Genomic DNA, 59,086 nt, shown 5'->3' with positions numbered 1-59,086 from the left:
TGGACTCCAGAGAGAGAGATATCATTTTGCCCCCCTGTACCAATCATTAGTAAGACCTCATCTGGAATATGCAGTTCAGTTTTGGGCTCCAGTTCTCAAAAAGGATATCGGGGAACTGGAGAAAGTGCAGAGAAGGGCAGCTAAACTGATAAGAGGCATGGAGGAACACTGCTATGAGGAATTTGTTCACTCTTGATAGGAGATTAAGGGGGGATATGATCAACATGTACAAATATATAACGGGTCCATATAGCAAACTTGGAGTTATTCACTTTACGGTCAACACAGAGGACAAGGGGGCACTCTTTACGTCTAGAGGAGAAGAGATTTAATCTCCAAATACGGAAAGGTTTCTTCACAGTAAGAGCTGTGAAAATGTGGAATAGACTCCCTGCAGAGGTGGTTCTGGCCAGCTCAGTGGATTGCTTTAAGAAAGGCCTTTATTTCCTAAATGTACATAATATAACTAGGTACTGACATTTATAGATAAAGTTGATCCAGGGAAAATCTGATTGCCTCTCGGGGGATCAGGAAGGAATTTTTTTCCCTGCTGTAGCAAATTGGATCATGCTCTGCTGTTTTTTTTTTTTTTGCCTTCCTCTGGATCAACTGTGGGAATAGGATTGTGTATATTGGATTGTACGATATTTTTTTTTTTTTTTTTTTATGGTTGAACTGGATGGACTTGTGTCTTTTTTTCAACCTAAGTAACAATGTAGGAGAAATCACACAAAGAGAAAGTCATGTATATGTGACATGTTGGACGATTAGGCCAGACGGTCAAGTCAGAGCCTCTGAAAAAGTGACAAATTCAGCAGAAATTTGGAACAGGTACAAAACAAGCACCGAGGACTATATATCAACAGAGCCGACACAAATTTGCTTACAGTGCTTCTTCCATGTTGCAGCGGAGCTTGCACTCAGGGTTCTTCCTTTACATGAGGAATTCTACACCAGAGAGTCACGGACATACTTGCCTTTCCAAAGTCTGGGAGAACTTTTAAGGCCCGTACACACGATCGGATTTTCCAACAGGAAATGTTGGATGTGAGGTTGTTGGCGGACAATCCAACCGTGTGTTTGCTCCATCGGACAATTGTTCTCGGATTAGCCGTTGGCTAGCAGGTTTTCAAATTTAAAAGAATGTCAAAGCAATAACTCCAAGGCCAATAATAAATAACACGTTATCTCCTCCGATTCTGCAACATGTCTGGTTGACGAACGGCCGTTCAGAAACGAACTGAAAAGCACGAAATTAAAAACAGGAAAAGAAAAGCACGAATCAACACTCATCAAACTTCTACTGTCACAAAATTAGCAGAAGGAGCCCAAAGGGTGGCACTAAAGAGCTGAAAAACCACATAGTACATCACTACATTCGTAATTGTTGGCCAACATTTGTGTGACCGTTTGTATGCAAGACAAGTTTAAGCCAACACCCTTTGGACAAAATTCCACCTTTTTTTGCGCGGAAAGTCCGATTGTGTGTACGAGGCATTACAGTTTCTTTTTTTTTCTTCTTTGTTTTAGAACTGGAGTTGGACACACAGAGGTGGACACTGAACACCTGACTCCGAAACTCAGAATTCTTCTGCTCACCCCATGCTGCAAGTACAGGCGCATCTGCACACAACACTGGCCCTACGGCAACCCCTGCCGGGGGATCCGCTGGACTGGAGGACAAGCACTGGCCCAGTAAGTGCATAGAAATAATATAGAACTCTTGATTAGTGGGGACAGATCACCATCTAGTGGCTGCAAAATGGTATTACAGCAGTTGTATTGAATCCATAATAGCACTATAAACATAAAAAAAATTGTTTTTGTAGAGTTTTATTGGAGAGTTTTTCCAGCAGAAACACTCGTAAACGCTACTAATAGCGCTTGTTTACCTTTTTTTTATTTTACTGCAAAAATGCTAATAAAACACTAATGCTCCTAAACCGCTAAAATGCTACTACAAAAAACTATTACCAGCGTTTTTTATCCAGCGTTTTTTCCAGCATTTTTTTAAGCTCCTTGAAGCTGTTATTAGCATTTTTTCTGCTCCTAGAACCTAAATACTGTTATCCTATGTGTCAATGCACACTACATTACGCCATTAGCATTTTTTGAGCTTCCGCATTAAGGAGTAGAAAAAAAATAATTTTGTCGATTTTTCTTTTAGGTGTTTTTCCAGTAGAAAAAAATGCTGAATGCTCCTAAATTCTAATAAAACGCTCCTAACAGCTTTTGTTGAGCTTTTTTTTCCTTCATGTACTGTAAAAATGCTAATAAAATGTTAATGCTCCTAAATGCTTCTAAAAGCTACTGAAACGCAGCAACAAGCTATCACAAAACGCTATTATCAGCAGTTTTTTTTTTTTTTTTTAGGGTTTTTATCAAGCATATAAAAAATGCTAGTGTGCATGGAGCCTAAATATGAATAATGATCACCTTCTGTGCAAAAATGCTTACATACATAAAGTGAACTAAAAAGGGGGCGTGTGGGGCTTTAAATGAGACATATGGGTCACATGTCTCCATCCCCAAATCTGTGAAAAGAAAGGGGAGTTTTGCTACATATATTTTTTTCTATATATGGTCTGTAATATGTGATTGACAAATTTATTTATTGCTGCATGTATCATGTAATTTATTTTTATTTTTATTGTGGATATAGTAAGGGAGAGTTGTAACCTGTCAGTTTTTTTTTTCATTGCAGAGATTTCCCTCCACTTCCTGTCCTGTAACCTGAACAGGAAATAGGAGAAAATCCTCCCTTCGAAGTGAAGGAATCCCAGGGATGTGTGTTAATTTATTTCTTTGTGGACTTTTGCATACAAGTCGGTTATTTGCACTTTATTTTGTTCATGCATTTATGTATGTAAGCATTTTTGCGCATGAGGTAATTATTAACTGTTTACAGTAGTAGGCAAAGCTCCCAACTGTGCCTGATTTCGAGGGACCCTCTGTCCCTCTTTCCTCCTCATTTGTCCCCCATTTTTTGGTCTGATTTATATAGTTTCATATAAAATGCACTAGTTATCTTTACAAAAGTGTTTTACAGCGCTAAACCTTTCATTCAACTTCTGAATTTCTGTATCTGTAAATTCCAAAAGCCAATATAAAGGAATAGTGGTGGTAAAAAAAAAAAAAAACACTTGTGGGTTTAACCAATGATTTTTTGTATAACTCTCCTTTAAGGTTGGGCATGGCAGCAGGTGTGTCCTATGCCTACATACTTTTGCTAATAGGTGACCCTCATTCCCATCTCAGAAAGTTGGGAGGTGTGGTAGTAGGCATATATCTTATTATCACAACAAACCGAGTGGGAGAGAACCCAACGGAAAGCGCCCGTGAATGCCAAAAGCATGTAGTGGAGCAGGTATCAGCCAAACTGACAGCCTGTATTTGGAGGGACATAATGCGGCCTGGCCATCTCGTACCCAACTGGAAGATGTCCAAGGCAATTGTGAGCCCTAAGCTTTCCCTTCTCGTCTGAAACCTTTTTCTGCCGCTAATAGTGTTCCTGACAGACCAGAAACCTATCGCTACAGTAGCCACTCGCAAAAAAGTGCACCAAACCCAGGAGCCGGAGTCTTAAATAGGTTCTGCCTAATCCAAGATGGCCACTGAAGTCATGTGTGGCACCAGCTTCCAATTGGAAAGCTGTGTCCCCCTGGTTGCAGGAAATCATAGAGGAAACAAGTTCCTTAAAACTTTCTTCCCGCTCTACATTGCCACTACGAGCATGTGTGCCAAAGCCTGGGGAGCAGGGACATAAAAATACTCTGCTGACCCAAGATAGTCGCCAAAGTTCAATTGGATGCAGCACAGCCAGCCGAAACACTATATCTATGGATCAGGAAACCATAGAGAAACCGAGTTTCCGTTGACTTACGCTCCAAGCTGTGATGCCGCTCCAGTCGGGTGCCACCTACAGTGGAGGAAGCAGACTGCACCTGCCTACAAACTTCCCACCCCCTTCCTCATAAAGAGGTGTGGCTGGGCCCTCAGTCCCTGAATAATCCGGAAGTTAATGTGATTGTAAACGATCCCCTTATAAAATAACCCATTCATGTTGAAATAAAAATGAAAGGCAAAACATATTTTTGTATAAATATAAAAAAAAAATTATAATGATGATGCCTTTTTTTTTTAAGTGATCACATTCCCTCTGTTCTCAGCTGCATAAGAGCTGAGGGGGAGGAGAAATAGCATTACACTGAGCTTCCCAGTGAATGACTGTGCAGCGAGGGGCATGTCAGGACAAGTCTGATCATTGAAGGGGAGCACACCGAGTTCCCAGCATAGCTAGAGAACTGACCACGTGTTTGCGGTCCTGCTTAGCGTGGTCCGTTTTTAATAGTAAAGCAAGGGGAGTAGCAGGAACACCAGGAAATTCACACAAAGGACGCAATACAAAGATAACAGGAGACTTTCTCATACAGGTACATGGTACAGCAGTAATATATCAGGAATATGAAGTTGTTGGAGTAACAAACGCTTTAAGCAGCTTACACATTAAATGGGTCATAGTGGAAGTAGGCGGATGGTAGTGTGGGGACTGGACATTTGGCAGCAGGATGGCAGCTGAATATGCTTTTTGATCATCCATGTTATGAATATTACAGCAGAGGGTGCCAGGCTTACTTGCCTTTCCAAATGCTGGGAGAACTTTAACTCAACTTGACTGCCAGATCTAACAGCCAATCTATAGCTCCTATGCCACAAGAAAATTTTAGATATTTTAAAAAATTGGATAATTTGCTATAAATAGACATTATTTTTTTTAAAATAAAGGACAGAGAAAAAAATTCATCTGTACATCTATAGATAAATATATTTTATAAATATATACACATACCTGATCGTTCCCAACAGACGTTCCTCTGGTGACACACTGTTTCTCATATTGGTGTCCACGAATGTCAGACCAGGTCGTACTTTTTCTAAGAGCAGATCAAATGTGACAATGGACATCCGGCTAAAATGAAAAAACTTGTCGGGGTAGGTACGCAGCTGCACATACATGTTTGTGAAATATCCAATGGACATTTGCTGTCCCATCAACGGATGGGTCCAATATCGATGAGCTCTGACTCTGGAACTCTCACGAAATTTGCGACGATGTTGCTGTCTCATCAAGAGCAACATCAGGAGCATTTCCTGACATATATTCAATATGGGATCCATTTAAAAATATATACCACAGAAAGAGAGGCAAATGCAAGTGTACAACTGCTCTCTATGCTGCTGCTGCTTACTCTGATCAAAATAGCAGAAATAGTTAAAAAAAAACATGCTTTGAGAGCTTGGGGAGGGTCTACATGATGTTATCTTTATAAACGCTTATAAACGCAAACGCGTCTAAACGCGGCATGCAAACGCGGCAAAACGCGCGTTTCTAAAGGCGCGTTTCAGCTTTTTTTGAGCAGAGTTTTCACCTGCGTCTCGTGTGCATGAGGCCTAAATTTCAACATTTAAAATTAAATCTTTCTAAATCACTATGTAAAACATAGTATACATTATTAAAGAATAATAATTGTTGCTTTATATATTGAATTATAATATTGATAAGACCACTACTATATAATAACAACAATAATAATAATAATATGATATGAACAACATAATATATATATTGGTTAATATGAAATTCTACTCCAGCTGCACACTGTGACTGGCCAGGCAATCATCTGGGACCCATGACGTGTCCCAGATGATTGCAGAGAGGGAGGGGGGTAGAGGTGAACTTCCTTCCAGCGCCGTGAAGCCTTGGGAGGAAGTGGAAGCTGAGACTCTCTAAAAAGAGGGTATCCGCTCCCCCCCAAAAAAATGGCATGCCAAATGCGGCATGTCAGGGGGTCACCTTCACTTAAAGTGGAAGTTCCATTTCTGGGTGGAACTCCGCTTTATAGTCATTGTGTGTGTGTGCCAAGCAGACAGGGCCGGCACTACCACTAGGCAAACTAGGCAGCCGCCTAGGGCACACTGCCACCTAGGGTTGCCGGCCGCTGGTGATCCTACTCCCTCTCTACCTCTGTACAGTGTCAGAGGCGCTGGCGTAGCATTTATAGGTGCTGGTAAGGCCGCATTTATGGGTTCTGATGTTATTGCATTTTATGGGTGAACTGACCTTGAGCACATCATAGACCAGTTTGCATCAGTGAAAGCAAGGAAGGTGCAGTTGTAATTTTTATGTAGTGCCAATCCATAATTTGTTAATTGGAAGATTAAAAAGTTTGACTTGTAGTTTTGTTTGCTGTTTTTTTGTTAAGGTTATCTGAAAGATGGGTTTCAAATGTTTTGACAGGGGTGCAGTTTCAGTGCTTGCCACAGGCGCCATTTTCACTAGATACGCCTCTGCTTGGAGGTCCTTACATAAAATGCCACGGAACAAGGTCCTCCTGAGGCACCCATGGTGAAGAGGGAAATATGCACCCCCAAAAGGAGCATAGTTAGATGAAGCTTACACGTCCGTGAGTATATTAGCTGGGCCAGCACAGATATGACAGCCCTAAGACTACCATGTTTCGATCCATGGGAAACCAAGCAGACTAGGCGACGTGCTGCAGCATGGTTAGATATTTGTTATATAATCATAATAAGCTCAGGGAGACAAAACCAGAGTTTCATTAAAATGATAACCAAAATGGATTCTTACATCGTATTTTGAAATTTTATTCTGTGATTTGTCCCTTTTATAAAAGGGACTTAACAAAAGCACAAAATGTTTTTAATGGCATGCTACAAACAAATACATGCAATTTTACATATAAAATTGCAAAAAAATTAAAAACTGACAAGGGGGTTAAAATAGCGATTGTTGCAATTTCTTATGTCACACAGAATTTGTGCAGCAATTTTTCAAACTTAAAAAAAAAAAAATACACTTTAATTAATTTTAATGCACAAATTTAAAATGTAAGATGATATTACGCCGAGTAAATAGATACCAAACATGTCATGCTTTAACATTGTGCACACTCGTGGAATGGCGGCAAACTACAAGACTTACATATGCGGGCACGACCTACGTATGTGTTTGTTTCTGCGTGCGAGCACCGAGGGTCGTTTAAATTCTTTTTTTTTTTTAAATACTTTATTTTTCTCTCTTTAATTTTATTTTTTTATCACTTTTATTCTTAATACAAGGAATGTAAATATCCATTGTAATAGGAAAGGCATGACAGCTTATCTTTATGGAGACATCTCGGGTCTGCAGGTCTGTACTAAAAAGCCTGAGATCAAAAAAAAATAAAAAATAAATCTCAGGCTTTCCAGCAAAAAAACCTGGCACTGTTTACATTTGCCAGCACCGGTAGTGATGGCATGACATTGCTTCCGGCCTCCCAGGCTTATAGAGATGGTTAGGGACCATCTAGTCCACAGCTATCTCTATGGTAAACCAGGGCTGCCGCTGGATCAGATCTCCGGCTCCCTAATCGCACAGCCTGTAAAAGCAATGCAGCAGCTAATCAGCCACTGGCTGCCTTTTACAACATAGGGAACCGCCAGCTGAAAAAGGAAAGATATCTGGATGTTTTCTGTAGCTCCAGGCATCATCCAGAAATCTTCACTTAAACATGTGAAGACAGGATTTTTTTTTTTTTTTCATCGTAATGCATTCTATGCGTTAAGATAAAAAGCCTTCTGTGTGTAGCAGCCCCCCCCCCCCCAATACTTACTGGAGCCCCATCTCCACGAGTCCCTCGGCCGTCCCTGACTCTGCCTTCTGATTGGCTGAGAGCTGAAGGCGCCGTTGGCTCCTGCAGCTGTCAAAAGGCAGTTAGCCAATCAGGAGAAAGAGGGGGCGGGAGCGAACGGCAGCTCTATTTCTGAATGGACACACAGAGCTGCAGCTTGGCTTGGGTGTCCCCCACAGCAAGCACTCGACAGGAGGGACCCGAGAAGAGGAGGATCTGGGCTACTCTGTGCAAAACCACTACAACAGGGCAGGTATGTATAAACGTTTATTTTTTTAAAAAAAAAAAAGACTTTTCAATCACTTGCAGCTCCATTTCTGAATGGACACACAGAGCTGCAGCTCGACTCGGGTGTCCCCCACAGCAAGCACTCGACAGGAGGGACCCGAGAAGAGGAGGATCTGGGCTACTCTGTGCAAAACCACTACAACAGGGCCGGTATGTATAAACGTTTATTTTTATTTTTTAAACAAGACTTTCCAATCACTTTAAAGTCCAGGATGTCATATGACGTCCACCCCAGGGAAGTGATTAAAAAGTGATTAAAAACTGGTTGTAAACCTCAGACATGAAATATGAACAAAGTATATTCCCTCCATAGTGTGCATTTGTCTCAATCCAGAGCACAGTGTCATTTCTCTCTGCTGCCTTGTTCCTCTGCTTTTAGCATGAATCACTTTTGAACAGTTTTCCTGACACCAAGAGAAAAATTGTGACAGGGGAGGGAGCTCCAGCAGATTGCTAGCCTTAGCTTGGTTCCTGTGTGAAGGTGTGTTCCTTCCCTCCAATCAGAGCTCTCTTCGCTAAGGTAACTCCAGCTCCCCGCCCTCTACTTTACAGAGCTGAGAGATCATGTATAAATTCTGCACTTTGAATAGATATAGGGCTGTAGATAAAACAGGTACAACTTATGTAGGAAGATTTGTTTCATCTCTGTGCATCACCTGAGGCCAGTCACTTCACTGGGTATATGTAAGGGTTTACAATCTCTTAAAACACAAGCTGCTACAGTGACTTTCTGCATTGTCAGAGGCCGGAGCAGTGAGACCCGGATACATGGCAGCGGCGAAGATGAAGACGGAGGACCGATTCGGGGGCTTCGTTCTCAGGTAAGTTATTCATAATGAGCTAGTATGCTATGCATACTAGCTCATTATGCCTTTGCCTTGCAGGTTGCATTTTTTTATAAAATAGCCTTTACTTCCTCTTTAAGCCCACTTACTGTGTCAAAGTACCCCATTATCAGTGGGTCCTACGCTATCCATAGAATGGGAGATATACACTCCTCTATGACACCACCTCAGAATCCATACAATAGACAAACAAGGTATTTGGGGGGGGCACATCCTAAAAAAATGCATAAAGATGGTGCAGCCATAAGACCATAGAACAAAACAAAATATGGCTGCACCATCTTTAATGCATCTTTTAGGGTGTGCCCACCAACCATCTTGTTCGTCTATTGTATGGATTCTGACTAAATCCTTTTGGGCTGGAGCACCCCCCCCCCCCCCCCATCATTGCCGCTTATTAGCGTCCACCTGTGTTATAGGAGTCCTTTTAGTCCTCCCATATAGAGGAGTGTATGGCTCCCATGGTTCAGAGAAGCAGGATCTCCCACTCTATGGATAGTGTAGGACCCACTAATCATGGGGTACTTTGTCACAGGAAGTGGGCTTAAAGCGGAGGTCCACCCTAAAATGGACCTTCCGCTCATCGGATTCCTCCCCCCCTCCGGCGCCACAATTGGCACCTTTCAGGGGGGAGGGGGGTGCAGTTACCTGGATAATCCAGGTAACTGCACCCACTTCCGGGCTAGCTCTCTGCGGAAAGGGGCGTACATTACGCCCCTTTCCGCAAGTGCCCGGCTGCCTGCTGGGAAACACACAGATCCCAGAGGCAGCGGGGACCGTCCTCATTGCGCAGCGCGGCTCGCGCATGCGCAGTAGGGAACCGGGAAATGAAGCCGAAAGGCTCCATTTCCTGATTCCCATACCCAAGATGGCGGCGGCAGCACTCGAGTGTCGATCTAGAGATCGGCTTCGGGTGCCGACATCGCCGGCGCGCTGGACAGGTAAGTGTCACTATTTTAAAAGTCAGCAGCTGCAGTATTTGTAGCTGCTGACTTTAAAAAAAAAAAAAAAAAACGCGGAGTCCCGGCGGACTCCCGCTTTAAGCACCATATAGCAATTTGGTGTGACCCAATCCCCATTTTTTTTTTTTTTTTTTTTATGTTTAGGTGTTTTAAATAGCCTTGCAGGAGGTAAATGTATTTTTTAAATATTTTGTTCTGTTCTATGGTCTTATGACTGCACCATCTTTGATGCATCTTTTAGGGTGTGGCCCCCAAATATCTTGTTTGTCTAATGACTTTGTAGAGCACAAAACAAAAACAATCACATTGGTCAAAGTCATAAAGTCGCACTCAACCAAATCGCACAATTTTTAAAGTCGCACAAGTGTGAATGGAGCCTTAACCACACACAAAAACACACAGACTATAACTGATATAAAAGAAAACTTTAATAAAACGTAACAATGTTTAGTATTCATTAGTAACAAGCTTGTACAGCACTATAAGTGCACTTATAGCTCCCATTACAGTGACAGCAATATTGTTTGTCCTATCAGCTCCCTGGAATCTGAGAACATCTAGAGAACGGTAAGGCTGAATCTTCTATAAGGATTGGTCCATCCTAAAAATAAGCTTTGGTTCCGCTTTATAAAACCTTTGAGATTGTGTTGTGTCTGAGAATGGTATCTTCATCCTTCAGTGTTCCTCCAATATTCCATCCTTGTAGATTCCACACTGATATGGTGTCACCAGCACCGAGTTCTAGTGTCCTTCATTAGTGTTAGTGTTGCATATTTAACATATATACACAGTATACATTTTCCAGTGTCAGAAGTCTTCAGGAACGTGTTGCCATAACTATATGGAAGTGTCCATTGCCGGCTTGGCTTGGAAGATCCAAACTCTGTCAGTGACATCCTTATCCTTGCTTTAGCATTTAGCAGTCGCTTATAAAGCAAGTATATGCATTTTAGGTTGCCAATACTTTTCTGGCTGCATGCTTGTTCCAGGTCAGCGACTAGCTAGGTAGTGTAGTAAGGATAAAGGCCTGTGTGACTCTACACGCTTTGGACTTGTGCCAATGAACGATGGCAACTTCTTCCAGGTGCATTCCACTTGTACTTGATATCAGTCTGAGATTCTTCTGGAAGCATAGAATTAATTGACAGGGTCATGTGACCTGCAGCCGACATCTTTATAACCTTTGAATGCCCTCCTACTAAGCTCCATCAACCTGCTTTTGCATTTCTATTGACTTCTATAAGGGGGGCTGGGGGAAAAGTTCTGACATGAGCAAAAGCCCATTGATAAGGACCTTAAAGTGGAACTTCACTCTCCCAATTAGACAAATGATGTCATACATCACAGGAGACATGAAGATAAAGGAGCGCCCAGTGATTGAAGAGGTAATTAATTTGTATTTTATTTGCAGTTTGAGAAATAAAAAGAGGCCAACGCGTTTCGGGGGACTAGCCACTCCCCCTTCATCGGGGCTACTAGTAAAAATAGTTGTGGAATGATCCTGTTGGAAGTTAGAAGTCCTCAGCGCTGGCTGTGTGTTCTGTCCAGATCTATGTGCCTAAGGCACCCTCCAACAGGATCATTCCATAACTATTTGTACTAGGAGCCCTGATGAAGGGGGAGTCTCTAGTTCCCCCAAAACATGTTGGCCTATTTTTATTGCTGAAACTTCAAATAAAATACTAATTAATTACCTCTTTGATTACCTTGAGTGCCTTTATTCTTTCTTCTACATTACATGTGGAGTCAAGCTTTAGGACGCACACCGAGGCAGCAGCCCAAACCCATAGCAGGGCTCATCCCCACCTTTTTCCAAACTGGGCATGGACTTCTGGAAACTAATTCTTTCCCTCTGCCCACACCCTACCAATCTACAAAACTGACTGATAGAGTCAGTCCAGCGCGATCTACACTCATTCTTCTCATATATCCCAGGAGTTTTCAGGAGAGGAGGATGGGTTTTCTCAGCTAAAAAACACTTTCAAGCATGCTTGAACTAAGGACAGATGGATTCCAGAAAGTAAATGCTACATGAATCATCTACCCTTAAGATGGCCTCAGCCAGAATGCTAGGGGGTTATTTTTGAAAGTGATTTCTCAACAAAATAAAGCATAGAGACATGGATGGATGGGGGAGTTTGCTTTGAATATATGAAATTGTGTTTTTGGTTTGTGGTGCTCAGGTGCAGTGAAGATCCACTTTAAGGACGATAGCCCTGGAGCTTTACATTGCAAACACAAGTCACCAATAGAAGCTTTCACACTTCTATCCTGACAAGTTTCCTTTTAACAGGGGTTACTGCCTTGAGATGACCTTCATTTACGCTCTCATCCTGCAGATTTATTTTAAATATATTGCTTTTTGGTTTCAACTTCCTTTTTTTTTTTTTTTAAAGCCAGAGTTATTTCCGCTGACCTGAGATAACGCTCAGCTCTGTACTGGAGTCTGTGCTGTATATCAGGGTAACAGAAATCAAACAGGAGGGTTGGAAGACATTGCTGAGAAGCACAGGAGCAAAGCAGGCAGAAACAAGTTCAGCAAAAATCATAGGTCTTGCACCGTCCAAATTAAAGCCACCAGAGATCACGTGGATGCATCATTTAGGGCTGTGATGATCAGGTGTCATTTGAAGGGCTGACCTCTGTGAGCCGGGTGCCTTCTAAAATTTCTTGCACATCCTTTATTGAAGTGGCCTGTCTGATCTTCTCCAGGCTGACCTGCGATACACCAAAACAAATAAATGTCAATAAGACAAAAATCTGATCCAAGCAAAAAAAGATATGCAGTAACTGGAATATTTAAAGCCCAACTTCAGCCCAAATTTGTTTTTGTATTGGATTAAGGAAGAGTTGGATCTTCTGTCAGATTTTTTTTAATTTCAACAAAGACATAGCCTAGAAGAGCTGGGAATTTGAAAGTCTATTCCTGTAATAAAATGAAAAAAAAAAAACTGTTCAACAAGTGAACTGGTTCTAGTAAGACTCCCCTTGGTTGGGTATGCCAGGCCACAAGATGAAAGAGTCCAAGGAGCTTTAGATATCTATTATCTGACCACTTAAGCAGTCCTAGTTATACAAAATCTTTTCTTTGCAAATGAACATTTACTATAGGGTGCACACAATGGACTATGGTTTTCAAAAGCAGCGTTTCTCAACCAGGGTGCCAGGGCACCCTGGGGTGCTGCCTTGGTTCAGTCAGGTTGCCATGAGACTCAATTTATCCTGCATCATGAGTTGCGCCATTGTGTAGGCAGGCTGGCCACCAGCCACATAATAACCAAAGATGCTCCAGGGCCTGGATGCAAGGTGTAATTTGTTGCTTTGCTTTGGTGATGGCAGCTAGCTCACCTGCACTATGGCAACGCATGACTCAGATCCAGGGCAGGCGGCATGCGGGAGAAGACTGAAGTCCACTTCCACACCTGCCCTTTGCTACGCTACTGGAGCCAAAAGGTGTGACTGTGATGCGAGGAGGGGGCTCTGTAAAGAGGGACTCTGTGGCGATGAAGATAATCATGTATAAGAGGCCTTTGAAGTAACGAGACAACTCTGATGTGATGAGGGGCTCTTATGTATGGGGGGGCTCTGATGTGAAGGGGTGACTCCGATGTCATGTGGGGACCACTGATATCATGGGGGACCTTTTATAGGATGGAGTGACTTCTTTAAACTTTATCTCTTTATTAATTTTCTTTTCTCATTTTAAACATAACATACAACCTTTTAATATACAACCAAAGATTCTACAAATTACATTTTAACCCTTTTACATCCTACCATTCACCACATTCGTCTCATTCCCCCACTCAATCACATCCACTCCTTACACTATTTCTTAACTATCCACCCCCCCACTCACTCAAGCACACTTCTCCCACTATTCCTTGACAGACTACTCATCCTCTTTTTAAATATAAACCCCATCGTTTATTTTCTCATACCACATCTTCCAGATCCTATCAAATTTTTTAATACCACCCTGTCTTATGTAAGCAACCTTTTCCTTAAGGATAACCCTGTTCATATTCTGTACCCACTCTCTACTAGTAGGGGGTATTGGAGACTGCCACTTATGGGCTATCAATTTCCTAGCCTGAAAAAGGGACCTTATTTTCGCCAGTTTGCTATATTTGGGATAGCCACCCCCCTCTATCCACCCCAAGACGCAGCCTATTGGTTCCATTTCTATTTCTATCTCAAAAACCTGATTAATTATCGTCACTACCTCTCTCCAATAGCGGTACAGCTTGGGGCATCTCCAGAACATGTGTATCATATCTGCCTCATTCCTTCCACACCTAGGGCAGGCCGCATCACTTCTTCTACCAAACAAAAAAAGTCTCTTGGGGGTGTAGTATGCTCTATACAACAAAAATAGGTGAGCCAGCTTTTGAGGGGGGGAAATGGACACCCAAGGTGCCAGCTCAAGAATCCTCTCCCAATGATCTTCCGAGATGCTTCCCACATCTCCCTCCCATTTTCTCCTGTTCTTTTGCTCCTGCCCTTTTACCTGAGTCTTTCTACACAGGTTTACGTAGGTATTAGATATTAACCCTTTCCCTGATTTTGCTCGTAATATATTTTTAATTGCTGGTATCTCACACCATCTTATTGCCTCTTCCCCGAACTGTTTTCTCAACGCGTGTCTTATCTGTAAATATCTAAAAAAAGACTTCCTCGGAATAGCAAACTGATCTCTTAGCTCTTGGAATTGTTTCAGATTACCATTCTGGTAGATCTGATGAATACATTTTATACCATTCCTTTCCCATTCCCTTACTTGTCCTATCTTCTGTACTTCATCTAGGTTATTATTATCCCAAAGGGGGGAATACTCCGTAAATCCGGATGGAGTGACTTCTGATGTGAAGGGTTGTTTCTGATGTGAAGTTAAAGTGGTAGTAAACTCTCATTTGTGATTTTTACCTACAGGTAAGCTTATAATAAAGCTTACCTGTAGGTAAAATGAATATCTGAGCTATTCAGGCGAGCAGCAGCTGGTGACATCACCGATGCATGCGTTCTGAAGGTACGGAATACCCGTGCCATTCCTGCACAGCTGTGTGCCGTGCATGTGCGGGAGTGACGTCATCGCGTCTCATCCAGTCCATGGGCCGGAGCCCCCAAACCTGGAAGGAAGACCTGGGTGAAGATGGAAGCTCGTGCAGCAGGCTTTATTTCAAGGTAGGCATATTAGCACATTATGATATGGCCTTGGAGGAGAAAACTTTTTTTTTTCGCCCACAAGACTTTACTACAACTTTGTCACCAATTCAGCTGTGCGCCTTGTCCCAAGCTCAGGTTTCTCACTGAATTCATTTTTTTTTCATTTCAGAATAGGGTGCACGGACAGAGCCACAACTGAAAAAGGGTTGGGGAATGAGGTTCTAAACATAGACTCAAGAAGAAGCCGTTTACTTTCAGACTACCCTCTCAATGATTATATGGTGCTGTACAAAGCAGGGAAAGAGGAGGGCATGACATAATTGCTAAACTAAATTAACATAATTGCAAGTCTGCACTTGGTTTCATTGTTACCTATGAAGGACTAACTACATCGATGATTGTACAATAATCACTAAGAAATCTGAGGAGGTCCTCTGAGCGCTATCGCTTTAGTGATTACCGTTTATAGAGGGGAGGGATTGCACCCTCACTTAGGCCTGGTTCACACCTATGCAGGTTGTAGTTTGCATAATCCAGGGGCATTTTTCAATACACGTTTCTGATCCACTGAAGGTCTACAGAACCAAAAACTAGAAAAAAAGTCCCTGGACCCTTCCATAAAATGCACAGATATGAACATAAACGATGTTAAATGGACTGTAGTGTGTTTCTGCAAAACTAAAAACACATTAGAAAATGTATAGGTGAGAACCAGGCCTTAAGCCTAGTACACACTGGCCGAATGTCGGGTGACAATGGCCGGTTCAATAGAAACTGGCACCCTTTGACCCATGTGTATGGAAGCCGGTCCGACAAAAGCTGGCCGACCTGCTCCCAATCAGTACTCTCAGACAATGGCTGAGAGCGCTGACCAGAGTGTTCTGGCAGGAGGGCCATCCCCCTGCCAGAATACAATAGAACAGCAGGAAAGATCGCTGTACTAACATCGGATTGTCAGCCTCTCCAACTGGAGCTGTCAGTCTTTTTCTGGTTTGGATGAAGAAAAACTAGTGGTGTGTACCAGGCTTTAATCAATTGTGTATGTAAATTAGTAAGCTCTGCAAGTAAGCATTTTTTTATTTCCAGAAAAACAAATAAAAGCTAGCCTGACCAACATGTGAAAAGTAGCCTACAGCTACATCTGCTGGCTGGAACTTTAAATTAAAAATAATCGTATGAAATTATACATGTATACATTTATGTAAACCACGTGGGTTTAGATAACTTAGATAAAATGAAGTTGGAGTCACCTGCAGTCTCTGGGACAGTCGGACAAAGTCCCTTTGCACCTCCTCGCTGGTGTTCAGTTCAGTCTGCAGTCTGCCGATCTTGTTCCTCTCCTCGCTCAGCGCTTGCTCAAGAGAAGCCTGAAGAAACAAGTTAGTGAGACACAGTGAAGACCAGAAATAGGGCCCAGAACCTTCAGAGAAAGTGTTTTTTGTAATGATCATTTTAATTGATGTGCTCCCTACTATGCTTGCTAGCAGTAGAAAGGTTAGCTTTCTTATGATCTTTTATGAGTTGATAACTTTTATCTGCCTCTCTGAGCAGAGATAAGCTAAACCGCATGCAACCTTTTTTACACTATGGAAGTCTTCATACCTTCTCCTCCTTCTCATTCTGAAGAAGCTTCTCTTGTTCACCCAGAGACTCCCACAGCTTCTGGACCTGAGTCTCCGACTCCTGCAACTGCAGCTCTGTCTGTAGGGGAAGGAGAAGAGAAAATCAATCTGTGTTGGCTTATTACTGCCCAGTATAATCAACATGATTGGTTCATCGTGGATTATCACCAGTTCAATGTACATTTATCAGAAGATAAGAAATCATGAGCTAGGAGGTATAGAGACCTGTTTATTTAAAGGTGAATTTGGTCTTATAAGTTTAGTGTATGAAAACTATGGCCTCTATGGAGTGGGGCTTGGGACTCAACGTGACGGAATACCGGTATTGTGAAAAGCGCCTAAAGGGCTTGGGATCCAACAAGATGGAATGACCATACCAGTTACTGTAAGAAGCGGCTAAAGAGCTTGGGACCCAAGAAGCCAGTAGAACTATACCTGTAATGGTGGGAAGGGACCAAAGGCCTTGGGACACAACAAGACAGTATAGCCTTACTGGTTATGGTGAGAAGCGACTAAAGGGCTTGGGACCAAGGGGACAGTATAACCTTATCTGCAATAGTGGGAAGGGACTAAAGGCCTTGGGACCCAACAAGACAGTATAGCCTTACTGGTTATGGTGAGAAGCGACTAAAGGGCTTGGGACCAAGGGGACAGTATAACCTTATCTGCAATAGTGGGAAGGGACTAAAGGCCTTGGGACCCAACAAGACAGTATAGCCTTACTGGTTATGGTGAGAAGTGACTAAAGGCCTTGGGACCCAACAAGACACTATAGCCTTACTGGTTATGATGAGAAGTGACTAAAGGGCTTGGGACCAAGGAAATACTATAACCATACCCTTAATGGTGGGAAGCGACTAAAGGCCTTGGGACCCAACAAGAAAATATAGCCATATTGAATATGGTGAGAAGGGACTGAAGGTCTTGAAACCCAAGAGACACTATAGCCATTGGAAAAAATTATTCCGCGCTAGGGAAAAAAACAAACTCAAATGTACTAAATGTGAAACAGGCTGCAGCAATAGATGTGATACAACACCAAACAAGTATACAGAAACAAAAAACTGCGCCAACCCTACAATAAAGAATGTCAAAAAGTAATAACAAAATAAATAGGCATTAACCTTAAATGATTATGACAATGGAAAAACAGCTTAAGTGCATAAAGAACACAGCAATGTGTAAAGTAAAAAACATAAATAAAAGTCCATTCAAAAGAAGTTCCTATGTGGATCCAAAATAAGCGTTTGTGACACCGCGGTGATTAGAAACGATCCAAAAGCTCAAAAAAGTGCCCGTCACCATACAATGAATGTGCTTACCAGAGAATAAGCAATTTGGGCATGTGTGTATAATCGATGAGTCCCATCAAAAGATATCCTCCTTTTTGGTGAGTCAAATCTCCATCTCCCAATAATGCCCTCCAGGTATTAATATGCTTCGTGGAGCTCAGTAATTCCCGAAAAAGAAAGGGGCTAACATGGCATGATATCGTTTGAACAATTTATTAAAGAAAAAGGTAGCACACTTACATGTGGATGAGTAAAATACAGCTTTGTATAAACAGTAAAAAAAAACGGCCGGTAAAACAAGAGCCCGTCCTCCTCTCGAACAGCGTGGTGGCGTCACTGCGTGCCCTCCCAGACGCGTTTCGTCATACCTGACGTTGTCAATGGGGAACGGGCAGCGCAGTGACGCTCCACCTTATAAAGATACTACAGCGTACCAAGCCTCATTCTGAGATGCAGGGCTGGGTACTGGCACGCCATATTGAATAATGGCAAATAGCCCTAACGATGCGATCTGTCCCCTGCTGGTGATCTAAAAGGACTACGATATACTGTAGATCGCTGACTTGATGAACATCATGCAGATGCAGCAGATATTCAAAAAATATGTAAAATAAAAATCAAGTGAATAAAAAAGGCTTGCGCATTTTGAAAATGACATTAAATGCTGGCTCGTGAGTGTTAGTGCGCCGCCGGGTGCACAGTAAATATTGCGCCGGCACCGCACAACATCCCAATATATAAAAACGGAAGAAATCTTAAAAATAAAGGGGAATTGGCCAAATAGTGGGATAAGTAACATTAAATCATGTAAGGGGATCGGTGCAAAAAAAACATATTAAACCGCATTCGACATATCTAACATGTCTATCCCCTATACATCAATGGTCACTACATATATATAAATAGCCAAAAAAAACACATTGATCAGAGGGTCTGTAGGCTATATAATGACCGACGAGGGTTTTATCAATACGAACGAAAAACCACAAATCCGAAATGAAAGGGATATAATCAAATATGATAAAAAAAAAAAAATAAAAAAAAAAAAAATAAGGAATAAAGATAAAAATCAAAAAATTAAAATATGTAATGCATAAAATCTGTACAAAAACAAATATAATGAAAATATCCCATATCTAGATATCATAGCCCAGTCCAACATCTCAGAACTGGCAAAGCCGCAAAAGCTATCATGGTACATATAAAGAATAAATTTGACATACATAATACATAAAGAATATATATGTGTCTTACATAAGGTTCTCAACCATAATATTGGGAATGGAAAAGAAAATGAATCAGGAATTGTCAATGAAGGCATTGACATCGGTGTCAATATTAAGTCCAAAGGGGATATAAGTTTTGAGACGATGGACCCAAGACATCTCGAGTTTTGAAATTTCCCTCACTAAAGAGCTGCCCCGCCAATGAGGCTTATATTTGTCAATCCCTAAAAAAAGGGTCTTGGAAGGGTCTTTGTTGTGAAATCTCAAGTAGTGCTTAGACACAGAATGATTTGGGAAACCAATAATAATGTTAGTTATGTGTTCATTAAGTCTGACCTGTAGGGGGCGTTTTGTGCGTCCCACATATTGCAGCCCACAAGGGCATTGCAACATGTAGACCACTCCCGTGGTGACACATGTAATACATGGTTTGATGATATGATCTAATCCAGTGGCCATACTCCGAAAAGTGGTGGTCCGTCTCTGATTGCAGGAGTTCAGAGAACAGACCCTACACTTTCCGCATTTGTAAAATCCAGTGAGTTGGTCAAAAAAACCCCTACTCCTAACGGGAGGGTCAACAACATTGGGTGCTATACGATTACGTAATGACGGAGCACCTCTAAATACCACTTGAGGTTTCTCACTTATCACATTTTTTAAAGTGGCATCACTACTAACAATGTGCCAGTGTTTATTTATAAGTTTTTTTATACTCTTCTGTTGAAGAGAATAAGTAGTTATAAAAGGGACTTTTCCATGAAAATCATTTATACGTGGACCCCTTTCAACTAACAGGTCATCACGATTAATGTTGGTCACTTCATTAAGGGTTTTAATCAAAAAATCTTGTTGGTATCCCTTTTCCAAAAATCTGGAAGTAAGTATTTCGGCCTGTACATGAAATTCCTCTATTCTGGAGCAATTTCGTCTGAGTCTAATATATTGACTTTTGGGGACTGCTCTAAGCCAGGGGATGTGGTGACAGCTGTCGATAGGAATGAATGAATTCCTATCTGTGTCTTTAAAGAATGTCGAAGTGACAAAACGATCCTCTACCACTGAAATATTCAAGTCCAGAAAATTAATTTTTACCTGACTCAACTCGTAACTGAGACTTATGCCCCTTTCGTTGTTATTCAAGGACTCTAAAAAGTTCCTCAACTCACTCTCCTGGCCATTCCAAAGGAGGAGGATGTCATCTATATACCTAGCCCACAATCCAATCTGAGGTATATTGTGGGCATAGATGACATCCTCCTCCCACTTGGCCATGAAGAGATTGGCCAAGCTAGGGGCATATTTAGCCCCCATAGCTACGCCCATAGTTTGTCTATAGAACTGGCTCCCAAACCAAAAATAGTTATGGGAAGCAGCGAACTCCAGGAGAGACATAAGGAAAGCTACCTGCTGGGTAGAGAGCCTAGGGTCTCTATCTAAATAGGAATGGACTGCAGCAAAGCCTAAGTTATGCGGAATACTCGTATACAGGGAGGCCACATCTGCCGTGACCATCCATGTATCAGGACCAGCAGACAGGTTTTCTAAAAGGTTGATGACATGTCTCGTATCTTTAACATAAGAGGGAGTCATTTGGACCAAAGGCTGCAGATATGAATCGATATATCTGCCCACCCGGGAAGTGATGGAATCAATACCACTAATGATAGGTCTTCCCGGGGGGCAGACAGGATTCTTATGTATTTTAGGTAAGTAGTACAGGATCGGTGTACGTGGAGCTCTAGGGATCAGGAAATGGCTCTCTTTGTTGTTCAAAAAACCAGCTACCTGCCCTACCTTAACCAATTTTTGCAATTCCTTAATGTAGGTAAGTTTTGGATCAGAGGGTAGTTTAATATAAGTATTGGTATCACCCAAAATTCTATCAATTTCTGCCTCATAATCCGCCCGATCCAGCACCACAATAGCACCACCCTTGTCAGCAGGCCTAATGACAAGATCTTTACTCTCACAAAGTGAGTCCAAACCTTCCTGCAATACTTTTTTCATTTTGCATCTCTTCACTTCTAGTGCATCCAGGTCTCTTAAGACAACATCTCTAAAGACACGTAATGCAGCAGGGAGAGTGCCAGGAGGGTTAAAAAGTGAGGCATTAGCCAAGCCTGAATGAACAACCTGTGGAACTACATTATTTGATGTATTAAGATTATGTGTGTTGGATGATCCCATCATATATCTTTTAATATTTATCTTCCTCACAAACTTATGTACATCCATATAAGTTTGGAATTTATTTAGTCTAGCTGGGGGTACAAACTTCAAACCTTTGTCAAGAATTAGTTGTTCAGACTCTGACAAAGTAGAGGATCGTTTTGTCACTTCGACATTCTTTAAAGACACAGATAGGAATTCATTCATTCCTATCGACAGCTGTCACCACATCCCCTGGCTTAGAGCAGTCCCCAAAAGTCAATATATTAGACTCAGACGAAATTGCTCCAGAATAGAGGAATTTCATGTACAGGCCGAAATACTTACTTCCAGATTTTTGGAAAAGGGATACCAACAAGATTTTTTGATTAAAACCCTTAATGAAGTGACCAACATTAATCGTGATGACCTGTTAGTTGAAAGGGGTCCACGTATAAATGATTTTCATGGAAAAGTCCCTTTTATAACTACTTATTCTCTTCAACAGAAGAGTATAAAAAAACTTATAAATAAACACTGGCACATTGTTAGTAGTGATGCCACTTTAAAAAATGTGATAAGTGAGAAACCTCAAGTGGTATTTAGAGGTGCTCCGTCATTACGTAATCGTATAGCACCCAATGTTGTTGACCCTCCCGTTAGGAGTAGGGGTTTTTTTGACCAACTCACTGGATTTTACAAATGCGGAAAGTGTAGGGTCTGTTCTCTGAACTCCTGCAATCAGAGACGGACCACCACTTTTCGGAGTATGGCCACTGGATTAGATCATATCATCAAACCATGTATTACATGTGTCACCACGGGAGTGGTCTACATGTTGCAATGCCCTTGTGGGCTGCAATATGTGGGACGCACAAAACGCCCCCTACAGGTCAGACTTAATGAACACATAACTAACATTATTATTGGTTTCCCAAATCATTCTGTGTCTAAGCACTACTTGAGATTTCACAACAAAGACCCTTCCAAGACCCTTTTTTTAGGGATTGACAAATATAAGCCTCATTGGCGGGGCAGCTCTTTAGTGAGGGAAATTTCAAAACTCGAGATGTCTTGGGTCCATCGTCTCAAAACTTATATCCCCTTTGGACTTAATATTGACACCGATGTCAATGCCTTCATTGACAATTCCTGATTCATTTTCTTTTCCATTCCCAATATTATGGTTGAGAACCTTATGTAAGACACATATATATTCTTTATGTATTATGTATGTCAAATTTATTCTTTATATGTACCATGATAGCTTTTGCGGCTTTGCCAGTTCTGAGATGTTGGACTGGGCTATGATATCTAGATATGGGATATTTTCATTATATTTGTTTTTGTACAGATTTTATGCATTACATATTTTAATTTTTTGATTTTTATCTTTATTCCTTATTTTTTTATTTTTTATTTTTTATTTTTTATCATATTTGATTATATCCCTTTCATTTCGGATTTGTGGTTTTTCGTTCGTATTGATAAAACCCTCGTCGGTCATTATATAGCCTACAGACCCTCTGATCAATGTGTTTTTTTTGGCTATTTATATATATGTAGTGACCATTGATGTATAGGGGATAGACATGTTAGATATGTCGAATGCGGTTTAATATGTTTTTTTTGCACCGATCCCCTTACATGATTTAATGTTACTTATCCCACTATTTGGCCAATTCCCCTTTATTTTTAAGATTTCTTCCGTTTTTATATATTGGGATGTTGTGCGGTGCCGGCGCAATATTTACTGTGCACCCGGCGGCGCACTAACACTCACGAGCCAGCATTTAATGTCATTTTCAAAATGCGCAAGCCTTTTTTATTCACTTGATTTTTATTTTACATATTTTTTGAATATCTGCTGCATCTGCATGATGTTCATCAAGTCAGCGATCTACAGTATATCGTAGTCCTTTTAGATCACCAGCAGGGGACAGATCGCATCGTTAGGGCTATTTGCCATTATTCAATATGGCGTGCCAGTACCCAGCCCTGCATCTCAGAATGAGGCTTGGTACGCTGTAGTATCTTTATAAGGTGGAGCGTCACTGCGCTGCCCGTTCCCCATTGACAACGTCAGGTATGACGAAACGCGTCTGGGAGGGCACGCAGTGACGCCACCACGCTGTTCGAGAGGAGGACGGGCTCTTGTTTTACCGGCCGGTTTTTTTTACTGTTTATACAAAGCTGTATTTTACTCATCCACATGTAAGTGTGCTACCTTTTTCTTTAATAAATTGTTCAAACGATATCATGCCATGTTAGCCCCTTTCTTTTTCGGGAATTACTGAGCTCCACGAAGCATATTAATACCTGGAGGGCATTATTGGGAGATGGAGATTTGACTCACCAAAAAGGAGGATATCTTTTGATGGGACTCATCGATTATACACACATGCCCAAATTGCTTATTCTCTGGTAAGCACATTCATTGTATGGTGACGGGCACTTTTTTGAGCTTTTGGATCGTTTCTAATCACCGCGGTGTCACAAACGCTTATTTTGGATCCACATAGGAACTTCTTTTGAATGGACTTTTATTTATGTTTTTTACTTTACACATTGCTGTGTTCTTTATGCACTTAAGCTGTTTTTCCATTGTCATAATCATTTAAGGTTAATGCCTATTTATTTTGTTATTACTTTTTGACATTCTTTATTGTAGGGTTGGCGCAGTTTTTTGTTTCTGTATACTTGTTTGGTGTTGTATCACATCTATTGCTGCAGCCTGTTTCACATTTAGTACATTTGAGTTTGTTTTTTTCCCTAGCGCGGAATAATTTTTTCCATTTGCACTGTTCTGACATTTTTTACTGCTGCTGGGTTAACAATACCCTTCACTGGGTTCTTCTATATAGCCTTCATGGATATTTTTGACTTTCGAGCCACTAAGGTGGTGAACATCGATGGAGTATTTGAACTCTATAGAGACGATGAAGATGATTTGGGAGGAAGTTTCATGAGATTAAAAAATCTCATGATCTCCGAAAACCACACTAAATGGGACATTGCTTATCTGGAAACTTACATCAGACATGCAATGGTCCCTAGGAGCTTGAGGTGGGAGGTAGCACCTCAAAAAGGTGATACACATCTGGAGGAATGGTACAAATATTTTAATGAAGCAGGTGTCTCTTTTTTAAAATTTTTGGTGGGGAGGAAAACTTCTAAATTATCAAAATTAGATGATGAGATAAAAGAAATTCAAACTAAGCTATTTCCAGTCAAAGGAAGTATAGATTATCAAGAAAAATCGCAGAACCTATTAAAAATCCTTGAAAAAGAGGATAGAGATCAAAGGGCCAAAAAGAAGAAAAAATATAATAGGGATCTAGCTGATTATAATAACAATATTGTCTTTGAGTGGCAAAAAAAACTGTTGGAAGTGGGTCCTACACAGGAATGTATGGAGGTGAGTTCCACACAAACAGTGGGCCCTGTAGTAGAGACAGTCTCACAACCTGGGCCACCTCCACAATCGTTTAATCAAAAGCGTCCTCAATCCATGAACAAAGTCCAGTCCAACAACACTAACTATGCACACCCTTCCCCCCGGAGAGGGCGTGGTAACAATAGGGGTGCATTTCCCCCTCGGGGCCAATTTAGACCTTTTGGCACGTCGAGACCATATAATGGGCATGGGAATGTGAATGGAGAATACACTCTCCCCCACAACATGAACTACCCACCCCGTGGGAGAGGTTGGGTACAACATTCCAATACAAGAGGAAGAGGTCCCCCCAATAATTATTATGATGGGTGGAATTCCCAAGGGGGTAACTATTGGGATCATAACCCCTCCCCTTATTATGATATGGGAGGATTTTCGGAGTGGAATTATGGCATTCCCACTGGAAACTCCTTCTTCCCACTAAGCGATCTTAACACCCCTGTGACTGAAGGTAACTCGCAAGCCCCTTTTGTCCCAGTCCAGGAACCTTTAAGAACCAAATTCCATCAGGTCCCTACCAAGGAACAGCCTGCTGGGGGCTCTTTGGGCCTTAATGCACCTACTAGTTGGGGTTTTCACAAACCCACACAAGGCATAAAAAGACTGGGAGAAAGAGGAGAGGAACCAGAGGGGGGAGGAGAGCCCGAACAATTAAAAAGGCCAAGAATGTAATTGGTAAGGGCATCTTTAATTTGAGCTCCAAAACTTTGTCAGAGTCTGAACAACTAATTCTTGACAAAGGTTTGAAGTTTGTACCCCCAGCTAGACTAAATAAATTCCAAACTTATATGGATGTACATAAGTTTGTGAGGAAGATAAATATTAAAAGATATATGATGGGATCATCCAACACACATAATCTTAATACATCAAATAATGTAGTTCCACAGGTTGTTCATTCAGGCTTGGCTAATGCCTCACTTTTTAACCCTCCTGGCACTCTCCCTGCTGCATTACGTGTCTTTAGAGATGTTGTCTTAAGAGACCTGGATGCACTAGAAGTGAAGAGATGCAAAATGAAAAAAGTATTGCAGGAAGGTTTGGACTCACTTTGTGAGAGTAAAGATCTTGTCATTAGGCCTGCTGACAAGGGTGGTGCTATTGTGGTGCTGGATCGGGCGGATTATGAGGCAGAAATTGATAGAATTTTGGGTGATACCAATACTTATATTAAACTACCCTCTGATCCAAAACTTACCTACATTAAGGAATTGCAAAAATTGGTTAAGGTAGGGCAGGTAGCTGGTTTTTTGAACAACAAAGAGAGCCATTTCCTGATCCCTAGAGCTCCACGTACACCGATCCTGTACTACTTACCTAAAATACATAAGAATCCTGTCTGCCCCCCGGGAAGACCTATCATTAGTGGTATTGATTCCATCACTTCCCGGGTGGGCAGATATATCGATTCATATCTGCAGCCTTTGGTCCAAATGACTCCCTCTTATGTTAAAGATACGAGACATGTCATCAACCTTTTAGAAAACCTGTCTGCTGGTCCTGATACATGGATGGTCACGGCAGATGTGGCCTCCCTGTATACGAGTATTCCGCATAACTTAGGCTTTGCTGCAGTCCATTCCTATTTAGATAGAGACCCTAGGCTCTCTACCCAGCAGGTAGCTTTCCTTATGTCTCTCCTGGAGTTCGCTGCTTCCCATAACTATTTTTGGTTTGGGAGCCAGTTCTATAGACAAACTATGGGCGTAGCTATGGGGGCTAAATATGCCCCTAGCTTGGCCAATCTCTTCATGGCCAAGTGGGAGGAGGATGTCATCTATGCCCACAATATACCTCAGATTGGATTGTGGGCTAGGTATATAGATGACATCCTCCTCCTTTGGAATGGCCAGGAGAGTGAGTTGAGGAACTTTTTAGAGTCCTTGAATAACAACGAAAGGGGCATAAGTCTCAGTTACGAGTTGAGTCAGGTAAAAATTAATTTTCTGGACTTGAATATTTCAGTGGTAGAGGATCGTTTTGTCACTTCGACATTCTTTAAAGACACAGATAGGAATTCATTCATTCCTATCGACAGCTGTCACCACATCCCCTGGCTTAGAGCAGTCCCCAAAAGTCAATATATTAGACTCAGACGAAATTGCTCCAGAATAGAGGAATTTCATGTACAGGCCGAAATACTTACTTCCAGATTTTTGGAAAAGGGATACCAACAAGATTTTTTGATTAAAACCCTTAATGAAGTGACCAACATTAATCGTGATGACCTGTTAGTTGAAAGGGGTCCACGTATAAATGATTTTCATGGAAAAGTCCCTTTTATAACTACTTATTCTCTTCAACAGAAGAGTATAAAAAAACTTATAAATAAACACTGGCACATTGTTAGTAGTGATGCCACTTTAAAAAATGTGATAAGTGAGAAACCTCAAGTGGTATTTAGAGGTGCTCCGTCATTACGTAATCGTATAGCACCCAATGTTGTTGACCCTCCCGTTAGGAGTAGGGGTTTTTTTGACCAACTCACTGGATTTTACAAATGCGGAAAGTGTAGGGTCTGTTCTCTGAACTCCTGCAATCAGAGACGGACCACCACTTTTCGGAGTATGGCCACTGGATTAGATCATATCATCAAACCATGTATTACATGTGTCACCACGGGAGTGGTCTACATGTTGCAATGCCCTTGTGGGCTGCAATATGTGGGACGCACAAAACGCCCCCTACAGGTCAGACTTAATGAACACATAACTAACATTATTATTGGTTTCCCAAATCATTCTGTGTCTAAGCACTACTTGAGATTTCACAACAAAGACCCTTCCAAGACCCTTTTTTTAGGGATTGACAAATATAAGCCTCATTGGCGGGGCAGCTCTTTAGTGAGGGAAATTTCAAAACTCGAGATGTCTTGGGTCCATCGTCTCAAAACTTATATCCCCTTTGGACTTAATATTGACACCGATGTCAATGCCTTCATTGACAATTCCTGATTCATTTTCTTTTCCATTCCCAATATTATGGTTGAGAACCTTATGTAAGACACATATATATTCTTTATGTATTATGTATGTCAAATTTATTCTTTATATGTACCATGATAGCTTTTGCGGCTTTGCCAGTTCTGAGATGTTGGACTGGGCTATGATATCTAGATATGGGATATTTTCATTATATTTGTTTTTGTACAGATTTTATGCATTACATATTTTAATTTTTTGATTTTTATCTTTATTCCTTATTTTTTTATTTTTTATTTTTTATTTTTTATCATATTTGATTATATCCCTTTCATTTCGGATTTGTGGTTTTTCGTTCGTATTGATAAAACCCTCGTCGGTCATTATATAGCCTACAGACCCTCTGATCAATGTGTTTTTTTTGGCTATTTATATATATGTAGTGACCATTGATGTATAGGGGATAGACATGTTAGATATGTCGAATGCGGTTTAATATGTTTTTTTTGCACCGATCCCCTTACATGATTTAATGTTACTTATCCCACTATTTGGCCAATTCCCCTTTATTTTTAAGATTTCTTCCGTTTTTATATATTGGGATGTTGTGCGGTGCCGGCGCAATATTTACTGTGCACCCGGCGGCGCACTAACACTCACGAGCCAGCATTTAATGTCATTTTCAAAATGCGCAAGCCTTTTTTATTCACTTGATTTTTATTTTACATATTTTTTGAATATCTGCTGCATCTGCATGATGTTCATCAAGTCAGCGATCTACAGTATATCGTAGTCCTTTTAGATCACCAGCAGGGGACAGATCGCATCGTTAGGGCTATTTGCCATTATTCAATATGGCGTGCCAGTACCCAGCCCTGCATCTCAGAATGAGGCTTGGTACGCTGTAGTATCTTTATAAGGTGGAGCGTCACTGCGCTGCCCGTTCCCCATTGACAACGTCAGGTATGACGAAACGCGTCTGGGAGGGCACGCAGTGACGCCACCACGCTGTTCGAGAGGAGGACGGGCTCTTGTTTTACCGGCCGTTTTTTTTTACTGTTTATACAAAGCTGTATTTTACTCATCCACATGTAAGTGTGCTACCTTTTTCTTTAATAAATTGTTCAAACGATATCATGCCATGTTAGCCCCTTTCTTTTTCGGGAATTACTGAGCTCCACGAAGCATATTAATACCTGGAGGGCATTATTGGGAGATGGAGATTTGACTCACCAAAAAGGAGGATCTTTTGATGGGACTCATCGATTATACACACATGCCCAAATTGCTTATTCTCTGGTAAGCACATTCATTGTATGGTGACGGGCACTTTTTTGAGCTTTTGGATCGTTTCTAATCACCGCGGTGTCACAAACGCTTATTTTGGATCCACATAGGAACTTCTTTTGAATGGACTTTTATTTATGTTTTTTACTTTACACATTGCTGTGTTCTTTATGCACTTAAGCTGTTTTTCCATTGTCATAATCATTTAAGGTTAATGCCTATTTATTTTGTTATTACTTTTTGACATTCTTTATTGTAGGGTTGGCGCAGTTTTTTGTTTCTGTACACTATAGCCATACCTGTATCAATGGAAAGGGACTAAATAGCTTGAGATCCAACAAGACAGTAGAACCATATCAATTATGGTAAGAAGGGGCTAAAGGAATCAAAAAGCCCTCTAACTAAATCAATGCATAGAATTGTAAAGACCTTTTAGAACAAAATATACAAATATTTACATGTCTCATTCCATCACACATTCCTAGGTTGGAGGGTTTTTTGACTGGACTGGACGAAGAATCAGGAGCTCAAACCAGAACATTTCACGACATTTCACTAAAGCACCATCTCTCTTCCCAGAGAAACAGCTTTGTCTACCACATCTAACTCCCACAACCTAACCTCCTAGTGTTACTAAAAGGCACACAGCTTTGGGACTCAGTAAAATAAGACCGTAAAACCATAATGGTTATGGCGAGAAGGGACTAGTCTGCTTGGGACCCAAGAAGACGGTATAGTCATTCCAGTTATGGTGAAAAGGGATTAAAGAGCCTGGGACTTATAAAGCCATTAGAACCATACCGGTTATGGTGAGAAGGGACTAAAAGGCTTGAGACCAAGACAGTAGAACCATACATGAATTGGTGAGAAGGAGCTAAAGGGCTTGGAACCCAAAAAGACAGTAGAACCAAACATGATTTGGTGAGAAGTAGCTAAAGTCATCAAAAACCCTCCAACTGAATCATTGCTTACAACTCTGAAAAAAACTTTTTAAACAAAAAAAATGTAAGTATTTACAGGTCTCATTCCATCACATAACTCTCGGTCAGAGAGTTATTTGATTCCTCTCCTCCCTTCTCACCATAACCTGTAGGGTTATATTGTCTTATAGTACAAAGCGGAAACTAGATGGAAAATCAGGAGCTTGAACAGGAACGTCTCATGTCACCCCGCTAAAGCACCATCTCTTTCCCAGAGTAACAGCTCTACCTACCCCACCTAGCTCCCGCAACCTAACCCTCCTAGTGTTAATAAAAGGCCAAAACAAGCCAAATTATTCCAGAATCCTCATCTCTGAAAGAACCAGCTATAGTATTTACCTCCATAACCCTCTTTCTTCACAGCATTATTTCCACTGCTATCACAGGAGCTTTTTAGTGCACAACAGAATCACAAGTAAAAAGACGACCAGATTGGTCACAATGAGAACTGAAGGTGAAGAATGGCAATGAAGGAAATAAAACAGTTTTTCCATTTCCCCATCGGTCCCACCTGTTTCCTGTCCTGCTGGAGCCGCTCCATCTCTGTCCTCATACTGGAAAGTGTCGCTGAGTGAATTAAAAGAGAGGCGTCACACATAACACAAGACAGGCGAATTTATACAACTCATATCCATGGATGTATCTGCTCCACCTGTGTTTACTGGACAGATTTATTTACTCCCAAGCTACTTTAATTGTTGAATTGTTCATTCTCTGGGAAAATGTGAAGCTGAACTTGAGGCAGACAGCTAAATACACAGATAAAATACATATGGGAAGCGGTTTTAATTACCAAATTATTATTATTATACAGGATTTATATAGCACCAACAGTTTAAGCAGCGCTTTACAACTTGAGGGTAGGCAGTACAATTACAATACACTTTAACCACTTAAGGACTGGAAGGATTTGCCCCCTTAATGACCAGGCCATCTTGTGCAGTATGGCACTGTGTCGCTTTAACTGACAATTGCGCGGTCATGCGATGTTGTACACAAACAACATTTATGTCCTTTTTTTCCCCACAAATAGAGCTTTCCTTTGGTGTTATTTGATCACCTCTGCAGTTTTTATTTTTTGGGCTATAAACAAAAAAAGAGGGATAATAAAATAAAAAACTATATTTTTTACTTTTTGCTATAATAAATATCCAAAAAAACAAACAAATTAAAAATCGCAATAAGTGTTATTTATTTGTTACTAGTAATGGTAGCAAGCTGCGATTTTTAGCAGGACTGTGACATTGCGGTGGACAGGTCAGATACTTTTTTGGGGACCAGTGACATTTAGACAGCAATCAAAGCTAAAAATAGCCACTGATTACTGTATAAGGCTCGGTTCACACAGGGGCGACTTGTCCAGGCGACTTCGCCACCTGACAAGTCGCACTCTGTTCTGTACTATGGAACCGTTCTAATAGGAGCGACTCAAGTCGCTCCGACTTAGAAAAAAGGTTCCTGTACTACTTTTGGGGCGACTTCAGGCGACTCGCATTGACTTCTATACAGAAGTCGTTTTGCAAGTTGCCGCTGAAGTCGTTTGCAGGTCGCGTCTGTGAGTCGCGCTGCAAGTCGTGCCGCCCCTGTGTGAACCGAGCCTTAATGTCACGGGCAGGGAAGGGGTTAACACTAGGGGGCGATCAAGTGGTTAAGTGTTAACCACTTAAGGACCGCCGCATGGCAATGTACGTCGGTGCAATGGCACCGACACAGGCACAAGCACGTACATGTACGTGCCCGCCTTCCAGCGGGTGGGGGGTCCGTTTCGCTGCAGGAGCGATCCGAGATGAGAGGATGGCCGTTGGTTTCTGGCCATCCCCTCTCGATCGCTCCTGGCGAATGAGAAGCTTCCCCCACTGTGTATAGTAAACACAGGCAGGGAGGAAGTGATGTCATTCTCCTCGGGGCGGTCTTATTGACCGGACTACGAGGAGAACAGTGAAAGTAAGTGTGCACCAACACTACACTGACATGTAGGCACACATAGGCACACAAACCCCCCCCCCCCCCAATTGCCCCCCCTCCCCCTCCCAGTCACAGTGTCACTGATTGCAGTGATCATTTATTTACTGATCACTGCATTTAGTGTCAGTTGTGACAGTAAAAACTGTCAGGGCAGTTAATGTTAGATCCAGGGTAGCCCCCTACCCCCCCAATAAAGGTTTAACCCCCTGATTGCCCCTAGAGTTAACCCTTTCACCCCCTTTTGCCAGTGTCACTAAGCGATGGTTTTTCTGTTCGCTGCATTAGTGTCACTGGTGCCGCTAGGTAGCTAGTTATTTTTTTAGGTTCACCGCCAGGTTTTTATAGTGCTAGGTACCCCCATATACTACCCAATAACGGTTTCAACCCCCTGATTGCCCCTAGTTAACCCTTTCACCCCCTTTTGCCAGTGTCACTAAGCGATCATTTTTCTGATCACTGCATTAGTGTCACTAGTGTCGCTAGGTAGCTAGTTATTTTTTTAGGTTCCCCGGCAGGTTTTTATATAGCGCCAGGGACCCCCATATACAACCTGATAAAGATTTTAACCCCCCCCCCCCGATTGCCCCTAGTTAACCCTTTCACCAGTGATCACCGTATAAGTGTTACGGGTTACTCTGGTTAGTTAGTTTGCTTTTTATAGCATCAGGGCACCCACCATTTATTACCCAATAAAGGTTTAACCCCCTGATCACCTGGCGGGTGATATCAATTAGGTTTTAGGGTCAGGGTCTGCGTTGCCCCAGGCAGCGTTAGGTTAGTGCCAGTACCGCTAACACCCACGTGCAAAGCATAAACCTCCGGTAGTGGTATAGAATCTGAACAGATCAATATCTGACTGATCAGATCTATACTATCGTCCCCAGCAGTTTAGGGTTCCAAAAAAACGCATTGTTAGCGGGATCAGCCCAGATACCTGCTAGCACCTGCGTTTTGCCCCTCCGCCCAGTCCACCCAAGTGCAGTATCGATCGATCACTGTCACTTACAAAACACTAAACACAACTGCAGCGTTCGCAGAGTCAGGCCTGATCCCTGCGATCGCTAACAGTTTATTTATTTGTGTTCCTGAAAAGCTTTATAATTTTTTTTTTTTTTTTTTTTATTAAAAAATAAATAAAAATAAATAAAAGAGCAATTCTGCAAAAAATCCTCTATCATTATACCCCATCCTATATCACGTACCTTCCATAATCTCTGCAATCCCAAGGAGAGAGAGTGTAGATGACCGAGAAGAAGGGAAGAGACAAAAAAGGTTTATAAGTCAAAAACGGTGTGGCATTTTGGTTTCATTATTAATTATACTCATTGATAAGGAATGCATGGAGACTTTTTGCTATATGAATAAAAATACACCATCTAAAAAGAAAACCATCTAACTAGCTGTACTATATGCAAACACTTGAAAATGCTGAACCTAAACAGAGTCGATTTACAAAAAAACAATTCACAAACATTCACCCAATGAATCCACCTGTACATTTGTTCTGTGTAAATTGGGCAAAAACTAATGTTCTTAAGCCATCTTTGCTCCGCAATGAATATTTCTTTATTATGGGCTGTAGGAAAATACATTATGGCCACTAGATGGAGCTGCAGAGCATAGAAAAAGGTTATTTATTTTAGGGATTGACAGATTATCGTTACCGATATTGCTTCAATGGGTTTTACCGGGGTGATGCCTGCAGCTGTGGACAATCTGCTTTATTGTAACAACAACCAATGTGGCTCTGCAGCAGCTTGGCTGTTATTACAAGCAGTGGGGGGGGAGGGGGGGGGGGACCTACCCCCTCCCCCACCTTCCGCCGCTTGCCCAGGCTCTCTCGTCCCACCAGGAGGGCTGAGGAAGCAGCCGGCAAGTCTGCTGGCTGGCCGAGGACCCGAACAAAGCCAATGCTTCCTTCAGATCTCGGCAACTATTAACCTGGAAGCAACGTCATGACATCACTTCCCGGATTACTGGCATCTTAAAGGCGCCAGTGTTTTTTAAAAAATAAGTATTCAAAAACGCTGATCTTGACGTTTTGAATACTTTCAAGTGCAGAGGAGGGGGGGTTTAGGGTCTTAGAGATCCCTGATCCCTCCATAAAGAGTATCTGTCACTGCTTATTACCCCCTTTTTAAAAAAAAAATTTTATCACTGTTATTTCTGTCACAAAGAATGTAAACATCCCTTGTGACAGAAATAACAGTGATAAAAATTTTTTTTTAAAAAGGGGGGTAAAAATAAAAATGTTAAATGTACAGAAGATCGGCCTGAGAGGTGGCCGGAATATCGGTATCATATCAGCACCGAAAAAATAATCGGTTAATCCCTAATTTATTTGCCTCTAGTGTTCTCTAGAATTGTTACATGGTCTCTTAATACAAAGATGTTTGTATTTCCTATACTCCTCATCGCCATCTAGTGGTCATAATATTTTACCACTGCCCTTTATAAAAGCGCATTTGTTCATAGCAGAAAATAGCCTAAAGAACATTTGTACATATGTACATGCAGATTTGCTGGACACATGACTATTTTATTTATTTTTTTAAGTGACCCCTTAAAGCAGTGGTTCTCAAGTTCTGTCCTCAGGACCCACCAACAGGCAAGATTGTATGTATTACCTTGGTGGAAATGCAGACTAAAATACTGCAATCACTGAGCAGCAAATATCACCTGTTATCCTGCAAACCTGGCCTGTTAGTGGGTCCTGAGGACAGGAGTGCTATAAAGTGTATTTAAACCCATAAAACACAAATGTAATTAATGCAGCCACCACATCTAAGGATGGGTGAGCTGAAATGTGTTTGCCGATTTTAGATCTTTTTTCTTTATTTAACGTATCTTTCCCTAGGGTGACAATGTTCGGTCACTCACTTCTGCAGGAGAAGTGTTGTCACTCATAGGGCAGGACTACAGAACACCTCCCCCTCTATTACATAGGGAAGATGCATCTTGTAGTTCATGTAAGAGAACTGGGAAAGGTAATAACATTAATTAAGATATAAGTACACAGTACACAGGTTAAGTTACAATGGAGTAATGGCAGGATCAACGGAATTTTCTGTACTTTCATTAAATGTATTTAGCCTAAAAAAAAAATATATAAAAAAATAAACGAATGCAGCAGCTGCCACATTTAAAGACTGGTGAGCTGCAGTATTTTGTTCTGGAGTAGATACGCTAGTGGTATTAGACGCAAAACCAAAAAATGTGATACATTGCCCCTTATCATTCATTCATGCCCCTTATCACCTACTACCAATGCGTTTCTGATGCCAAAAAAAAAAAAAAAAGGGCACCGCATGTGGTGTGAGCCGTTCTTTAGACTCTCCCCCCGCAGGTGGTCGGGCCCGCCACATACCCACTGAGCTGTGGTGTTCTCTCCTGGAGTGTGGGCAGCGGTGGCTCCAGCATCCGCTCCTACAGCTTCCTCCACCATATGTCTTCCACCAAAACGCTAACCATCCAATAGGATCGCCTGACGCTTTGGCCAATTGGGAAATTGCTGCTGCTGTCCAAATGTGCCCTCCCACCCACCCATGCTCCTTCATCCAGATTGGAGGCACTCTAATACAGGAGGTGTTATTGGGGGGGGGGGGGGGGGGAGGGAGTGTTAGATGTAATAGCATATTTAAATACGCTAACAAATTGAAGCTGAACTCCAGATAATACTTTATAAGCAGTTACAGCAAACAGTTGTTTTCTTTTTAGGATGATTTTACATAAGTAAAAGTTGATCATTGTAAGCACCCCTGTCAGTGTTAAATGGCTTGTCTCATCTCTGTAACCAATGCCTTCTGCTGGAGAGCTTGATCTTTAGAAAACAAACAAGAAAACAAAAAAACAAAAAAAAAAAACAGGATTTGCTGACTGGATCACTAGATGAAAACAGAAGAAAGAAAGCCTAAAAAGAAAACTGAAATATAATAAATGTCTGTTTAATATTGCCTTAAGTCCTGACTGGTTTAATATAAGAGTGAGCAAATTCAGTTTGCAACCTCTGGAGAAGTCTTTCATTGTGCCGCAACACCAGATTTCACCAGCAGGTGGCAGGGCAGGTAAATGCTAAAACTACCCATTCAGCACACGGAGCATCTCACTCAGCAATCCTGTTTTCTTTCGCTTTATCAGCTTAACGTAAACCTGTACCGATAAAAATAAGTAGGCTGCCACAGCTGATCTCTTCTTAATAGCTGAAAAAGGTAGTTGCCCGACTGTCTTTGGCTTCAGTTCTTTATATGCTTTTTAAATGATTGACCCAGAATAGGCCTGAAGATCAGAGGTTTTGACTTCACTTGTGGCATGCTTGTTCAAGGTCAGCGACTCGAACAGCATTTCCAAAGGATCAGCAATGGCAACCTATAGTCTCTCTAAGCACAGGTTTCCTTTAATACATGTATTGTCTTCTCTCACCTCTCTCTTCAGTCTGTGTCTCCTCCAGTCTCCTTATCTGCTCTTCCAGGTCCTTCTTAGCCACTTGTTCTGCTTTCAGCTCTTCCTGCAGACTGACAATCTCTATACATAGACGCTCCTGCCGGTGCTGCTCCGTTCTCTGGAAAGGATAAAATATGGTTTTATCTCAAGCCAAGCATTCATATTGATACATGTACAGTGTCATTTCCTGCATATATATATATTATATATACACACATATACATACACACACACACACACACATATACAAACACACACACACACACACACATATATATACACACACCGTTCACCATCTATATACCAAGGGACTGCAAGCCTAAGCCTGTGATCCTGGGTAAGCACACAATCGCCATTTTCACTGTCTTTCTGCTGTAACTGGCAGGTCAGTAGGCTGTCAGTGCAAGAAAGTAGCTGAGCCACATGTCTACACTCTTCTTCTTGTAAGTGGTAGGTATGTAAAACCCAGTGGCGGCCTGTCCATAGGGGGCACACGGGCTCCGGCGAAGCCCCCCCCCCCCAAGCAGTCACAATTGTGCCCGAGCGGAGGAAGTATGAGCAGCGGACTCCTCCACCATCGCTGCCACTGCCCACTGAAGGAGACACAGCAGGAGAGGACACCACAGGAAGGTCAGTGGCGGTCCGGACCTCCCGCGGAGTACGGGGGGAGGGGAGGCTGCGTTTGATGGGGCACAGTGAGGCTGCGTTTGATGGGGCACAGTGAGGCTGCGTTTGATATGGCACAGCGAGGCTGCGTTTGATGGGGCACAGCGAGGCTGCGTTTGATGGGGCACAGCGAGGCTGCGTTTGATGGGGCACAGCGAGGCTGCGTTTGATGGGGCACAGCGAGGCTGCGTTTGATGGGGCACAGCGAGGCTGCGTTTGATGGGGCACAGCGAGGCTGCGTTTGATGGGGCACAGCGAGGCTGCGTTTGATGGGGCACAGCGAGGCTGCGTTTGATGGGGCACAGTGAGGCTGCGTTTGATGGGGGTTTTTTTCCAGAACTTTTTAGTTTACTCCCTCCAAAAATTTTGAGCACCAGCCGCCACTTGTAAAACCCCTGCATTTCTAAAAGTGCAGCAATTGGGGTATTTCGAGGCCTTAATCTTGGCTGATCTGAGGTCAGAATGTGAATTGTTTGAGGCTGATCTGAGGTGTGGAGGCTCATTACCTGGGGTTGGTCTGGAGTCTGGAAGTGCAGAAATTGGGCCTGACCTAAGGTGTAACAGTACTGATATAAAAAGTCTTAAGCTTGCTACACACTAATACAATTTTTGTCCAATTTTCTTTTAGATTTACCAAAACCATATAATATGAGATCAAACCTAAACACTTTCTAATTGTATGCAATCAGGCAGTCCCTTATACTACATAGTGGAATATAAATCTGAAAGGAATTTGAACAAAAATTGTATGATGTGTATCCAGCTTAAAGGTGTAAAAATTGGGGCTGATCTGCAGTGTGAAGGTGCAGGAATGAATTGGTGTGACCTGAGGTGTGAAGGTGCAGAAATGAATTGTAGCTGATCTGAGGTGTGAAGGTGCGGGAATTGGGGCTGCTATGGGTTGGCCAGAGGCAGGTACAGCACATGACTCTGAAACTAGAGAGGGTGCAGTTGGCGCAGTTGCCCCTCCTGCCTCTGTCCACCGGCTGCCCTCGGCACTCTGCAAATACAAGTTTAACCCCTTGTTAATCCTAACTACTTTTTAATAACCCCCTCATCACCTTCTTCCTAAAGATCTTATTTTTTTATCTGGAAAATTGCATTTGTTTGTTTTGTAGCACCGCTTTAAAAATGCTTTGCGCCAGAAACATAAAGCAATTTAATTTTTAAAGTGACAAATCAAAATAAAAGTTCACTTCAGAGGAGTTATAAGAGCTTAGTTATAGAGATAAAAGAATGGATTTTGGCTATCATTATGTGAATGAAATCCTGGTTCTGTATCCCATGCTTATTATGACTAAATCTCTTGTTTCTCATGGACCAAAACATGGTAATTTTAGGATCATATCTATGCTGGTACAGCCAATATTTGCACAGACCGGCAAGCTTCATCCTTCTCCACGCCGGGTGCATTTTGGCCTATTTCCAATGCGTGCCCCAGTACTTTGTTCTGGCATTGTTGTCCAGTAAAGTGTAACATGCTGCCCAGTACAGTTACATTATTGTGGAATATCCCATTTTCTATACAGAAAATGGCATTTTTCATACATATGCAAATTTTACCCTTACTGGAGTTTTTTCCCCCTTCTAATTTTGTATTATTCCAACGTGATGAAAGATTATTTCCAAAAACATCAGCTATCCTACACAAATGTAGTCCCACTGATATTGATATTAGATGTCAGTTTTACAATATCTTACAAAATACCTTAGATCCTGGAATTGTATTTCTCTTTGCCAGAACAAATATATAAGTTTCACAAACATTTACTGTTGGATGTCACCAGAGGAGCCTGCCGCTGTGCACATTTCACTATGAGGTGTATGAATATACCTGCTGAGAAGACTGTTGCACACCCTGTCCAACAGGGGTCACCTCCGAGCTTAGCGATCTGAGCTTCTCATTCTCGTCATTGAGAGAATTCACTTCCTGGTACAAGCGACTGAAGGAGGCTGTCAGAGCTGCCTGAGAGGGGAAAACAGGTAACAGGTTACAAATAATGGCTCAAGATAGAAAGATGGATCAAGATAGAGAGGTAGGTCAGGAGGATTGGTCAGGAAAGAGAGCAGAGAGATGAATCAACACAGCAAAAAGAGGTCAAGACAGAGAGATGCATCGAGATAGATCAAGGCACGGCATCGAGATAGAGCAAGGAAGGGTTCAAGATAGTGTGATCAAAATAGCGACAGGACAGTGATCGAGAGAGATCTCAAGATAAAGAAATGGTTATTCCACTTTGCTACAATCTGGAAGAAATAATGTCTGCTGGGGAGATATCATCATAATCTGGGTTCTGGCTTCTATGTAATTCCTCTGCGGCATCTAACCACCAGGCGACAAGCATTTTCAGAATTCTAATCTTTTACTTGGGACTTGCTTCTCACCATTTTCCTTGCAGTCTTCTGCTGGCTGTCAGTCAGATTCCTCTGAAGGCTCTGTAAAATCTCTTCTGAATTCTTTATCTGATCCAGCAGCTGTTTCACCTGTGTGAGATAGAGAAGGTTTACTATATACTGTATGTGCTACTAGTCATCAGCATATAAAACAGGGTCTCCAGTCAAGGAGTCAAGGCTCCAAATTATTTCAGAATTTCACGATTAGGGAATGTAGAGGTTTTTTTTTTGTTTTGGTTTTTAGACCTTTAGAGTCCATTCACACAGGGGCAACTCCTGATCCGACTTCAGGTCGCCCCTAGTCGCCTCAGGTCGCCTCAGGTCGGACAACATTTAAAAAGCAATGTAAGTGAATGAGAGCCGTCTTAATGCACACTACTGAAGTCGCTCCGACTTCAGAAAAGGTTCCTGTACTACTTCTATCCGACTTGTAGGCGACTGGTACCCATTGATTTCAATGGAGATCGCCTCCAAGTCGGATCTCCGTCTATACGGAGGCGACTCTGACAGAATTATTAGCTCTGAAGGGGGAACTCCACGCCAAATTTCTAAAAAAAATTTGGTGTGGGTTCCCCCTCCGAGAGCATACCAGGCCCTTAGGTCTGGTATGGATTCCAAGGGGAACCCCCTACGCCGAAAAAACGGCGTGGGGGTCCCCCCCAGATCCACACCAGACCCTTATCCGAGCACGCTACCCGGCCGGCCAGGAAAGGGGGTGGGGACGAGCGAGCCGTACCAGGCCGCGTGCCCTCAACATGGGGGGGTGCCTTGGGGGAGGGGGGGCGTGCGGCCCCCCCCCACCCCAAAGCACCTTGTCCCCATGTCGATGAGGACAAGGGCCTCTTCCCGACAACCCTGGCCGTTGGTTGTCGGGGTCTGCGGGCGGGGGGCTTATCGGAATCCGGGAGCCCCCTTTAATAAGGGGGCCCCCGGATACCGGCCCCCCACCCTATGTGAATGAGTATGGGGCACAATGTACCCCTACCCATTCACCTGTGAAATAAAGTACAAAAAAAACACAACACAGGGAAAAAATATTTTATTGCACAGCTCCGGGGGTCTTCCGTCTTCGGGGGTCTTCTCGCCGGACTCCTCCGCTATCTTCTTGTAGCTCTTTTGCTAGCGGAGGAGTCCGGCTTTCTTCCTCGCCGCCGGCCTCTTCTTCCGACTTCGGGGGTCTTGTCCCCCTCTTCGGTTCTTCTGCCGGGCCACCGCGCCTTCTTATAGCTCTTTTAGAGGCGGTGGCCCGGTCTTCTGTCGCCGCCGTCCGTTCTTCTCCTTCTTCTTCTCCTGGAGATGTTGACTCGACGAGCTCTCCGGCCACAATGCCAGGGACGCGCTCCGCTGCCACTTATATAGGGACAATGGGGCGGTGTCACATGGGTTGATGTCACATGGGTTGGTCACATGGGTTGATGTCACATGGTGACCCCGCCCCTTACCATGTGACATCAACCCATGTGACATCAACCCATGTGACACCGCCCCATTGTCCCTATATAAGTGGCAGCGGAGCGCGTCCCTGGCATTGTGGCCGGAGAGCTCGTCGAGTCAACATCTCCAGGAGAAGAACGGAAGGCGGCGGCGGCGGCGACAGAAGACCGGGCCACCGCCTCTAAAAGAGCTATAAGAAGGCGCGGTGGCCCGGCAGAAGAACCGAAGAGGGGGACAAGACCCCCGAAGTCGGAAGAAGAGGCCGGCGGCGAGGAAGAAAGCCGGACTCCTCCGCTAGCAAAAGAGCTACAAGAAGATAGCGGAGGAGTCCTGCGAGAAGACCCCCGAAGACGGAAGACCCCCGGAGCTGTGCAATAAAATATTTTTTCCCTGTGTTGTGTTTTTTTTTGTACTTTATTTCACAGGTGAATGGGTAGGGGTACATTGTACCCCATACTCATTCACATAGGGTGGGGGGCCGGTATCCGGGGGCCCCCTTATTAAAGGGGGCTCTCGGATTCCGATAAGCCCCCCGCCCGCAGACCCCGACAACCAACGGCCAGGGTTGTCGGGAAGAGGCCCTTGTCCTCATCGACATGGGGACAAGGTGCTTTGGGGTGGGGGGGCCGCACGCAATCAGTAATATGCCAACAGTACATTGAAAGCACTGCAAAATGCAGTATAACCCATCTGGCTTACAACCTTGACTGTCCCTCAGTGGGCATTGTAGCGCAAGTAATAATAATTGCTTAAAGAATAGTACAGATATTGTATTTTTACTAGCTGCATTTAAAAGATACATTTAATATACTGTATGTAAAAACAAAGCTTAGAAAAAAAAAACATTAAACGATTGATACAGCCTCTAGGATTAGACATGACTCACCTGGTTAGCGCAGTCCTCTGAGCTGCACCGTAGCGCCTCCTGCAGGGTCTCCTTCTCCTGTGTCACCCTATCAAGACGCTCAGTGGTACTTTTTAGAGCTGCCTTCTGCTGGGCAACCTGCAAGCACAAAAAAAAAAAAAACAGATGACATTTTAATAAATAGCAGCATGAAGCAATAATAATCATTTCATTTCTATAGAGGGGACACAGAATTAAGAAACTCCCAAAAAGAGAAAAAAAAATATCTCTGCTTATTAATTATTACCCATATATACAGACATGATCGCTGATTGCTGGGAGGGACACAAAGTGCTGATACAGTAGATCTCTATGTATGGAGTCTGTCTGTGAATGGATGCAAATAAACTTTCAAACAGATTTTATGTTGGTAAATCTTTAGGGGGTTCCGGAGCTCAGGAACGATAATCGAGGGTGTACGTTTGTCATATAAAAGTTGCAAACACCAATTTTAAAGCTGAATTCTGGGCTTCAAAAAGGGCCCTTATTATTTATTTTCTTCAATAAAAATGAGCATGCTAATGTTAAATGTACATAGTTCTAGTGTTAATTACCTTTTGAAACGCTCATGACATCATTTCTTTAGATGGAACAGTGCAGCTATGTCTGGGAACGGTGAGGAGGGATCAATGAAACATCAATGACACTTCCTTTTACTGTTCATCACCACTGTATCATAGAATACAATTTCCACCATGCAATGAGAATCAGTTAATTCAATGTGCGTGAATGTGGGCAGGTTTTTTAAACAAATGGGCGTGACAGACCAGGAGTCTCCTGACCTGCCAGTGAAGGTATAATGTCACAGTGGATGTGATAGACCAGGAGTCTCCGAATCTGTTAGTCAAGGTATGATGTTGTGGTGGGCGGAACAGACCAGCAATCTGCTGAACTCACAGTCAAGGCTTGGTGTCACGGTAGACGGGACAGACCAAGAGTCTCCTATCCTGTTAGTCAAGGTATGATCCCATGGTAGGTAGGAAAGACCAGGAGTCTCCTGGTCTGTCAGTCATGGTATGATGTCAGGATGGGCGAATCAGACCAGGCATCCTTTTACCTGTCTGGTTAGTCAAGGTATGATGTCGCGGTGAGCGGAACAGACCAGGAATCTTCTGACCTGGCAGTCAAGGTATGATGTCATGGTGGGTGGCACAGACTCAGACTCAATCAAGGTATGTTGTCATTGTAGGTGGGAAAAAACAGGAGTCTCCTGGTCTGTCAGTCATGGTATGATGTCATGGTGGGCGAGACAGACCAGAATCTTCTGACCTATCAGTCAAGGTATGATGTCATGTTGGGTGGCACAGACTTAGTCAAGGTATGTTGTCATTGTAGGTGGGAAAAAACAGGAGTCCTGTCTCCTGGTCTGTCAGTCATGGTATGATGTCATGGTGGGCGAGACAGGCCAGGCATCTTCTGACCTGTCATTCAAGGCTTGGTGTCATGGTAGATGGGACAGACTATGAGTCTCCTGACCTGTAAGTCAAGATATGATGTCATGGTAGATGGGACAAACAAGGAATCTCCTGTCCTGTTAGTCAAGGTATGATGTCACGGTAGGCGGTACAGACCCAATCAAGGTATGATGTTATGGTATGTGAGGCAGACCAGGAGTCTCCTGTCCTGTCAGTCATGGTAGGCAGAGCAGACTAGGACAGGGTGGGACAGACTCAATCAAGGTATGATGACAAGTTAGGTTGGACAGACCTGGAGTCTTCTGGCCTGTCAATTTAAATTAGGAAGCAACAGTTTGCAGGACAGACTTGGGAGTCTGAGCTTCCAGGGCCCTCCTTCTATAGCAATCTATTAATGTGCCAATGCTGTTAGAAATAAACTACAATGGGGAAGTTACATGACCAGTGGCCCAGTGAGGAGCAGCCACAGTGGCTGCTGGTCTTCCATACAAATTATTAGGAACACTGAGCCCTGGAATTGCTGCATTCAATAACAGATTGATTAGTGGTCAAGGCTGTGTTTGCAGAAAGACCTCGCTTGTTAAAAGGGCAGGAGGGCACTTATTCATAATATGGATAAGAAATTTCTGCACAGAGTTCACCTTTCTAAATCTGGCCATTTTTTATTCTGGACGCTCATATAAAGGCCACAATGGCAATGATCTGCAGAATCCCACGGCTGCCTCAGGATGCAGTTTATACTGCTGAAACATACAAAGGAAACTGAAATCCAGCCAAGAATAACTCCAATCACAATGTAATTAAACATCAAAAGACAATCAAGTCCTCCCTCCTTCCATTGGCTGCCTTACACACAGTACATACCGATCATGCGGCTCATTCCTCGCCCATCATCCTATTTATTGTTCAGTCAGAATACCCTCGTCATACAGAATTCTGATCTCTGTACCCAGAGTTCAACCGTTCACCAAGGGCACACAATACAGAGAATGGATATTTGTTAGCAAGGTCTTTTCCTCCTATATTGGCAGAATTACTAATACTAAATTCACAAATAAGGATGATGATTACAAGTATTGAGACTATTGTACAAAGGTCACCCTAGATTCATACCTGCTTATCCTCTGGAGGTAGAGGGTCAGGTCACTCTAGTAACCTCCCTACTGATAAGTGGGCGGGGCTACCTGCTATTATCACACCAAACATTCTCCAAAGGTATATTGTGCATAAAGGGAGGGACATGGAATGTTGAGGAGCCTACAGTCTATTAGGGTATTAGGGTAGGATAAAGACAGTAGAAGAGCTTACAATCTATTAGAGTATAAGGGAGGATACAGAAGCGCTTATGGTTTATAAGGTATATGGGAGGACACACAAGGTGGAAGAGCTTACAATCTAATGTGGTATACAGAAGGTGGAGGAGCTTACGATCTATTATGGTATACAGCAGGTGGAAGAGCTTACAATCTATTATGATATATAGAAGGTGGAAGAGCTTACAATCTATTATGGTATACAGAAGGTGGAATAGCTTATGATGTATTATGGTATACAGAAGGTGGGAGAGCTTACAATATATTATGATAAACAGAAGGTAGAAGAGCTTACAATCTATTATGGTATATAGGAGGAGGAAGAGCTTAAAATCCATTAGGATTTAAGGGAGGATACAGAAGATTCAGAAGGTTGAAGAGCTTCCAATCTAGTATGGTAAACAGAAGGTGAAAAATCTATTCTGGTATATAGAAGGCGGAAGAGTTTACAATCTATTAGGATATAAGAGAGGATACAGAAGGTAGAAGTGCTTATGGCCTATAAGATATATGGGAGGATACAGAAAGTGGAAGAGCTTACAATCTATTATAGTATAATAAAGGCAGCAGAGCTTACAATCTATTTAAGATATAAGGAGACGATACAAAGAGTAGAAGGGCTTACAATCAATTATGGTATAGAGCAGTGGTCATCAACCCATGTCCTCAGGGCCCACTACCAGGCCAGGTTTGCAAGATAACTGAAATACATGACAGGTGATATCATTTGTTGCTCAGTGATTGCAGTATTCTAGTCGGCATCTCCCCCCAAGGTAATACATAAAACCTGGCCTGTTAGTGGGCCCTGAGGACAGAGTTGATGACCACTGGTATATAGAATACAGAAGGTAGAAAAGCGTACAGTCTACTGGGGGAATAAGGGAGGGTACAGAAGGTCGAGGTGCATGTAGTCTGTTAGGGTACAATCCATGATATAGAAGGTGAAAGAGATTACAATCTATTAGAATATACAGGAAGGTACAGAAGGTAGAAGAGCTTACAGTCTTTTATGGAATATGGGAAGGATACAAAAAAAAAAAAAAAAAAAAGGAAGAGCTTGCAATCTATGAGGATTTAACAGGAGGACACAGAATAATGAGGTGACCAGAACCCCATGTATCATTCTGAGGCCTGTATGTTACCAGTATTTGGGAATACACAGAGAAATGCTTTGGAGGAGAGGTAGAAGAAGAGAATTAGAAGACATACTCCTCTTCCCCAGGAGGTAGGTATTTGAGAAGCATGCTGCCCCCTCTATATTACCTCCTGGTCAGACATCAGTTGGTACCCAGAAGGAGGAAGGTAGATACACTCAGGCACCAGGGTTGCTGTAGACACCAGGGATGCTGTGTCCTCCTGCCCCTGTATCAGTCTCTCTCCGGGGTAGGATGAGATGGAGACACAATCGTAGCCCCGGGCAAACGTCTCTGCTGCCACCAGGAGCTCAGAGTCATCCGAGCTGCTGTCCGGGGAGGAAGAGAGCGGCTCCTGCCCAGCACACCCATCATCAGACCGAGACATCCAGACGGCTGTTCTTCCTGTATACAGATAAGATACGGAGATTAGAATACTTTACAGAGAACTGCCTTGGCCCAATGTTTGGGGAAAGCAAAGTGTTAATTCAAGCCAATCAATACAAGGAGACTGGATTATATTTTACAATTGTTTCAGTGGCAATGCAATACCGCATCCATTAGATATACCATTACTATTTAAAATAAAAACAGTTAGGAACTCCAACCAAAATTTAAAACGAATAGATATTTAAATGATAAAAATAATAAAAAGTAGCTATTTCTGCAATATTCACCTTTGGTCCAGAGATTTCCCTGCAGTACTTTATTTCTGCCACAAGATGTCCTCAGCCTGATGCCCACATCATTCAACCTTTGAGTTCAGCTTTTCCTGGACCCAACACCCAGCCTGTGACTGGACAGTGAAAGGAGAAGCAGCACAGTGATGAGCTCACCTCTCTGTCACTCTGTTCTCTCCTCTTATGAGCATGCTTCTTGTCAGCACATGAACTGACTGGCTCTTTGTGCTGCTTCTTTCTGTCACACTCCAGCCCTGCTGTATAGGGTCTGCTAGAGGCCAGGATATACTGTATTTCGCTAATTACACAGATTGACGTAAAAAAAAAATGTAAGTATAACTAAAGGAAAACTTTTTTTTAGCTTTTGGTAGGGTAGAGAGAGAGATTGGAATGCAGGTCAGGCTTTTATTGCTGTCTGCGTCCCCCGTTAGAAAGATTCACCCTCTCTATTTGACCTGTTTATTGTTAAAACTGAAAATTAAAGAAAAACCTAACTAGAAAATCTTCCAATAGGGACACTAGTTCTGGTGACAACCAGGGATTTTCTCACTTTGGAGAGATCTCCTCTCACTTCCTGTTTGGCTGTGGGACAGGAAGGCAAAGGAAATCTCCACAACAGATGACGCAGAGAGGACACAGATGAATAAAAAACAACCGACAGGGGTTATAACCCTCCCTTACTCAAAAAGAAACCAAAATGAAAAAAAAAAAAAAGTGGAAAAATAGTTTTGCCTATAGTTCTACTTTAATGATGTCTTAATCATAACAGATCTCTAATAATTTGTATCTTTTATATCAAGCCTTTTATATCTTAAAGTGATTGTAAAGGCTCCAATAGAAGCAAATAGTGAAAGTTTCTTTTTTTTTTAACCTTAAAGTGGTTCTGAAGGTAGAAGTTTTTTTTATCTTAATGCACCAAGGTAAAAAAAACTTCTGGGGGCATGAGAGGAGCAGCAGCTCTGCCGGGTCTCTCCGGCACTGATAGGCAGCATTGATGGGCACTGATACTGTCAGTTGCACTGAGAGGCAGCATTGATGGGCACTGATAGGTGGCACTGATGGACACTCATGGGCAGCACTGATATGTGGCATTGATAGGCAGCACTGATGGGTGGCATTGATGGGCAGCATTGGCGGGTACTGATAGGTGGCATCGATGGGCAGCATTGATAGGCACCGATGGGCACTGATTACAGTGTTAATGTCATCTGTCAGAATTGTCGGTTACCGGCTCTCCTCTCCTCACGCTGTGACAGTGTGTGAGGAAAGGAATGCAGCAAACCAGCAAGTTTGTGTACAAGCAATCAGCAGTGATCACGGGGTAAAGGGCCGCTGTGACTGGCCTTTCCCAACGATCTGTGATCAGCTGTGTCCAAAGGAAAAAGCAATCACAGAGCGCACCAGATGTGCGCCCCCAGGGGTGCGTGGTTCTGGGAGGACACCCATTGACACCCCCCTCTCCCAGAACTGGATGACCGCGCTGTAGCTGTCTTTTGGCTTTAGTGCGATCGGTAAGAGGTTAATGCAGGGAATGCATTAATGTTAATAAAAACAAAACATGAATTTAAAACCACTTTAAGGAAGGAGCCCCTTTTAATACAGGAAAGGAGGGAAATATGGGGGGGGGGGGGTTGATCTCTGTGCACACATCTGTCATACATCGTCCGCTGTCATCCTGGGTGATCCATAGGAGTCTATAGGACCTGGAATAAAGCTGCTCATCGGAAATTCTGCTTTCACTGGCTGCATGCTTGTCTTGCTGTGCAACATGACTGTTGATATTGTAATGATTCCCCATAGTAAGTAGTATCACCCCCATCTTTTTAATGACAGGTCTCCTTTAAATGCTGCACCTTCTCCTCCACCTGTCTGCATGGAGAGTGTATACATCATGGAGGGAGGATACAGTATGGAGGGTGTACACAGTATGGAGGGTCTGTATTAAGTATGGAGGGAGTATACAGTATGGAAGGTGTATATTATGGAGGGTGTATATACTATGGAGGGTGTATACTGCATGGAGGGGGTATACTATGGAGGGTCTGTATACAGTATGGAGGGTGTACACAGTATGGACTATGGAGGGTGTATACAGTATGGAGGGTGTGTATACTATGAAGGGTGTTTATTATAGAGGGTGTATATACAGTATGGAGGTTGTATATACTATGGAGGGTGTATACTGCATGGAGGGGGTATACTATGGAGGGTCTGTATACAGTATGGAGGGTGTATACAGTATGCAGGGTGTATATACTATGAAGGGTGTTTATTATAGAGGGTGTATATACAGTATGGAGGGTGTATATACTATGGAGGTTGTATATACCATGGAGGGTGTACACAGTGATCAGTGACACTCCATGCTTTCTCTTTCGGTTGTGCGGGCGCCTCCAGTGATCTCGCTTTGTACAGAGAACTTCTATAGAGAGAACAGATGTTGTATCATTGGATAAAATGTATGTAATCAGAGATCGGACTGTACCACTCACCCTGCGGAGGGAAGGGGGGGTTCGGGATCACGCGGCACCTGTTCGGTATTCAGGATCCTCTCTCCGTCCTCCGCCGACCCCCAACTTTGCTCCCGAGCTCCCAGTCTGCATCCGCATGGGACACGTTTCCGTATCCGCTCGGCAAACTCCGGCTCCGCTCGGCTACCTTTCCGCCTCCATAGCAGCGCTGACTTCGGCTCTTTCCGCCGCCCACTCGGCTCTTCGGCTCTTCGGCTCTTTCCGCTATCACGCTGAGACTTCGGCAATCTCCGCCAAAGACAGCATGTCATTGTTATGTGACTTGTCCCCGGCCTGCCCCGTACAGGAGATATTCCTGGCTGTGTGATCTGTACAGGGATAATGAGTCTAGGCTGAGAACATCTAACGCTGCCTTCCCATTGGTTGTTTTGTGAACATGCAGAAAAGCGACTGAGCGCATGCGTTTCCATGCGTCACGTGAGTATAGGCAAGAAACGCGCCGATTATGTCACTGACCTTTTTTCAAATTTATTGGTTCGCAGCTCTTCTGCAGCTTATTTATTTTTTGGTAGCTCAAATTGGGCAGATTTTCGCGTTTTTGGCATGTTTTTATTTCCATAGAAATGAATAGAAATGCACGATTTGCACATTTTTGTGCAATTTTCTGCTGAAATTGAAAAAAATATTTTTTTTTAAATAGTATTTGAAAAAATAAATGAAAAATAAATACACAAAATACCTAAAAATCATCGTAAATAATAATAAATAAAATAAATTAATAATATGTAACAATAAATAAATAATAATTAACCCATAACCTTAAAAATGTATATTTAGAAATGTATATTTAGAAAATTATTATTAATAATACACAATAATAATAATAATAATAATATATGAAAGAAATAGGAATAATATATGAAAAAATAAATGAAAAATAAATACACAAATACCTAAAAAAAAAACATTGTAAAGGAATAATAAATTAAATAAATTAATAATATGTAATAATAAATAAATAAACAATATATAACCCTTAACCTTACAAAAATATTTTTCGTAAATTATTATTAATAATAATAATAATAATTGAACACCCAAATCTGGAAAAAAATATCATTATTAACAATATAAATAATAATAATAATACCTATTATTATTGTTGTTATAAATAAACACCAAAAACTTAAAAAAAATATATTATTACTAATTTAATAATAATAATAATAATAATATAAATAATACTTACATTATTATTATTTTATTATTATTAATAACAATAATTTATTTATTTTGTATTAGGGTTAGAGTGTTTATTATTATTATTAATATTATTTTATTACTTTTTTTAAGGGTTAGGGTTAATTAATTTCTTTTATACTAATACAGAGTAATCATTTATTGTATGTATTCATAATTATTTTTATTTAATTGTGTATTTAGTTTACCTGTATTTATTCATTTTTTTAATTATTATTAGTATTAATAGTATATATTTATTAACACCCTAACCCTAACAAAATAAATAAATAAATAAATAATAGTAAGACAATAAATAAAAAATGAACACCTTACCCGAGCCATAACCCCTAATCCTAACTCCAATTTAACCTTAAAGGGGTTGTAAACCGTCAAGGTTTTTCACCTTAATGCATTCTATGCATTAGGGTAAAAAACCTTCTGTAGTGCAGCAGCCCCCCAGAGCCCCCCTTTTACTTACCTGAACCCGATCGTTTCAGTGATGGGGACGAGCACAGTAGCTCCAGGCGCTGTCTCTGTCCTCACTGGATAGATTGATAGCAGCGGGAGCCATTAGCTGGCGCTGCTGTCAATCAAGCCAAGTGATGCGGGAGTCGGTGGGCGGGAGCAAATCCTGCTGTCTGTGCCAATGGACACAGCAGCAGGTCTCGGGAGCGAGCCCGCAGGAGTGCCCCCATGGAATGTGGCTCTCTGTGGGGCAGCATGAGTGTATATACTATATACACATTTGACTTGTGTGATGTGTCATTTAAAAGGTGTTGTGAAAGATGTCTGAACCCAGAGTGTCAGTTGGGTTGGAATGTTCACAGGGTCATGGCGATGCAGAAGAACAGGTAAATCCAGGCAGTCCCCAAGGGGGCTGTGCTACATTTGGGGGCTCCTCCAGGATTTCTTCTGCAGCCGGCCCTAGCCAACCTAGACAAAAACCACAATCCACGTGTGAGGCAGCTTCTATGGCTGCGGGTGCTTGGGGTAGGGCCCAGGGAGCCCCAGTACAGTGAAGCACTGTACTGGAGATCTCAGGAAGTGAATGCGCTGAAAAGGAGATTCGGCAGTGGGTGAGAGCTCTAGCCCCAGGACAGAGGGTCTACATCGTGGATGTAGAAGTTGACTACGAACTGGATCAAATCAGAGTACTGTTGGAGTGGCAGGAAGAGATATCTGTGTGCTTCCAGGAAGAAGAAATATGCCTGGCTGCAGGGATTACTGCCAGGGTGATCCCACTGAAAGTGGGGGCAGAGACTGTGGAGAGGCAGCCATCACCGAGAGCCCAAGAGAGGGGCTTAGGATTGGTTGGGACAGACTCCACTGGGGCCGGTGCCCCCCGCTTCCTTCTACACTGATATGAGCCGGCTAGTTGATAGATTAGTGAAGAATGGATCGGGAAATGACAATCTGCGTTACCGGAGACTTTTCTCAGGGCAATTGCCACACCTATCAGTGAAGATGAGTTTGAGACCTGGATGAGTCAGTCCATTCAAGCTATGGAGTGTTCCGGAGGCTGTGAAACGACTGCGGCTCAGTGAGAGCCTCCAAGGCCCTGCTGCTGATGTAATCTGTAACTTGAGAACGGGAAAGAGAACCTGTATTGCTATGGTCTACATAGATGCTTTGTATGCTGTATTCGGATGGGTGGAAACAACTGCAGATCTAATGTACAAATTCAATCACACCCACCAACAGAAGGAAGAGAGCCTCTCTGGATACATCTCCCAAGTAGACAGAATGTTACACCAGATTATTCTTTAAAAGGGCATCAATCCCAAGGATGCTGACCAAGCTCGTTTAGATCGAGTCTTGCAAGGCGCCCGACCGAACCATCCTATTGTCTTAAAGTTACTCCTGAAGAGAACCAAGGTGGTACCCACATATCCTGGGTTGATAAGAGAAGTATGGGAAGAAGAAGCTCTACTAGAAGAAAAGAGTCAAGGAACGAGAGAATCGAGCTCCATTGCTACTAAAAGGGAAAAAGTAGTTGACCAAACTGTCCATGTTGAAACAGGTTTCTTGGATGAAGACTAGGGATGAGCCGAACACCCCCCGGTTCGGTTCGCACCAGAACTTGCGAACGACTCCCGCGTTCGGTACGAATGTTAGAACCCCATTGAAGTCTATGGGACTCGAACGTTCGAATTGGAAAGTGCTAATTTTAACGGCTAATATGCAAGATAGTGTCCTAAAAAGGGTTTGGCGACCTGCCTCCTGCCTCAGGGGACATGGGTCACTGCAAAAAAAAGTTTTAAAAACGACCGTTTTGGCGGGAGCACTGATTTTAATGACGATTAAAGTGAAAAAAAAGTGAAATATTCCTTTAAATATGGTGCCTGGGGGGTGTCTGTAGTATGCCTGTGAAGTGCCACGTGTTTCCCGTGTTTAGAACAGTCCCTGCACAAAATGACATTAAACGGAAATAACACCATTTAAAACTGCTTGCGGTTTTAATGTTATATCTGGTTCCTGCAATATGGTTGAAAATCATTCAGAAAAATGGCATGGGTAGCCCTCCCTGCCCATTACCAGCCTATTTGGGTCTTGTACACATATTAAGGGGAACCCCGTACCCATATTAAAAAAAGGAAATGCGTGTGGCCCCCAGGCCCTATATACTCAGAACAGCAGTATACAGGCGGTGCAAACAAGACAGGGACTGTGTAGGTTTGTTGTGTTAAGTTGAATCTGTTTGTCATTTTCAACCGGTACATTTTTAAAGTGTAGCTCCAGTCAAAAAAAATATCTTTAAGCTTTTTGGAAAACATAGGGAAGGGTTATCACCCCTGTATAATTTGTTTTGTCGTCCATCTTTTTTCATCTCACTCGCTGCTGTCTCCTTGCGTTTGCAAGTAGGAGATGTTTGTAAGTTGGATGTTTGAAAGTAGGGGCCTGCCCTATATTATAGCGGTATGTACTGGGTACAGAGCACGCAGACAGCACGCACTATCTCCTAACACTACTGACTGCAAGCTCTATTATTAACCACTTGTTAGCCCAATGTTTGCATAAAGTGAAAGATGAAGTTATGCTGAGTAAATAGATATCAAACATGTCACTCTTCAAAATTGCACATGCCCGTGGAATGGCGCCAAACGTCGCTACTTAAAAAATCCCCATAGGCGACGCTTTAAATATTTTTTTACTGGTTACATGTTTTGAGTTGCAGAGGAGGTCTAGGACTAGAATTATTGCTCTCGCTCTAACATTCTCGGCGATACCTCACATGTGTGGCTCATGCGAGCACATGGGGACATGGGCGCTTTAATTTTTATTTTATTTTTTTATTGTTCATTTTACTTTATTTATTTTAGTTTGACATTTTTTTTCCCAAAAATATATTTTTGATCACTTTTATTCCTATTACAAGAAATGTAAACATCCCTTGTAATAGGAATATGGGGTGACAGGTCCTCTTTACAGTGAAATCTGGGGGGTCAATATGACCCCACATCTCACCTCTAGGCTGGGAAGCCTGAAATAAAAAATAAAAAAAGATTCTGGCTTTGATTGTACTGGCGAGTTGATAGAAGCACCGGAGGGCGGTGAGGGGTGGGGGGCGTCTATGGCTGGGTATTTCAGGGTATCACCGAGTATGGCTGGGTATGGCAATTTATGGCAGGGTATTACAGAGTATTGGCGGGGTATTGGCGGGGTACTACAGAGTAATAGCAGGGTACTGCAGAGTATTGGGGGTACTGCAGAGTAATGGCGGGTACTGCAGAGTATTGGGGGGTACTGCAGAGTAATGGGGGTTACTGCAGAGTAATGGGGGGTACTGCAGAGTAATGGCGGGGTTCTGCAGAGTAATGGCAGGGTACTGCAGAGTAATGGCAGGGTACTGCACTGCAGAGTAATGGCAGGGTACTGCACTGCAGAGTAATGGCGGGGTACTGCAGAGTAATGGCAGGGTACTGCACTGCAGAGTAATGGTGGGGTACTGCACTGCAGAGTAATGGCGGGGTACTGCAGAGTAATGGCGGGGTACTGCAGAGTAATGGCAGGGTACTGCAGAGTATGCACTGGTATTGCAGAGTATTGGCAGGGAATTGAGGGGTTAAATTCGGTGAGCAGCGATGTGGGCACTGCAGATGCAGCCCACATCGCTGCTGACACCGATCTCTTTCCCCTCCGCTGTACCGATCGGTACAGAAAGGGGAGGGAGGAACAGGCGTCATAACATGACGCCGGTTTGTTTCCAAGTGATCACTCCGTCATTTGACGGAGCAATCACGTGGTAAACGGCCGCTATGAGCGGCCGTTTACCGTGATGCGCCGGGTCCTATGGACCCGGCGGTCACGGATGCTCTCGAGTGCGCACACCTCGGGGCACGCGAGAGCAGAATTCTGGGAGGCCGTTAATTAACTGCCTCTCTGAGTTAAACAACCACCCTGAAGCCGTTAATCGGCAATGGGCAGTTGTTTAGTGGTTAAAGCTAGATCACTAGCTATATAGGTGAGGTGAATATAGTGGTGTATACTGCAGTCAGGGCACAGACAACAACCACTACACAGCAGCAAGATAGGAAATCAGCCAAAAACGATTGGTGTGTACTGTGTTGAAGGTACACAGAACACCCACTGCTTCAGATGCAAAGTAACACACTACAGGAGGCCGCCTTAAAGGTGGCCTTATATAGTGTGGGGCGTGCACTACACAGCCTGAGCTATGATTGGCCACAGACAGGATGCCTGTGGCCAATCATGGCTCTCCTCGCTGCCGGCACTGCGATTGGCCAAGCATGCGGGGTCACAGTGCATGCTTGGCCAATCATCGGGCAGCAATGCACTGCGCCAACGCAGTGCATTGTGGTCCGCGCGCGCGTCACTCGAATTTTGACGCGAACGGCCAAAACGTTCGGAATTCGCCGAACGCACGAACAGCCAATGTTCGAGTCGAACGTACGTTCGACTCGAACACGAAGCTCATCCCTAATGAAGACAGTGAAACCGAGTCAGAGCAGGCTGGGCTGGCAGTCCCGGACACTAAGGCCGCGTACACACGGGCGGACTGTCCGCCCAACTAGGTTCGTCAAACAGTTTGACAAACAGTCCGTTCAAAATTAGCATGAACGGACTTGACCACACACGACGAACGAACAGTCCGCTGAAAACTTGCGCGATGACGTGAACGGCACGTACGACGGAACGAGAAATTCGAAGTCCAATACACTGCAATGCAACCTTCGCCGTGTAAATTCTTTCTGAGCATGCGCGAGACTTAGGCCGCGTACACACGCGCGGACTGTTTGCCCAACCTTGTTCGTCAAACAGTTTCGGCAAACAGTCCGCTCAAAATTTGCATGAGCGGACTTGCCCACACACGAGCGGACTGTTTCAGCGAACTGTTTGCCAAACAGTTCGCTCAACTTTTGAAATGAACGGACTCGCCCACGTAAGGAGGAGGCAAATCCGCCCATTTCGAGCGTGTGTACAGGTAGGCGGGGCCCGCGAAGGAGACGTCGCGGGCTCCGCCGCCTGGAATGGGCTTAAAGGGGAACCCCAACGCCGAAAAAAATCGGCGTGGGGGTTCCCCCAAAGTCCACACCAGACCCTTGTTCGAGCACGCTACCCGGCCGGCCAGGAAAGGGGGGCGAGCGAGCGCGCCCCCCCTCCTGAGCCGTACCAGGCCGCGTGCCCTCAACATGGGGGGGTGCCTTGGGGAAGGGGGGGCCGCGCGCCCCCCCACCCCAAAGCACCTTGTCCCCATGTTGATGAGGACAAGGGCCTCTTCCCGACAACCCTGGCCGTTGGTTGTCGGGGTCTGCGGGCGGGGGGCTTATCGGAATCCGGGAGCCCCCTTTAAGAAGGGGGCCCCCGGATACCGGCCCCCCACCCTATGTGAATGAGTATGGGGTACAATGTACCCCTACCCATTCACCTGTGAAATAAAGTACAAAAAAAAACACAACACAGGGAAAAAATATTTTATTGCACAGCTCCGGGGGGTCTTCCGTCTTCGGGGATCTTCTCGCCGGACTCCTCCGCTATCTGTGTGTAGCTCTTTTACTAGCGGAGGAGTCCGGCTTTCTTCCTCCCCGCCGCCGGCCTCTTCTCCCGACTTCGGGGGTCTTGTCCCCCTCTTCGGTTCTTCTGCCGGGCCACCGCGCCTTCTTGTAGCTCTTTTGCAGGCGGTGGCCCGGTCTTCTGTCGCCGCTGCCTTCCGTTCTTCTGTCGCCGCCTTCGGTTCTTCTGCCGGGCCACCGCGCCTTCTTGTAGCTCTTTTACAGGCGGTGGCCCGGTCTTCTGTCGCCGCTGTCGTCGCCGCCGCCGCCGCCTTCCGTTCTTGTTCTTCTTCTTGTTCTTGTTCTTCTTCTCCTGGAGATGTTGACTCGACGAGCTCTCCGGCCGGAATGCCAGAGCCGCGCTGTGCGGTCACTTATATAGTGACAATGGGGCGGTGTCACATGGTATATGTCACATGGGTTGGTCACATGGGTTGATGTCACATGGGGACTATGACATCGTAAGGGGGCGGGGTCACCATGTGACCAACCCATGTGACATATACCATGTGACACCGCCCCATTGTCACTATATAAGTGACCGCACAGCGCGGCTCTGGCATTCCGGCCGGAGAGCTCGTCGAGTCAACATCTCCAGGAGAAGAAGAAGAAGAACAAGAAGAAGAACAAGAACGGAAGGCGGCGGCGGCGGCGACGACAGCGGCGACAGAAGACCGGGCCACCGCCTGTAAAAGAGCTACAAGAAGGCGCGGTGGCCCGGCAGAAGAACCGAAGGCGGCGACAGAAGAACGGAAGGCAGCGGCGACAGAAGACCTGGCCACCGCCTGTAAAAGAGCTACAAGAAGGCGCGGTGGCCCGGCAGAAGAACCGAAGAGGGGGACAAGACCCCCGAAGTCGGGAGAAGAGGCCGGCGGCGGGGAGGAAGAAAGCCGGACTCCTCCGCTAGTAAAAGAGCTACACACAGATAGCGGAGGAGTCCGGCGAGAAGACCCCCGAAGACGGAAGACCCCCCGGAGCTGTGCAATAAAATATTTTTTCCCTGTGTTGTGTTTTTTTTTGTACTTTATTTCACAGGTGAATGGGTAGGGGTACATTGTACCCCATACTCATTCACATAGGGTGGGGGGCCGGTATCCGGGGGCCCCCTTCTTAAAGGGGGCTCCCGGATTCCGATAAGCCCCCCGCCCGCAGACCCCGACAACCAACGGCCAGGGTTGTCGGGAAGAGGCCCTTGTCCTCATCAACATGGGAACAAGGTGCTTTGGGGTGGGGGGGCCGCGCGGCCCCCCCTTCCCCAAGGCACCCCCCCATGTTGAGGGCACGCGGCCTGGTACGGCTCAGGAGGGGGGGCGCGCTCGCTCGCCCCCCTTTCCTGGCCGGCCGGGTAGCGTGCTCGGACAAGGGTCTGGTGTGGACTTTGGGGGAACCCCCACGCCGATTTTTTTCGGCGTTGGGGTTCCCCTTTAAGCCCATTCCAGGCGGCGGAGCCCGCGATGTCTCCTTCGCGGGCCCCGCCTACCTGTACACGCGCTCGAAATGGGCGGACTTTCCGAGCGGGAACAGTCCGCTCATTTCGAAAGTACAGCGGACAGGCCCACACACGGGCGGACTGTTCGCTCAAACACAGTTTCAGCGGACAGTTTTTCGGAATTTCCGAAAGACTTTGTCCGTCCAACTGTCCGCTGAAACTGTCCGCTGAAAGCCCACACACGAGCGGACTGTCCGCCCAAACACTGTTCAGCGGACAAGGTTGGGCGAACAGTCCGCCCGTGTGTACGCGGCCTTAGTTTGTCGAACAAGCCTACACACGAGCGGACTGTCCGCTCAAACCAAGTTTCAGCGGACTGTCTTACGGAAATTCCGAAAAACTTTGTTCGTCAGACTGTCCGCTGAAACTGTCCGCTGAAGCCCACACACGAGCGGACTGTCCGCTGAAACACTGTTCAGCGGACAAAGTTGGAGCGAACAGTCCGCCCGTGTGTACGCGGCCTAACAATTTGGTTGGCAAATGGCTGAATTGATGGCCCAGGTAGCCCAAGCCCAAACTCAGATGTATCATGCTTTAATGCGAGTAATGGAAACCCAAGCAAAGGCCCAAGAACAGGGATTTCTGACAAGATACTAAACCAATTCCACCACATCCAAAGAAGCAGATTAGGGCCCAGACTATAGAGTCACCAGCCAGAAATCTGCAAAAGAACTTAATCGGGCCTTCTCCGATGGTCTCGATACAAATGGAAGGTATCTATACTCAAGCTTTGCTGGATACAAGAGCTCAAGTGACTGGCTGTATTGGGACTTCTACAACAAGTACCTAAAGCACATCCCTTTGTGTAATCTCGAATAATTGGAGATTTGGGGGTTAGGTACTCAAAAGTGCCCATATGACGTGTATATCCCTATCAAAATAACCTTTGATACCTCCTTGGCGGAAAAACTGGAAACTTTTGACACCTTGGCTGTTGTTTGTACTTGACCTCCTGGAGAAGGCCGCAATTCTCTACTGATAGGTACCAACACCAATCTGGTGGGGAGACTGCTCACCCCATTGGCCGTGGAAGGCGCTCCAGTAGGGAGGATCCATCCTAAATTGCGGCAAGCTTTTCAGCATGTGCTGCAGGAAAAGAAGGCCCCCTGCGAGGAATAGGAATGCCCTGTACACACGGTCGGACATTCCGACGTCAAAACCGGATTTTGGCCTAAACTTGTCTTGTATACACACGGTCGCACAAAGTTGTCGGAAAATCTGATCATTCAGAACATGGTGACGTAGAACACGTATGACGGGACTATAAAGAGGGCAGTAGCTTTTGTCTCATAATTCATTCTGAGCATGCATGGCACTTTGTCCGTTGAAATTGTCTACACACGATCGGAATTTAAACTATCAGATTTTGTTGTCAGAAAATTTTAGATCCTGCTCTCCAACTTCGTGTGTCAGAAATTCCAACGGAAAAAGTCAGATGTAGCCCACACATGATCGGATTTTCCGACAACAAGATCCAATCACACATTCTCTGTTGGAGAGTCTGACCGTGTGTACAGGGCATAAGACTATGGCGGTTAGATACACAAGAAAAGGTGTTGCAGCCTGGTGACCTGCATGAATGAAGGCCACTGTTAAACTATGATGGGATCAACGTGGTGGTAGAAGCTGATCCACTGGATG

The 59,086-nt window shown here is 43.5% G+C and overlaps 1 protein-coding gene across 1 annotated transcript; it reads right to left on the bottom strand.

Moving 5' to 3' along the window:
* Positions 1-10,196: 10,196 nt before the first annotated feature.
* RABEP2 (rabaptin, RAB GTPase binding effector protein 2) lies at positions 10,197-49,065 on the bottom strand. The gene is given in 12 exon segments (XM_077449616.1): positions 10,197-12,504; positions 16,203-16,319; positions 16,555-16,653; positions 30,400-30,455; positions 33,056-33,067; positions 36,273-36,411; positions 38,794-38,925; positions 39,345-39,443; positions 41,674-41,790; positions 45,683-45,957; positions 48,725-48,744; positions 48,746-49,065. Coding segments are annotated over 12 exon segments (1,437 nt in total). The 5' UTR covers positions 49,015-49,065; the 3' UTR covers positions 10,197-12,402.
* Positions 49,066-59,086: the final 10,021 nt, after the last annotated feature.

The sequence above is a fragment of the Lithobates pipiens genome, unplaced genomic scaffold (genome assembly GCF_037356315.1).
Source record: "Lithobates pipiens isolate NorthernLeopardFrog02 unplaced genomic scaffold, aLitPip1_a1.2 Scaffold_22, whole genome shotgun sequence".
NCBI lineage: Eukaryota > Metazoa > Chordata > Amphibia > Anura > Ranidae > Lithobates > Lithobates pipiens.
This window is presented reverse-complemented; position numbering and strand designations above follow the sequence as displayed.